The sequence below is a fragment of the Manihot esculenta genome, chromosome 6 (genome assembly GCF_001659605.2).
Source record: "Manihot esculenta cultivar AM560-2 chromosome 6, M.esculenta_v8, whole genome shotgun sequence".
Taxonomy (NCBI): domain Eukaryota; kingdom Viridiplantae; phylum Streptophyta; class Magnoliopsida; order Malpighiales; family Euphorbiaceae; genus Manihot; species Manihot esculenta.
The window spans coordinates 19,575,505-19,647,593 of record NC_035166.2 but is presented as its reverse complement, the minus strand read 5'-3'; the positions used below and the strand labels follow the sequence as shown (position 1 = coordinate 19,647,593).

At 32.9% G+C, this 72,089-nt stretch overlaps 6 protein-coding genes across 8 annotated transcripts in view; all 6 read right to left on the bottom strand.

Moving 5' to 3' along the window:
* The window catches only part of LOC110617345, a 3,673-nt gene extending 1,826 nt beyond the window's left edge, over positions 1–1,847 (bottom strand). The window contains exons 1-3 of one of the 2 annotated variants that reach the window (XM_043957423.1): positions 1,467–1,847; positions 1,150–1,251; positions 708–1,030 (exon numbers count right to left, since the gene is read on the bottom strand). In XM_043957423.1, the coding sequence (XP_043813358.1) occupies positions 708–962 (255 nt within the window). In that variant the 5' untranslated portion in view covers positions 963–1,030; positions 1,150–1,251; positions 1,467–1,847. The remainder of the gene's footprint in view (positions 1–707; positions 1,031–1,149; positions 1,252–1,466) is intronic. The other variant, XM_021760076.2, reaches the window with a different exon arrangement.
* Positions 1,848–21,469: 19,622 nt separating this feature from the next.
* On the bottom strand, positions 21,470–26,693 carry LOC110617441. Its single transcript, XM_021760202.2, has 9 exons — positions 26,219–26,693; positions 25,816–25,994; positions 25,200–25,378; positions 24,191–24,475; positions 24,034–24,092; positions 23,898–23,934; positions 23,731–23,802; positions 22,915–23,236; positions 21,470–22,099 (listed from the first exon to the last, which is right to left on the bottom strand). The coding sequence occupies exons 1-9, from the start codon at positions 26,358–26,360 to the stop codon at positions 21,683–21,685; spliced, it is 1,692 nt and encodes a 563-aa protein (XP_021615894.1). The 5' UTR covers positions 26,361–26,693; the 3' UTR covers positions 21,470–21,682.
* Positions 26,694–34,330: 7,637 nt separating this feature from the next.
* On the bottom strand, positions 34,331–35,614 carry LOC110616490 (probable ribose-5-phosphate isomerase 2). The gene has a single exon (XM_021758866.2). It carries the CDS (start codon positions 35,378–35,380, stop codon positions 34,583–34,585), a length of 798 nt encoding a protein of 265 aa, XP_021614558.1. The 5' UTR covers positions 35,381–35,614; the 3' UTR covers positions 34,331–34,582.
* Positions 35,615–39,993: 4,379 nt separating this feature from the next.
* Positions 39,994–42,102, bottom strand: LOC110617150 (protein PIN-LIKES 2). Its single transcript, XM_021759760.2, has 2 exons — positions 41,956–42,102; positions 39,994–41,505 (listed from the first exon to the last, which is right to left on the bottom strand). The coding sequence occupies exon 2, from the start codon at positions 41,461–41,463 to the stop codon at positions 40,108–40,110; it is 1,356 nt and encodes a 451-aa protein (XP_021615452.1). The 5' UTR covers positions 41,464–41,505; positions 41,956–42,102; the 3' UTR covers positions 39,994–40,107.
* Positions 42,103–44,582: 2,480 nt separating this feature from the next.
* LOC110618269 lies at positions 44,583–45,266 on the bottom strand. Its single transcript, XM_021761409.2, has one exon. The coding sequence runs from the start codon at positions 45,110–45,112 to the stop codon at positions 44,666–44,668; it is 447 nt and encodes a 148-aa protein (XP_021617101.1). The 5' UTR covers positions 45,113–45,266; the 3' UTR covers positions 44,583–44,665.
* A 9,367-nt stretch (positions 45,267–54,633) lies between these two features.
* Positions 54,634–64,392, bottom strand: LOC110617473 (ABC transporter G family member 7). 2 transcript variants are annotated; one of them, XM_021760255.2, is made up of 12 exons: positions 63,934–64,392; positions 63,556–63,746; positions 63,294–63,444; positions 62,838–62,970; positions 61,416–61,617; positions 59,789–60,065; positions 59,237–59,368; positions 58,881–59,101; positions 56,928–57,140; positions 56,738–56,822; positions 55,460–55,745; positions 54,634–54,820 (listed from the first exon to the last, which is right to left on the bottom strand). In XM_021760255.2, the coding sequence occupies exons 1-12, from the start codon at positions 64,198–64,200 to the stop codon at positions 54,699–54,701; spliced, it is 2,280 nt and encodes a 759-aa protein (XP_021615947.1). In that variant the 5' UTR covers positions 64,201–64,392; the 3' UTR covers positions 54,634–54,698. The 2 variants fall into 2 exon arrangements, with proteins under 2 accessions (XP_021615947.1, XP_021615948.1); XM_021760256.2 differs by lacking the exon at positions 54,634–54,820 and adding an exon at positions 54,927–55,387 and having other exon boundaries at positions 63,934–64,384.
* Between the last annotated feature and the right edge of the window lie 7,697 nt (positions 64,393–72,089).

The window sequence follows — 72,089 nt, the reverse complement described above, 5'->3', positions numbered from 1 at the left end:
CTTTTTTAATAACACTCCTGCTAAAATTAACTCAAATTAAAAAAATTAAATTATTATAAATCTTAAAATTATAAGAATTAAATTGTAATAATTATTAAAAAAAACGTAGTACTGCTAAAACCGGCTGTCAGGCCGGTTCGTACGGACTCGATTTCAAAACGGGACGAACCAAAAAAGCCAATTAAAAATCTAGACTCGACTTGATTTAGAGACCGATTCGGATAGCACGTTTCTTTTTTAATTTGAATTAAAATTTAAAAAATAATTAAATTTACACTATTAATTAAAATTATATATTATATTAACCACTATCAATAAATGAAGTAAAACATTATAATTAACAAATAAGTTTCAACTCCATACATCTTGATTTTTATCTCAAACAAAAATAAAGTTATGAATAAAACAAACTTATTTCGGTATTTATAAAAAAGTAATCCGTGGATCCATTTCGTAAGTGGGTTAGATTCTAGAATGGATCGGATAAAAAAACTCATTTTAAAATTGGATCTTAATTTAACGGATCAGATAAAAAATTTTATTTTTAAATCCCAAGAACTACATTATAAGTTACCAAAAAAATACAAAAAGGTCCAATTTCGCAAGTAACTTGACAGTGAAGTCAGCTAAATGGCGAGATATATGGATCAAAACAAACACATATACAAAGCTTGAAATTATCTTATAAAATAAAGGGCCTGACTAACCTTCAGGCTCCCACAGCAAGAGCAAGGAGTCTCCATATTAGAATCTTCATCTTCATCCTGGCAAATCCTGCATTCCACCATTTTCCCTGGAGTTGCCACATCTCCAAACTCCATTTTCTGGGAAGAGATAGCAATTTTTGTTTCATTAACTGCTGATGCTGCTGCCTGCATCAACCTGTTTCTGCTCTCAATTGCAGCTTCTAATGTAGATTCCGTTATCAATCGATCCACCAACAAGACAAAATGATCCCCCATCACCAAATTCACAGACAATCACCAATTGATTTGACTTTATACCAAGCCTTTGTTCTTCAATGGAGGACCTGAAAACCAAAACTCACTGCAGTTGGAAACAGAAAAAAGGCACAAGAGTTGTTTGTAAAAACTCCAAGGAGAAGGACTAAGATTGTTTTAGAGGAAGTAAAAGCTGCAAAGAATTTACCTTTGATAGAAACTGAACAAAAGGTTATAAAGAGATTGACATATAAGGATGAAGAAAAGGAAAAAATAAGAAAGTAGAATCAACTTCGTGAACTGAAACAGCCTGACAAATCACACAAGGCCAACAATCACAAGAAATGGCAAAGACCCAGTTGAGAAAAAATGCATACAAACAAGAAAAACAAGAGTTTTCAGAAACCCAGATGCAAAAAGAGAGAGAACTTCCCACAATCAAGGAGTAAAAAGAGAAGAAGGCATCAAATCAAGAAAAAGGCGTATAAGGAAAAGAAAGAATATGATGAAAAAGGATAAACTTACAGTAAAGGATTGGGATTTTCTTGAAGCTAAGAAAAGCTCTTTGTCTTTTTCTTTTTATCTCTGTTTTGGGATGAAGCAAGAGATTGAGTGAAGGAACTCAATTAACAAGCCAAAAACTTTGCACAACTATTCATATCTCCATACAAGTTTCTTCCTTTTTTTCCTTTCTGATAAAGCTTATAGCTTGAAAAACATATCCCTCGTTTCTCGCAGTCTGTGTCTCTTGGGTGCTATATATACATATGGGACTAAAGAAAGCAGATTTGTAAATCTTAAGACACAGAAGGAAGAGAGAGAGAGAGAGAAGAAAAGGTAAGAGAGATTGAAGCGGCAAAACCCATTCCACCATTTACTTGCCTCCATGACATATTCAAAATTTGGTCTTTTTCTCAATTTTTTCTAATTATTTCTTTATTTCATGATCCATTCATCATCTTTTATTTAGACAGTTAGTCCTACTTGTAGGGGTGTGTTTGGATTAGATCATTTTACAACCTCACTAAATATGAAAGAAAATTATTTATTTTTTCAATATTGTTTAGAATTATCTCCAAAATCCAAAAGTTTCGAATTTAAATTTAATACTATTTTGACATAAATTATCATTTCTCATATTATAAATATTATTTTAACATAAATTAATATTATAAAATACAAAGATAAAAGATTGCTTTCTAACTCAGAATTTCAATCATCGACTATTTTCTCATTTTGTTTGATAAATCATTAAATGGGCAATGGCAATTTTTATTAAATTAAATTTAGAAGGAATATTCCGATTGGATTTAAAACCCATAAAATAAAATAAATTATTTTGGAAGTTAAAATATTCAAAATCTTAATTATTGTGTGATCCATTGCTTTAGGATTATATACTTCAAACAAATTGTATATAAAATTAATTCATTAATGAGCCAACCAAAATTCAAATAGAAGAAATTAATAAAGTCTAATTTTAATTATGGGCCAAATTTGACCTTTGACTGCCTTGCCCCTTCCAGAAGTTTTACACAATCTTCATGATTGGCTGACTTTGAATTCTATTGTTGAGTTGATGACCTTCTCTTTGATTGGTTTTGTTGAGAACTACCCCAACGATATAGACCTAATATAGTCATATGACATTATCATATATTTATTAAAAACTCTTAATCATTTAAATAAAATTTTATTATTTACTTATGTACTGAGTTAAATGTAAATATTTTATGTGCTAAATACATAATATGATATTTAAATTTTATAAAAAAAAAATTTATTATTAATTTTTAATATTTTTAAAAAATATATAGATAAATTTTATTAAGTACTATCGAGTCTCAATAGAGACAAAATACAAGTAGGAGGTCCAACAGTTCATTTCACCTGATCTGTCAAAAAATGGGCAACTCTAACCAATACATGTGCTATGTCATTAGCAAATCGAGGAATATAACGAATACTAACATTATTTGTCTCATTAAGTAGAGACTTACAATTATAAATAACTGAATCAAAGGCCGAATAATCTATGTAACTAGGATCAGTAATAACCCGACACTGAGTTGAGCATCTGACTCCACAATTACATTGGACCATCATTCACTTTTAATCCAGTTAAGAGCTTTTCTGATCGTTAAAGTTTCAGCAATCTTTGCTCCAACATCACCAAAAACCACCATTTGCTTAGCACGAATAAACTCTTCCAGGCTATTACGGGTCACCATACCCAATCCAACATGGGAATGCTCAAAAGTGGCTGCATCAACATTTATTTTTAAAACACATCCAAGAGGTTTTTCCCAACCTAGCATTAATGTCACGTCTCCATTTAAACTTGCTGGCTTTACTCGTACAGCAGTCTAATCTTGAAGAAAATGTCGAGCAAAGGAGATCACTTGCAGAGGAGACTTCCATACTCATTTCTAAACCACCTGATTACGTTGTGTCCAAATAGCTCAAAGGGTGATCAAAATCACACCAGCCTGCTCCAACGATGCAGGAACTAATACAAGGGAAAGCCACTCAGATATAGTAGTGACATAAGGATGAACTCAGCCTACCTCAGTATGCAGCCAACAATCCCGAGCAAAGGGGCATGAGACTAAAACATGCATTATAGTTTCCAGTGCGTTATGACAGAAATAGTAGGTATTATACACAGGGATGTGTCGTCGCTGTAGCAGCTCTAAACAAGGGACAACTGCGTTACACATACGCCAAGCGAAGTTCAATACCTTAGTTGGGACATGAAGACGCCATAACTTCTTCCACATTTGACTATAATCAGCAGCACCTACAACATTAACTTGGGTTGTCATAAAATAATAAGAACTTTTCACAGAAAAATTACCTTTGGCCTTCCATTTTCATGCCCAACAATTTGGAATAGACCGCCTACTTAAAGGAATCACAACAATAGCATTAACATCCTTATCACAAAACATGGACCGAATTAAGGACAAGTTTCATTTGTGATCCTGAATTAAATCTGATACCAGAAGAGATATATAACCTACAGGCATATCAGTAGCCACTTTTGACAATGTCATAGAAGGCAGCCATGCATCCATCTATATGGAGATAGTAGTACCAGTACCAACTCTTTTATACGCACCCTAAGAAATTAAGGACTTACATTCCCAAATGCTCCTCCAAGTATAACTAGGATTGTTCCCCAACATCTAATCTAAGTACGAGCAGTCCGAAAAATATCAAGCCTTTAATAATCTAGCCACCAACGAGTCAGGTTTAGTTAATAGACTCCATGCATTACGGCGTAACATAGAAATATTAAAGTCATGAAGATTCTTAAATCCAAGACCACCCAAGTGTTTAGGATGATACATCCTTTGCCAACTGACCCAATGGATTCCCTTTTCATTGTTCATACCCTTAGACCACCGGTATTGAGCCATAAGTTATTAGAGTTCATTACAAAATGTCTTGGGCAGCAAAAAAAGGTTCATGACATAATTGGGAAGGGCTTGCAAAACCGTCTTAAGTAATATTTCTTTACCTGCTCTAGAAAGAATCCAACACTTCCAAGAATTAAGTTTCTACCACATACGGTCTTTTATAAATTGAAACACTTCCTTTTTATTGATACCAATAGAACAAACTTGGTTGCGGATAGCCGAATTAGTATTTCTAGAGAAACATACAGAGGACTTAGCATAATTTTTTATTGATACCAATAGAACAAACTTGGTTGCGGATAGCCGAATTAGTATTTCTAGAGAAACACACAGAGGACTTAGCATAATTATTTTCTTGGCCTGACGCATAAGCATAAGTAGCAAGAACATCACGAATAACAACAGCTTCATCAGTAGATGCTTTAAAAAATAGTAAACTATCATCCACAAAAAAGAGATGTGAGATGCTCGGAGCCCGCCTATTCATACTACAGCCATGTAAAACACCTTGAGAAATTTTATGCATAATCAATATGGACAATCCTTCAGCACACAAAATAAAGATATAGGGAGAGATCGGGTCTCCTTGCCTCAACCCTCTGGTCAGAATAATAGGCCCTAAGCACCCACCATCAAACAAGACAGAATACTTAACTGTCATCACACAATTCATAATCAAATTCACCCACCGAGGATGAAATCCAAACTATAAAAGAATATCAGAAATATAACTCCACTCCAACCTATTGTATGCCTTGCTAATATCAATCTTAAGAGCAGCATACGCATCAATTCCTCTACAACGGTTAAAGAAAAAATGCATAAGCTCATAAGCAATAAGGGAGTTGTAACGACCTGAAAACCGGACCGCTACCGGCGCTAGGATCCAGATCAGCTTAAGGCAGCCGAGACCCGTAGCAAGCCTAAAATACATCCTAATACAACTGGTATAATCCCATACATGATCAAACATAAACATAAAAACTTCAAAACCTTTCATATACCAAGCTTGATTCGTATGCTACATAACTGTAAACATATAAACCCCCATGCTAGAGCCCTCATCAAATGCTCTAGTTGGGTCAACATTACATATATCAAGCCTGGTTCACATCTCAACAATAAAAACATAACATACATCATGTACAAAAAGGGATTAACCAGACCTTAGGGCCAAGTACAATACTAATCCATAACCATAACTCTACCATACGCTACATTACATTACATTATTTTTCAATACATTATATCAATTTACATTACATGTTCACGCTAACATGCTAATCTATTACATAAACATAACATTAACCCTTGCCGACTTCCCGCACTACTTCAGACCTGCAAACCTGGGGGTTAGGGAGAGGGGTGTGCTAAAAAGCCTAGTGAGCAGCATAGATAAACAATAATAATAATCATATGCTTTCATGGAATGCGTCACAGCACAAACATTTTACATCACGGATGGACATGACCTACAAAACTCCCTCTGTCTGTGCCCGGCCCTCGAAGGAGCTCCTCAGGACTTCTGTAACATATCATAGTGCCCGGCCCTCGAAGGGGCTCCTCAGGACTTCATTAACATATCATATCTAGGGCTATTGGGGTCGCCTTGGTCCATCCACATCAACAGCAAATGATGCAATGCAATATCTTCGTGAAATCTAATGCAACAACCTAATACATGTATTCATGATGCGTGAACATGCTTAAAACATTTGAGTTAGTTTTACTCACCTCTGGTAGACGCTGGACTGACTTTGCAACAGCTAACAATGCTGGCCTCCTCGGTTCCTCGGGTCCGATCCTACACAGGTGGACTCAAATGAGGGACCAAACACACTCTAACAAGACTCTAAACAACTCCCCAAAAACCCCTAAAACATCATAAAACACCATAGAAATCATGCAAAGGAAGGCTGGACAGGGCACTTTCGGCAGCAGGTTCGGCGGCCGAAAGTCCCTTCCAGAGCCAAAAGTCCAACTTTCGGGGGCAGGGTTCGGCAGCCAAAAGCTTGCCTCCACTGGCAGGTTCGGCGACCGAAAGTCCCTTCGGCTGCCGAACCTGAGTTCTTCTAGAATGGCAGAACTCAGCCTTCTCATGCACAAACAGCCTTCCAAACCTTCCAAAACAACCCAAAACCTCACATGCTCTCTCCCAAACATGCATACACACTCCCACATGCATATAGGGCATAAACTAGCTTAAACCTCTCAACATAACATCACATAAACAAACATTGGGCATAAAACCCACATAAACCTTAACATGCACATCTACCCACACACAAGCATCAAAACTTCTTAAAACTTCATTAAAACGTAAAGGAAGGCAAAGATCTACACTTACCTCTTGAAGATCGAGGGTTGGTGCGATCCCTAACTTGGAGATGGGAGAAATCTAGCTCCTTGGGTCTCCAAGATCCAAAACTTGATCTTAAGCTTTAAAACTTCACAACCCAAACTAAAACTTGTTAAAACTTAAAAGATTTGAAGAAAGAACATGAAATCAACCAAAGGAGGACATGAACTCACCTTAGCTCGAGAATGGGGAGAAAACTCGCCCATTTTCGGTCTGAGGGCCTTTTATAGGTGGCCAGTCAACCACCTTCGGCGGCCAAACTTCACCACGTTCGGCAGCCTAACATGCCTCCTAAACAACCCCATGTTCGGTGGCCGAACTTGAGGTTCGGCGGCTGAACCTGGGTTCTTCCCTCCTTGGTCTTTTCTCTTCAAAACTCAATTTCTTTTGCATTAAAACCATAAAATCATGTGAAAACATTTTAGAAAACACATTTTACCCTTCTAGAAGGCTCCGGCATCTTTGAATTCTAGATTCTGACGGAGATTCCGCCGAAAAGTCAGGATTCCGATGCCAGGATCTAGCCGGGTATTACATTCTTCCCCCCTTTAAGAACATTCGTCCCCGAATGTTCAAACAACAAAAAAACAAGTAAGCAAGCAAACAAAGCTTAAAAACCTCTCCAAAAAGAGACACAGGTACTGTTGGAGTATGAACTCCCGGGTCTTCCAGGCACACCCTTCCATTCTGTGGTGATTCCAAAGGGCTATCACTATTGGGATTCCTTGTTCCTTAGCTTCCTGAATTGTGTGTCTATGATCCGCACCGGCTGCGCAAAATCGGTGAGACCCCCTGAGATCTCCACCTCTGGTTCTTCAAGAACCTTACTTGGATCTGACACGGACTTGTATAACACAGAAACATGGAAATCCGAATGGATTTTCTCCATCGAAGCAGGTAACTAGCTTATAAGATACATCCCCAATCCTTTGCAGGACTTCAGAGGGTTCGATGCATCTTAGAGCTACTTTACCCTTCGACCCATAACGAATCACCTCTTTATTGGAGACACCATAAGCAATACTCCAACCTCCTCCTGAACTCCACAAGCTTTCGCTGCGCACTCTGATCCTTTCTCTTCTTCCTTCTTCTCTACTAACTGACTTCTTCTCTAACCCTCAACAGGTAGTACTCGGATCTCAGATTTATCTTGGAAAACAATCGGCTCCTGCTAGCTAGGCCAACAAATCACAAATCCGAGGTAGGGGATACCTGTTCTTGGTAGTGACCTTGTTCAACTACCTGAAGTCAACACAGGGTCTCAAGGTTCCATCCTACTTTTCCCACAACAACACTGGCGCACTCCAGGGTGAGGTACTAGGTCAGATGAAACCCTTGTGTACCAAGTCTCACAACTGCTCTAACAACTCCTACAACTCTGCAGGTGCCATCCTGTAGGGATGGATAGAGATGGTTCTGGTTCTAGGCACCACTTCTATTCCAAATTCTATCTCCCTAGCAGGTGGTAAACCTGACAGCTCGTCTGGGAAGACATCTAAGAACTCTCTCTCAAACAACAGATACGGAGGCTGGTTCCCTGACCTGACTGCTAAACTCTCAAACAAGAGCTAGAACCCTCTGACAACCCCTCCTACGCACCCTACGAGCCTGACAGGCTGACATCAAATCTCTAGGCATCCCTACACTGTCCCCTCAAAAGACTACCTCTGACCCATCCTGTCCTCTGAACCTGACCACCTTGTCTCTACAGCCCAAGGTAGTACCACGAGTAGAAAAACCAATCCATCCCTAGAATGACGTCTAGACAGTCAAGTCTAGGACCTCAAGGTCGGGTGGAAGGCATCTATCCTCAACTGACACTGAACTGGACCGGCAGACTAACTCTGCCACAGATGGATCACACTTGGGTTCACTGACCCAAAGAGGACACTTTAGCCTAGAAGTTATCAACTCAACCTCTCGACGGCTCCTAGAGCAACTAAAGAAAGAGAAACACCAGGGTTCACAAAAACATACACATCAGAACATTCAAAAGTGAGCGTACCTGACACCACCGTGTTCGATGTGTTTGCCTCCTGCTGAGCCTGGGTGAAGATCCGAGCTGGAGCTGACGAACCTTCTCCACGGAAACCTTCAGAAGAAAAGGCTGACCCTCTCCCTCTGCCTCGACTACTGACCTGCAACATGGCTGGAGCTATTGGCTGAGCCTCTCTACCTGAAGCTGTCCGCTGAGACTGTGCCAACCAGGGCGCAGTAGGACACTCACATACCATGTGCCCTTCCTGACCGCATCTAAAGCATCCTGTTGTCCCAATCAGACAGACTCCCTTGTGCGGCCTTCCACATCTCAAGCATCTTGAACTGCCTGAGCCAGAGCTTGAGCCACCACCTAATCCCAGACTGGACTTCAACCTCTTCCAAAACTTGCTCTTCTTCCCCCTCAGGGTTCTACCCCACTTCTTACTTCTCGTGGCAGCTGTACTCAGAGTGGAGGGATCAATTCCTCCTGAACCCGAGATTCTGGAATCCTGAGTCTGAGCGTCTTCTTGAGACTCTCCCATGCCTTCTTCAAACATGCTCACATCCAGACCTCTATCTCTCCTCTGAACATCCATCTCTACTTCTCTCACATCTGCAGACATTCTCCTTAGATCCATTCCTTCTCTGCTTACATAAAAAGACCTTCCAGGGTCCCTTGATGTTCCCCATCTGCCGACTCTACACGACTGCGCTCTTGGCAGAGCAGGGGGAAAGGTGTCCATACCTTCCCTCTCAGACGGAACTCCAGTCGATTCCACAGATCGACGAGTGCCTCGCATCCTAGCTCCTCTGAAGCACAACACACAATCATACAAACATTAGCATCATACGGTTCATGTGGAAACACATGAACCTACATCACATACATAGCATAACATTAATGCACATGCATAGATCATGGCATTTCACATCATCATCATACAAGACAGGACTCTACATCCTATCCTAGTGGACATGATTTTTGCCTATTGTGCTTGCCCTTCTATGACATCTATGAGCCCGACACACTCTAGGTCCGACCATATGAACCTAGGGCTCTGATACCAATCTGTAACGATCCAAAAACCGGACCGCTACCGGTGCTAGGATCCAGATCGGCTTAAGGCCGCCGGGACCCATGGCAAGCCTAAAATACATCCTAATACAACTGGTATAATCCCATACATGATCAAACATAAACATAAAAACTTCAAAACCTTTCATATACCAAGCTTGATTCGTATACTACATAACTGTAAACATATAAACCCCCATGCTAGAGCCCTCATCAAATGCTCTAGCTGGGTCAATATTACATACATCAAGCCTGGTTCACATTTCAACAATAAAAACATAACATACATCATATACAAAAAGGGATTAACCAGACCTTAGGGCCAAGCACAATACTAATCCATAACCATAACTCTACCATACGCTACATTACATTACATTATTTTTCAATACATTATATCAATTTACATTACATGTTCACGCTAACATGCTAATCTATTACATAAACATAACATTAACCCTTGCCGACTTCCCGCACTACTTCAGACCTGCAAACCTGGGGGTTAGGGAGAGGGGTGTGCTAAAAAGCCCAGTGAGCAGAACAGATAAACAATAATAATAATCATATGCTTTCATGGAATGCGTCACAGCATAAACATTTCACATCACGGATGGACATGACCTACAAAACTCCCTCTGTCTGTGCCCGGCCCTCGAAGGAGCTCCTCAGGACTTCTGTAACATATCATAGTGCCCGGCCCTCGAAGGGGCTCCTCAGAACTTCATTAACATATCATATCTAGGGCTATTGGGGTCGCCTTGGTCCATCCACATCAACAGCAAATGATGCAATGCAACATCTTCGTGAAATCTAATGCAACAACCTAATACATGTATTCATGATGTGTGAGCATGCTTAAAACATTTGAGTTAGTTCTACTCACCTCTGGCAGACGCTGGACTAACTCTGCAATAGCTAACACTGCTGGCCTCCTCGGTTTCTCGGGTCCGATCCTACACAGGTGGACTCAAATGAGGGACCAAACACACTCTAACAAGACTCTAAACAACTCCCCAAAAAATCCCCTAAAACATCACAAAACATTCATTGAAATCATGCAAAGGAAGGCTGGACAGGGTACTTTCGGCGGCAGGTTCGGCGGCCAAAAGTCCCTCCAGAGCCGAAACTCAGCCACTTTCGACAGCCGAAAGTCCCTTTTAGAGACGAAACTCATGCATGTTCGGCGGCACCTTCGGCGGCCGAAAGTCCAGCTTTTGGGGGCAGGGTTTGGCAGCCAAAAGCTTGCCTCCACTAGCAGGTTCGGCGGCCGAAAGTCCCTTCGGCTGCCGAACCTGAGTTCTTCTAGAATGGCAGAACTCAGCCTTCTCATGCACAAACAGCCTTCCAAACCTTCCAAAACAACCCAAAACCTCACATGCTCTCTCTCAAACATGCATACACACTCCCACATGCATATAGGGCATAAACTAGCTTAAACCTCTCAACATAACATCACATAAACAAACATTGGGCATAAAACCTACATAAACCTTAACATGCACATCTACCCACATACAAGCATCAAAACTTTTTAAAACTTCATTAAAACGTAAAGGAAGGCAAGGATCTACACTTACCTCTTGAAGATCGAGGGTTGGTGCGATCCCTAACTTGGAGATGGGAGAAATCTAGCTCCTTAGATCTTCAAGCTCCAAAACTTAATCTTAAGCTTTAAAACTTCACAACCCAAACTAAAACTTGTTAAAACTTGAAAGATTTGAAGAAAGAACATGAAATCAACCAAAGGAGGACATGAACTCACCTTAGCTCGAGAATGGGGAGAAAACTCGCCCATTTTCGGTTTGAGGGCCTTTTATAGGTGGCCAGTCAACCACCTTCGGTGGTCAAAGCTGCTTCCACAACTTCACCACGTTCGGCAGCCTAACATGCCTCCTAAACAACCCCATGTTCGGCGGCCGAACTTGAGGTTCGGCGGCCGAACCTGGGTTCTTCCCTCCTTTGTCTTTTCTCTTCAAAACTCAATTTCTTTTGCATTAAAACCATAAAATCATGTGAAAACATTTTAGAAAACACATTTTACCCTTCTAGAAGGCTTCGGCATCTTTGAATTCTAGATTCCGACGGAGATTCCGCCGAAAAGTCGAGATTCTGATGCCAGGATCTAGCCGGGTATTACAACACCTATACTAGACAACTCTAACTGCAGCCCTTCATTAATGAGCTTATAGAACTCCCTCACCACCGGTCTCCTCTCTGCTGCAATATGGGATAGAGTGCCAAGTGATTTCCGGCTTAGGGCATCTGCCACAACATTTGCCTTACCCGGATGGTACTGAATCTTGCAATCATAGTCACTGAGTAGTTCTACCCATCTTCTCTACCTCAGGTTCAACTCTCTCTGACTCAAGATGTACTGCAAGCTTTTATAATCTGTGAAGATCTCACATTTAACCCCATAAAGGTAATGCCTCCACATCTTGAGTGCAAAGATCACGACTGCCATCTCTAGGTCATATGTAGGGTAATTCAACTCATGCTTCTTCAGCTGCCTAGAAGCATAAGCAATTACCCTCTCATTTTGCATCAACACACAACTCAATCCCACACGGGACGCATCACAAAACACGGTGAAGTCTTCATTACTGGTAGGCAGAGCTAACACCGGTGCTGACGTCAATCTTTTCTTCAGCTCTTCAAAGCTTTCATCGCACTGATCAGACCACACAAACTTCTGATTCTTCTTGGTCAATCTGGTCATAGGAGTGACAATTTTAGAGAAGTCCTGAATGAACCTCCTGTAGTAACCTGCCAAACCCAAAAAGCTCTTAATTTCGGTTACTGTAGTGGGTCTAGGCTAGTTGGCTACAGCTTCTACCTTCTTGGGGTCCACTTCAATTCCATTTTCTGATACAACATACCCCAAGAATGAGATGCTCCTCAACCAGAATTCACACTTGGAGAACTTGGCATACAAGCCGTGCTCCCTCAGGTTCTGCAAAACTAACCTCAGATGATGGGCATACTCCTCTGCATTTCTGGAATACACTAAGATATCATCTATGAAGACAATAACAAAGTGATCCAGATACTGGCTAAACACTCTGTTCATGAGATCCATGAATGCTGCAGGGGAGTTGGTTAGCCCGAACGGCATTACTAGGAACTCATAATGCCCGTATCTGGTCCTGAATGCCGTCTTCGGCACATCTTCTTCTCTTATTCTCAGCTGGTGGTACCCGGATCTCAGATCTATCTTGGAGAAACAACCTGCTCCTGCTAGCTGGTCAAATAAATCGTCGATCCTAGGTAATGGATACTTATTCTTGGTAGTGACTTTGTTCAACTGCTTGTAGTCGATACAAAGTCTCAAGGATCCATCCTTCTTCTTTACAAACAGTACTGAAGCACCCCAAAGTGAGGTACTCAGTCGGATGAAACCCTTGTCTACCAACTCTTGCAACTGCTCCTTTAGCTCCTTCAACTCTGCTGGTGCCATCCTGTAGGGAGGGATAGAGATTGGTCTGGTTCCAGGCATTACTTCTATTTCAAACTCTATCTCTATAGCAGGTGGTAGTCCTGGAAGCTCATCTGAGAAGACATCTGAAAACTCTCTGACCACGGGCACTGAGGCGGGCTCCCTAACCTGACTATCAAGCTCTCTCACATGAGCTAAAAACCCCTGACAACCTCTCTTGAGCAATCTACGAGCCTGTAGGGCTGATATCAGACCTCTAGGCGTACCCCTCCTGTCTCCTCTGAAGACAACCTCTGATCCATCCTGATCTCTGAACCTGACTACCTTGTCTCTACAATCCAAGGTAGCACCATGAGCAGATAGCCAATCCATCCCTAGAATGACATCAAAATCCATCAAGTCTAGAACCACAAGGTCGGCTGGAAGGCATCTACTCTCAATAAACACTGGACTATACCGGCAGACTGACTCTGCCACTGATGGATCACACTTGGGTCCACTGACTCAGAGGGGACACTCTAACCCAGAGACTATCAAATCCAACCTCTCAACGGCTCTCAGAGCAACAAAAGAATGAGATGCACCAGGGTCCATTAAAGCATACACATCTGAGCAACCAATGATGAGATTACCTGACACCACGGTATTGGATGTGTTCACCTCCTGCTGTGTCATAGTGAAGATCCGAGCTGGAGCTGATGGACCTTCACCTCGGGAATCTGCTAAAGAAGAGGTTGCCCCTATCCCTCGGCCTCTGCCACTGCCCTGAGTCGCGGCTGGAGCTACTGTCTGAGCCACACTACCAGAAGCTGTCTGCTGGGATGGTGCCATAAAAGGTACCCTAGGACACTCCCGAGCCATGTGTCCCTCCTGTCCACACCTGAAGCAGGTTGTTGTCCCAAACCTACACACTCCCTTATGCGGCTTCCCACACCTCACGCATTCTGAACCATCTGAACCTGAGCTCGAGCCACCACCTAAACCCAGACCTGACTTCAAACGGTTCCAGAACTTGCTCTTCTTGGTCTTGGATCTGTCCCACTTTGTACTGCCTGAAGCTGCTGCACTCAGAGAAGAGGGATCTAACTTTCTCCCGCTTGGGGTCTTGGAACCCGAGGACTGTGCCACTGACTGCTTGACTGCCCCCTGAATAATGGCACTAGCCTCCATCTTCCATGCCGCATCCACAATAGTGTGAAAGCTCTCCCTCTCTGCTGCAAGAATTAGGGAGGAATACCTAAGGTGGAGCCTCATGGTATACCTCCTGGCCTTCTTCTGATCTGTATCATAAGTTTGCTCCACAAACGGCAACAGCTCTAAGAACTTATCTGTAAACTCATCCACACTCATCTCTTCAGTCTGCCTCAACTGTTCAAACTCAATTATCTTCAATTCCCTTGAGCTATCAGGGAAAGCCTATCCTGCAAATTCATTAGCAAACTCCTCCCAGGTTAAACTGTCCAATCTTGGGTCCACATAGTTTTTAAACCACTCACAGGCCTTTTTGTATTTAAGAGTGAACCCCGCCATCTGAATGGCTCTACAATCATCTGCCCCTAACTCATCTGTAATCATTTTGACTGTCTTCAGGTACTCAAATGGATCATCTCCTGTCTTGAACTTGGGAGCATCCAGTTTCAAGTAATCTGTCATCTTAACTCTGCTCCCTCCAGATGAGCTAGGTTTAGGTACTTGGACTTCAGGAGCTACAGGTTCAGGGGGCGGTGGATGAGGTGCAACATTCCCTAGATTAGGGTTTGCTACATTTGGATAGAAAGGTGAGGGTGGATACATTGGGTACTGGGGTTATGGTGGATAGAAAGGAGGGTAAGGCATGAAAGAGGGGTAAGGGTTAAAGCTGGGGTTATCCGATGTACCTCCCATCGAATACCCGGGGCCCTGTGGAAAGGGTTGATATTGGGGTGGTTGAGCAAACTCCAAGGCCTGAGTGCCTGCTTGAGATTCTCCCATGCCCTCTTCAGACATGCTCACACCTAAGCTTCCATCCCTTCTCTGGTCAACCTCCATTTCATCCCCCTCAGCAGACACTCCTCCCTAAACTGCTCCCTTTCTGCTTGCATCAAAAAACCTTCTAGGGTCCCTTGACACTCTCTCCCTGCTAGATCTATAGGACATTGCCCTTGGCAATGCAGGGGGATGGGCATCCATGCCCTCACTTTCTGGTGGGACTCCAGTCAATCGTGCAGATCGATGAGTGCCTCTCATCCTGATTACTGAAAAACAACACATACACAAAACATCAGCATCATATGGTTCATGTGGAAACACATGAACCCGCATCACATACAAAGCATAATATTAATGCACATGCATAAAATCATGGTATTTCACATCATCATTCAAGACAGGACTCTATATCCTATCCTAGTGGACATGATTTTCCTATTGTGCTTGCCCTTCTAGAACATCTATGAGCCCGACACTCTCTAGGTCCGACCATATGAACCTAGGGCTCTGATACCAATCTGTAACGACCCGAAATCGGACCACTACCAGCGCTAGGATCTAGATCGATTTAAGGTCGCCGAGACCCGTAGCAAGCCTAATATACAACCTGTCATACTTGATAAATCCCATACATGATCATACATTTATATAAAAACTTTAAACTTTTTCACACACCAAGCTTGACCTGTGCATGCACTGAAACTGAATATATAAAAACCCCACACTAGAGCCCTCATCAAATGCTCTAGTTGGGTCAACATTACATACATCAAGCTTGGTTTACAACATATTAATAAAACATTACATAAGGATCATGTATCAAAAGGGATTAACCAAACACTCCAGGGTCAAGCACAATACTAATCCTCAATACAAAACTGTACAATATCTTACAATACATACATTTCACTGTCTTTCATGTCCACAACTAAACTATTATATACATAACACTTTTACTCTTGCTGACTTCCTGGTCTATCCCGAACCTGCAAACCTGGGGGTTAAGGGAAAGGGTGAGCTACTAGAGCCTAGTGAGCAGAACATATAAAACAGTTTATATAGATATGCCATCATGAAATGCGTCACATCACAAACAATTCACATCACGGATGGATTTATTACCAATAACCCCCTCTTTCCTCTTTATCATAACAAATTGCCAGGACGTGTGGCATTAGCAGCCTTGGACTTTCTTACATGGTGCTAGGACGCCTGGCATGGGCGGTCCTGAACTTTCTTACACTGTGCCAGGATGCGTGGCATGGGCGGCCCTGGACTTCCTTATCATACTGAGGGCTAATAGGTCATCCAAAATCCATCCACATCAATAATAATTAATGCAATGCATCATATTCGTGAATTCTAATGCAAAACAACCTAATACATATCATGGCATTCGTGATGCATGGACCATACTAAAAAGGGTTCCATTGCTTTGAAAATAAAAGAAGTTATGTTCTACTCACCTCTGGAAGATACTGGATTGACTCTGAAGCAGCTATCTCACTGCTGGGATCCTCGGTTCCTCGGGTCTGAACCTACACAGGTGGACTCAAATGAGGGACCAAACATATACTAACATGACTCTAAACATCTCCCCAAAAACCCCCTAAAACATCATAAAACGTTCATAGAAAACATGCAAAGGAAGGCTGGACAGGGCACTTTCGGCGGCAGATTCGGCGGCCGAAAGTCCCTCCAGAGCCGAAAGTCAGGCACTTTCGGGGGCAGGGTTCGGCGGCCGAAAGTCTGTCCAGAGCCAAAAGTCACCAACCTTCAGCGGCCGAAACTTTCCTCCAGAGCCGAAAGTCCAAACTTTCGGAGGCAAGTTTAGGAGGCCAAACTGCCTCCTCAGGCAGGTTCGGCGGTCGAACATGGCTTCGGCAGTAGAACCTAGGTCCTCTAGAAGGCAGAACCCAAGCCACCAACAAGCATCCAGCCACCCCAAACCTCTCAACTCAAACCAACTCATGCAAAAACATGCATAAATACATTCTTAAACATTTAGGGGCTTAAAACTAACCTATACCCCAACAACATCAACAATTAACATACATTTCATCATTTAACTCACATAAACCCTAACATTTAACAACTACTCTAACATGCATCAAAACTCTCTAAAACCCCTCAAAACTTACTTAAAACATAAAAGAAGGGTAGGATCTCCACTTACCTCTTGAAGATCGAGAGGAGAGGCGATCCAAACTCGGAGATGGGAGAAATTGAGCTCCGAGACCTCCAAGCTTCAAAACTTCATTTTTAGCTCAAAATCTTCAAAACCAAGTTAAGACTTGTAAAAAACTTGAAGGACTTGAGGAGAAAACACAAGATCGAAAAAAAGGGGTGGCAGAGACTCACCTTGCCCGAAAATAGAGAGAGAAAACTCGCCCATTTTCGAACAGGGAGCCTTTTATAGGTGGCTGGCCAGACCACCTTCGGTGGCCAAAAGAGCTTCCGCAAGTCACCAACGTTCGGCGGCCGAACCTGAGTTTCTCCTCCAAAATATTTTCTTTCAAAACTCACTTTCTTTATTCATTAAAACCATAAAAACATGTTAAAACATTTATAAAAACATCTTTTTACCCTTCTAGAGGGCTTCGACATCCGAGATTCCGCCGGAAAGCAGGAATTCCGATACCGGGGTCTTGCCGGGTATTACAAATATCCTCTACATAATTTCTATTATGCTCAATCATAACCTTTATGATTGTTCAATTAAAGACAATGTTTGGTTATGTCAAAACATAACAGTTCTTATGTTGGAAAACTATGACAATCTCAAGTCAAAGAATTAAGACATAACTACTTTGAGATTCACTTATGAAAATAACCCATGTAGTTATCTCAGTGCGGGTCCATCCAATACTTTGTTCTCTAACAAGTATCTATGATTATTAAATTATATCAACATATACATAATCATCTCATGATTATCAATCAATAACCATACTAGTTATATTTTATTATTATTAACATAATAATAAGTAATCAGGGATGTTAATCATTATTATGTAACATGCAAACAAATAATAATGATAGTAAAACCTCTTTTATTAATAAGCAAAACGAAATATAAAAATGTCCAAAATAATGGTCTAGGGCAAATACACTAACAAAATGTCCATGGGTTCATAACCATAACTCGATAAAGATCCACAGGATGAAAGAAGCAGAAGAGGTATAGGCTACCATTCAGTTCTTGAATATTAACTCCTTCTTCAGGTCTCCACAACTTAGCTAGAGAAAAGGACATAGCATTGTAGTTTATTTTTCGATCTGAGGCAAGTCTACCCACTAGGCACGGAGTATAGTCTGTTTTCTCCTCTAATTTCCCTTATGCAAAAACGATTCCCTCCTCTGCATCTCCATCTACTGAGAGATTTGCCATGTCAACTGAAATTTTATCCTCTTCCATAACGTCAAAGCAAGAAAGAAAACAGAAAGAAAGAAAAAGGAAGAAACTTGTCAATAACAAGACAGACTTCTCATAATGGAGAAGACAGACCGATATATTTCTGCGCGCAGACTTTTTCAAGTCTATTAATTTTTGATATTTGAACTTTATAAAAGTGTAAAGTGTAATCATTTAACATTTTAAATTTAGAGTGCATGTAAATCACATCTGCACTTAAAATAGTTATACTTTTATAAAAATACTAAAGTTTATTTGAGTCGGATAACTCAGCCAAATAACTTGAAATTTTCAAAAGTATGAAAATCATTTATATTTAATTGACATTTCCTCCTTATTTTTCAAAAAATTGAAATTTTTTCTTCTCTTAATAAAAAGAAATAACTTACTTACTAAAAAAATAATATATTTAAACTAAATAAAACATAAATAACTGACTTTTTATATAAACGTCGATAATCAAATTATATATTTTATCCATTTTATATGCATTTGAACTCTTTATAGTCTTACATATTATATTCTAGCACCGACAATTCTTATTGATACCTAGTTCACTGTGAATCTAATATATAAATAAGTGGTCCCATTAATTTTCATGTAGGACCCATTGTATTTTGAGTCGATATGGATAAATTTTTCTCATTTATATTGATATCGTTGTTAGTTGGTAGTACAAGTAGATGTGTTGTGGTTGAACAAACCCTATCTGTACATGAGACGCATCAAAGATCACTGTTGTCTTCTTCTGCTAATAATGGAATGGAGATTCAAATATAGTCAAGTGATGATCAATGCAATATCCGTTATTACCTAAAAGTTTCTTCTTTTTCTTCGAAGCAACAACTGAACCGAATCAATATGGTTGATGCAGAGACGATTTGATTCATCCGTTGTTAATCAGAAAATTGCAGTCATCTGCAATTTTTGCAAATGCGTCCAAAATACTTGGGATCCATTCTCTCTGAGCTTGTTGGTTTATTTGGAGAACCTGAGACATTTGCCAGGGATGGTGAACCTGAGACATTTGCCAGGGATGGTGAGCCTGAGGTGCCATGCTTGCCACACTTGGCTGCGCCTTCCCAGAAATCTCTTGTCGTTGATTGCTTTGCCATGCCAACTCCGGCGTTTGTCCATGCTCACACCGACCTTCCATTATGGGCTTTGCTAAAATTCTGACCGTCCATAAGTCAAGAGTCTGATCATGAGAATCTCTTGAATCTCATTTCAGACCATCATGCAATGCTTTCAAGCACCTAATTTCAATAACTATTGCATGTATTTCAACCAGCCCATTTGAGGTCTTCTCCATGTAGCACAACCCAACTGCAAGCATTATGTTCTAAATTGCACTTGAGCCTCTTGCCATTGTTTTAAGGAAGCAACAGCCTGGGTAACAATAGCATACGGTGATGACACAACCTGCTGCCATCATTTTTTATTTCTTGCAAGCCACACCTGTGAACAAATCATCCCAACAGTAGCTGCCACCTCTGATGCTCCTTGAAATAGCTTTAACATTCCATCATGAAAATCAATCAAAGGATCATTGTCTAGAACAATACCAGCTCTCTCCAAACTGCAATTATACTCGGGCATTGAAACAAAGCATGCACCACAGTCTCAACCCCACGACCTGCCAGTTGTGATCTTGTAGACAAAATACCTCTGGCTTCTCTCCAAACAAAGTGTCGAACCCTTGCCGGGATATCCATATGCCAGATATAGTTTCAAATAGGTGAAAATGAGAACTCATCCGAAGGTAAAAAAGCTGGGCTAACAAGTGTATAGCCTGACTTAACAGAGTATTTTTCAGGAGGAGTCCAGAGCCAAATTAAGCAATCATCTCTATTGGAAACACCAAGTGGAATAGACATAATACTTTCAGCCTCCTCTTGACAAAACAAACCATTTACTAAATTCCCATCCTAGGTACCTGTATCATGTAAACGCAATTTATTGACTGTCCAATCTTCGAATCCTGGCACAACAAAAGATTGTGGATAGAAAGAAAATTGATTTTCTCACCTGAGCCAACTCGCCATCTAGAACCGGATATCAATCTCTCTTTAGCGAGTACCAACCCCTCCATATTAGTGATGGATTATGACCTTCAGTTGCACCCATTAAATCTCCCAGCGGAAAATATTTGGCTCTAAGCAGTGAACAAAGAAGGGCATTTGGAGATGACAATAATCTCCAAACCTGCTTACCTAAGAGAGTAGTATTCAAGCTTTGAAGATGCCGAAACCCAAGACCACCTTCACATTTCTTCTGACATAATCTATCCCAAGATAACCAGTGCATCCCTCTTCTATTATCTTAACCTCGTAAAAAAAACTAAAACAATAACATCAATAAAACTACAAAGATATTTAGATCCATCTCGGACTTTTCCAAAATTTTCGGTGCATTTTGAAGACTCCCATACCTCCCGTAGGCTCTGCTGTTTCTCTGAGCCTCTTCCGGCCTAGTATAGATCAACCTCTCACATTTCCCGACAGCAAAAAAAAAAAAAAAGAAAAGAAAAAGAACCTCTCACATTTGGGGTGTATGTATAGGTCTTGAGCGATGGCCTTGCATTTAGTTTCCTGCTAATTGGGGGAAGTCTTGAACAGGCTGGATTTTGGGAAGAATGCTCAAGTTGAGGGAAATCTTTTGCTTCAAGAATAATTTTGGTTGATAATTGACATGAATTGGACTTACAATAGCCTCTGTATTTGATGGCCACGACATTCTCCGCAAGTGAATTGTTCTTAGCTAAAGGTCGTATGGGGACTGATTACAATTATCAGCTGCAGAATAAATCAATAAAAATATTCAGCTACACCATTAAAAACCCAACGTAATGTAATGTAGAAGAGATCACAGCATCACAAATATAGTAATTTTTCATCTCATTTTTAACTTGTATTCACAAAGGAAACACATATTACTTCATCCCATACAATATAATACATGTGGTCACTATCCTATTACTCAAAATGGAACTTCGCCCCATCTTGGTATCTTCTCTTTCTACGCGATCCAACGAATAAAGATGAATATGTTTTGATTTCCTAATTTCGCTGAACTTCACTTGTACTTCACAATGATGCTTCATTGTTGCCGTTATGTCTTGAACTGGTCTTACTGCTCCTGCAGCTATTGATGCCTTTTATTGACAAGGGTATTTTCACAAACACTTCCTCCCTTTGGGGGTGGTTTGCATATAGTACCCACAGAAGGAGACACAGTAAAACTCCAACTGATATCAGGCCAAGTCCTGCATTTACAATTTTCAGATAATCTTCCAATGGAGGACAATAGTTCGAGGTGATCTCTTCGAAGGTGTCTCGCACAAATTTACAATCCTGGAGGCTCAGCAGAACTGGTGCATAGTACTCCAAAGCATAGCTTTCACTAACTGCTGCTACCAACTGCGCGTAGACCTCAGGGGTCACCCTACCAACAGTTGTGCACAGCCCAAATGGTGAAACCTTGCAAATGTAGTTCTCCCAAACCTGAGAATTTAAAAAACCAGTGAACTTCTATCAAAATTGCTCTATAAGTTGTCATGATTGGAGCATACAAATGTAATCCATGCAAAAACGAAAATTTCCATTTTGTCCTTTTGTTTTTTTCCCCATCTCTCAACATAATCCAGAAGAATTTCCAAAATCGGCAATTAAAATTGCAATTCCCCATCATGCAACTACAAGGATGTGTCAATATCAAATGCACCAGGAATCCAAACAAGAAGAGCATGTGGGCAAATATAAAGCTTTGAGTATGTTCAATTTCATTTTTCTTATTCGAGAAATATGTTGGGACAACCTTTCATCAACCTATATTTGTAACACTGATGCACTAGGAGGAGACTTCAGAAGTGATTCATCTCTCCCTTGGAACTAAGCTAACAATGAAAAGACATTTGATTACCTTTCCTCCATGGAAGTATGATACATATCTATCATGACCACACAATTCAAGTAGGGAAAAGAAAAGTTTTATCCTATCATCTATACCTAAGTCTTGCAAGGACCAATATATGAATGCTCACCCCAACTCTCATCTATTTATTTTCTTTACTGCCTATTGGTTCTGTAGCCAAGAGTTACGAATTTACATTTCAGGTTGTTCCGACAAACATAAACAAACATGGACTGGTATGTAGCATTAGCCTCTCTCTTCCCAACGTTCTGCAACTCAACATGTTAACCTGGTCCGTGGTGAGATTTTATTGATTAATCTTGAAGGGAAAAAAGCTACCAGTTACAGCTTTTATAAATGGCAAAATTAGAAAGATGTCCATATAACAAATAATTGATAGACATACCGCAGATGCATTACTCAAGGACACCTCTTGGGACCCACACTGACGATCTTGAAGCTGAGAGTCAAAGGGGTAACAAAGTGGAGGCATCGAAGGTCCAGACTGGTTGTAGTAATTGAACTCAGCCTGGGAGGGATTTGCATTGGCGAAGGTGTATATATATGTATTGACAACATTTACCATATCATTTATCACTTCTTTACTCTGGATGAGTGTCTTGTTTGTCGTACTCTGGTCAACACAAGGAAGGATGCTGCTAAGAGCATTCACTGCATGGGGATGATCTACCCATTCTTCCATGGCCATACAGGTATCGGAAATTGCACTGAAAAAAATTAACGGGAAAATTTTAAATCTTAGTAACTCAATGGGATTACTTGTTCTATAAATAGTAATTTCTCAATTAAAATAAAATACCGGATAGAAGATGCTTCTATGGATGTGTTGATTCGAAGAAAATAAATATTATTGATCATTTTTATGTGTACACGGAGTATCAATCAATTAACTTAAAAGAGTACAATATAAAAAGATGGACTATGGATAAGGTCATAGTTTGGGCCGAGTAAAACAGAATTATTATCTAGTGACCTGGAAAAGCTACATTTCATATACAAGACTCACAAATGAGAATATGACCACATAATTTTGCATAGCACGCTGCAGAAAATTCTTTGTATGTTGCATATGAAGGTGGTTTCAAAAAAAACCAATGCATAGCAAACCAAATTTTCAATTTACTAAAATTTCAAAATACATGAACAACAAATTCAGAAGAAAAAAAAAAAGAAATCTCTCCATAAAGGTCAAGAATCTTACTTGTTAAGAATTATAAAAACTCCACAAAGAGTGAATGTAATTGCCACCAGTAACCACCCACTCACTACAAATCTGGAACAGAAGTGCTTGTAACATTAGATACAGACATCAGAAACACTTGACAACTTTATGTCAGTATAATTACCATAGCATATTTATATACTTACATGTGAATAGCATGTCGGTGACCAAGGATAGACAGGACTGAAACAAAGAATGATTTAATGGTAAGAAGAAGTACATGAGGAGATTAATTCCAAGAAAACAAATTAAAAATAGATAGGTGTTTCTAGAAATACATACAAAAACCAAGCAGAGCCAGGATAAGCATTACTGCTGCCACAGTGATCAATGCTGATCGCCTACAATGTTGAAATCAAAATAAGTCCATGAACATCACAAGTATGAAAAAGATTACTGTGTTTTAATTTACCAACTACTAAGGATCTCAGATACTTACACAGCCTTGAACACTTTTACTATTTTTCCAGAATTTTCACTTGTCTTCTCTTGCAGTGTATTAGCTGCCGTAGTTAGATCTATAGTCAACTTATCAATATCATCCATGACATTAGAAGGAAGAAATACATGGGCCACATTGATGGTCTTCGCAAGTGAAAGATATTCTGTGACATTTCTCAGTGTTTCCACAGTGAAGTCTGACTGGTTCACAACATATTTCAGAGTATGCAAAGCTTCACCATGAAATTCATCCTGACCAACGGACAAAAGAATGCAACCAACCCTGAACAATAAAAAGGATTGGGTGTAAGAATCAAGTGAAGCTGTCAAGCCATTATCAGGAATAGTGAAGACATGCTCCATGATAAGACAATTGGGGAATGAAGTATAAAAGGTAATAGCAGATAAATAAAATCAAAATAAGGTGCAAAAATGCAAAAATACATGAATCACCAGAAAACAAGTGAAAAATTGGGGATGAATGGCATTATGGATATGTTAATTTGTTCACATCCATCCAAAACAAAAGGCATAAACTTGAAATATTGTTAAAACTTTAATAAGTTTATGCAACTGAAGTAATTCCATAATCTGAAGAAATGACTGGTCAAATATCAAAAAACAATTCTCAAGTTTCAGAATCATTCGTACAATGAGCTCATAAATGTAGATTCTGTTTTAGTTATTAAGAACTTCAACTATGGCCAGAGGGCTTCTGTAGCACTGCTGCCACATTTCACAACCTCCTTGGTTGTCCCTCCTCCCTACCTCGTAATAGAAGTAATAACCAAACCTAACTAAGCCAAGGGGGAGCAAATTCCTAGCATTAACCCAACTATCAATAAAAAGTTCTAACATTTTTAGAGAGAGAGAGAGAGAGCAAAAAAATTAATCACTCTATGAAATTATATATGCAAAACCAACAGAGAAAAATTTTTTAAAAATAAATAAATAAATAAGTCAAGCAAATGTTACAATGATAGAGATCAAGTTTTAAAGATTATTACGCTGCAGCACATGTGAACACTATAAGCATTATGAGACAAATCCTCTGAGATCTATCTGATCCTTTGCCTTTAATGTTAATTCTCCATCGGCAACAATAGCGTAGTGCAAGGGCCAATCCAAATGAGAAAAACCACAGGATAGCCAAAATAAAACCAGCAGCACCTGTGAAACCAACAGACTGCAGATACACCAGTCAAACAAACTACCAAAAAAATATAATAATTTGAAGTACGAGCAAAGAATGCTAGCCATCTACGACGAAAATAAAAGACAAAACTAAAGCACAAGCACACGATTTTCTACAAGAAATCTCACAAAGCATATGTTCAACCTTCTAATTCATGAGAAAAAAAAAGGCAAAAGAATGGTCTTGGGTATTATTCAAGGGGAAAGAATAAAGAATCTTAGTTTCCCACTCTGGAGAAAGCTAGCAGGTTCATTCAAGCAATTTCTAGCCCAGGAGCTAGTACCATTAATGTGTAGCATCTGCAGTGCACTCAATTGGTGAATATTTTCATTAAGTTGCATAGTATTTGATGAAAATTCTTTTCTATTTCGTGATCCAACATTCACAATAAGAGAATTATAACAGAAAGAACAAAATGCAAGACTTACAGCCCAGTAATGGCGACTGGTGATATCCCAACCACCCCGATAGCGCTTAAACCCATGAAGAATGTTGGGTCGATTTGTCCTCTTAGCTGCCAACACTAGCGTGCTATCGTCAGAAGGCCCTGGTGCTTCTGCAGCAGCCTCTGACATCCCATTTCCCCATGGCCCCAAATTCTCCTGTCCTGAAAAATAAATAAACAAAAAAAAAAAGGAATAACTACCTGAAAAACCCAACACTACTATTCAGATAAATTCAGCAAAACAGTTCATTTTCCAAAATCAGGCATAACATAAGTAGAAAATCAACAAAACCCAGAAGGCGAAATTACGGGGAAAACACGTCAACATCAATCAGATTACCAATACTATATCAAGACATGAAATTGAACACATTCTATAAACAAACCTAAGAAAAACTTGAGAGGATCTCTGGAGACCCTGCCATTCTGAGGCAGAGCTGAAACTGAGCAAAAACAGCAGAAGAAAACAAAAGCAACGGCAACCCAAAAAGAAAGAGGAAAAAAGAAACTAAATCTCGCAATCCCCATTTTACACAGCTTTCTCACCACCACCGCAAATCAAGTAAACCCATTCCCAAGGATCTAAGTCACACTGTGTCTCTCTCTCCAAATCTAAGGAAGAATCAAAGCAAAGCAGAGAAGCAAGAAACAGAGAAAAGAAAGAAGAGGATAGAGAGAGAGAGAGAAGTGTTAGTGTGAGAGTATGATTCAGTCATTGGAGTCTTATAAGAAGAGGAAGAAAGATCATGGAAATGGTCCCTGATTTGCAGCAGAAAAGGTGACTCTCACATGGGAGAAGAGAGAGAGAAGAAAAAGGCGGGTGTGATTAGTATCAGTAAAGCACAGCTTAATCAGCTGCTCTGCTATTAGTTGAGTGTATTAAGCAAGCGCTTTTCTTTTATGTGCAATTTATTATTATTATTATTATTATTTTATTATTAGTTAATAATATAATTAACTTGCACATGCTCACTAACTACTCTTCCTTTTACTATGATTTTTTTTTTATAAATTATTTTTTCTTTTTACAATTTTTCACTAATTTATTTATATTTTTTATAATTTTTTAATAATTAATTTAAAATATTAAATATTATTTTTAAAATTATTGTAGAATTGAGCGTACGCAGAGAGACAGACGGCACGGCTGTACACTTCTATGTTTACTTGCCGTCTGATTCAACGTGGATTCAAGACTTGTAAGTCACAGTGATTATACTATTTTACGGTGAGGTGCACTTTATCTAAGCAACACGTTACTCTCAAATCGTTAAGAAGTAAATGCGCTATTATGCTAGTGATAGAGATAAGGGCCCCACACAGGATTAGCTGATTTGATTTGATCCGCGTTTTATAAGCACGTCAGATCCGATGGTCGCTGTTGATTGCATTGTCGTGCCTACATTTACTTGTCGATTTTTTATTATCTTCTTTTTTACTGTTGTCAAACAGACATGTGGGGCCACCTGGAGCCCCAATAAAGTCAATCATTTACGCACCGGCTGTGGGCCCTGGATATCACCAAGAGACCATGTATGAAAAGCCGGGCCACCGTTTTGCGTCTCTGCCACCTATGCGACGCGCATTATCCGCGGAGATTTAGCCGCTCATTTGCTCAGTCCTCAATTTTAAACGTCGCCGTTTTAACATTTATTGTGGTCTGTAACTTTTTTACTCTATGGCGTGCTTCAATTCCATTTCTCTATTCTATTTCTCAAAATTATGTAAACTTTAATTTTTTTTGTTTATTTTATTTCAATAAATTCTAAAATTTATTTGTTTTTAAAAGTCAATTATATAAAATTAGTTATAATAAAATTCAATATTCTGTCAAATCTAACATTTTAAATTACATTATCAAACATTGTAATTCATTTCAAATAAACTATGATTGAAATTTATTTTATTTTTTTCACAATGTTTTTTTATTGGTATTTAAAGCCTTATGAGAACAATACATTGAACGGCGAGAGTGGTTGGACTCGATTTTGAAATCTCAAAATTAAAATTTATCTCTTGACCAATTAAATTAGATATTTTAAATGATTTTAATTAAATTATTTAAAATATATAAGGAAAATAATTAAATTAACTAAGCATTCACACTATGGTAGAGTTAAATTGACCTTTAAATTAAAATTATTATTAAAATAAAATAGTGAAAAAGTAATATTGTCGATAATATTATAGTTTAAAATTAGGAATTTATGCACAATTTAATATTTTCATGCACATTTAGATAAAAAATAGTTTTTATTAATTAGTTTGTATGAGTACTAAAAATATTAAAAAATATAAAAAATAATTTATTGTAAAATATTTTTTGAAACAAATTCATTTCGATTCAAAATATTGGTTTTTACATATAATACTATAACATTTTTAATATTTATTTTAAAATAGATTTTAATTTAATAATAATAAATTCTTATATATGTGTAAAATTATAAATTTTTTTATCGATATTATTGATTTGCATGTTAACATGGTGATGTAGTCTCTCCATCGTTCTTTCTTCAAATTTTGATTTTATTTTGTTTAAATAAATTATTTTTTAGAAAATTTACTTCTGTAGAACTAATTTAACTAAATCAGAAAACATTACTTCTCTTTTAATAAAAAAATTACTAATCAAATAAATATAATTTTAATATTTCTTATAAATTTTAAAATTTTGAACTAAATTATTTTAATCAAATAAAGTCTTAATACTATGTCGCTGTTGCTCAGTTATCCTCTCTCGACCATCGGCTCAAACTCAACTTCTTCATAACCTAGCAAAAAAAGCTTTTATTCTTTTAACTTTCCCACCCACTTTGTCCATTTTTTCTAAAGGGTTTGAATGTGAAGAGCATGTGTTGACACGTGATTTTCGAAGTAATCCTTTGACGAAGATTTCAGTTTGCACATGTTTTGCAAATCTTTAATTTGTTGATATATGTGGATTTGAGTTGTTTAATTTTAAACGAATAACAGAGATTATTGAAAATTTATGAGAGATAGAGGTTTTTTTTTTAAAAAAAAATATTAATAATATAATTAATTTATATTGAATTCTTATATTTTTATAAATAATGTTTTTAGTGTACTTTAATTTTAATTTACATATGATTATGCAATGGATCAATTCAAATACAAGAGAGAATGTTAAAATGAATAATACTTGGACATTCACATCTAATTAATTTCCCGACAGCAAGTTGTGTACCTGTCCGAAATTCGGTTTTGAAGCCCAATAATACTGAAAAATATTCGGTGTTTATTTCATTTACGTCTGTTCTGCAATAATTGTTATCTTGAAGGATTTTTTTTCTATATTGTTATGGCTTTAAGAATTTTAAATTAATATTAACTCTTATTAATTTTTATGTTATTTAAATAAATTATTATACATTTTTTTAAATAAAAAAATTATTATTTTCTTTTTATAGTATAATAAAAGTATGACTATTAATTTTTTTATTTTAAAAAGTATATTAATTAATATTTTCATTAATTTTAATCGTTAAGTATTTTATTATTTAATTTTTATAATTTTAAAAAATATATTAGTTAATCTCTCATATTTTTAAAATAAATTTATTTATTAGTCTTTTTATATAAGATATATTTTAATATTTTTTAATATTTAACTGCTAAAATTAATGAATAACTTAATTAGTAGATTTTGTAAAAGATTTAAAATATTTTTAATATAATTTTTTTTAAATAAAAAGATTAATTAATGAGTTTTTCATCCACATAAATTAAATAATTATTTTTATGGAATGAATAAAATTTAAATAATAAATATTAAGCAAAAGTAGTAATAAAAAAAATATTGAATATTTTTAAAGGAAGTAGAAAAAAAAAAAAAAGGTTTATAAGAAAGTAATTAGAGGATAAATAATAGAGAGGATCACTATCTAAAGATGCGGGTGGGTGGTGTCATTTTCCATCTCAAAGCAAAAATCTACAAAAATTTCATTCTTTAAATCTTTCATTCTTTTTGGGTAAAGTCATGTGTTTCTTTATTCTCCCTCATTTTTTTATTGATTTTTTCGGCAGAAACCATTTTTAGTTGAAAAAATTATTTTTTAGTCCCTGAGGTATAGCATAATTCATGGATTTGTCCTTCTATTTTTAGAATTTAACACTTTCGTCCTTGAGTTTTAATTCTGTCAAAATTCAAGGTCTCTCCATCAAAAAATTATGTTAAGTCAATGATTTTCACTTGGTCAAAAGCTAGAGAATAAATATAATTCTAAAAATACCCTTATCAATAATAAAATGAGAAATTACTATTTAATCCCTATAGTATAAAAAACTCGTTATTTAATCCTTCAATTTTGAAAAATATATTAAAATATCCCTGAGATTTTAAAAAGTCTACTAGTCCTCTATTAATTTTATCACTAAATATTTTATGATTTAATCCCTATAGTTTAGAAAAAATTATTAGTTGATCCCTCAAATTATTAAAAAATTTACTAATTAGTCCCTCCATATCAGGGATATTTTAGATTTTTTTTACAATACTTAATGACTAAAATTAATGGAAAAACTAACTAGTAGACTTTTTAAAATGTTAGAAATATTTTAATGAATTTTTCAAATGGCGAGCAGTGATCGACAGCGAATGACATCACAAAAGTAATTTATATTGAGTTTTAACTTTTTATTCTTAATAATTTAAATTTTATATATTTTAATTTTTATTATCTTTACTGAATTTAAATTTTAAATTTATTGAAATTTTTATTTATTTATGGAGATTGAGTTTGAGATTTTCTTTCTTGAATTTTGATGAAATTAAATTTCAGGGATTAAAGTGTTGAATTCAAAAAATAGAAGGGCAAATATATTAATTATATAATATCTTAGGGATGAAAACGTATTTTTTCCTTCAATTCTTTAAGAGAGGAACCTATAAATTTGTAAGAATTAAATTTCAGGGATTAAAGTATTGGATTCTAGAAATGGTAGTTCGGTCATTTTTTCTGTCACTAACGGCATTTTTAATGGAAAGACCTCTAATTTTGACGGAATTAAACCTCATGGATGAAAGTGTTGGGTTCTAAAAATAAAGAGACGAATTCGTTAATTATGTTATATCTCAGAAACTAAAAAGTAATTTTTCCTTTTTAGTTTGATAGTGAGGTTATAGTCCAAAGTGTATAGAAGCCTACGAAATAGCGTAGGTGTAATTTTGTAGGGTTTCATTTGAAATGCACAAAAATTGAATGATTAAGCTACTAATTTCTAAGATTATTGCCTTAATAGGACAAAAATAATAATTATTAAATAATAAATATTAATATTTTAACTCAATTTTAAAAAAAAAAATACTTCTAACGTTGATGTAGTTAATAGGAGAGGAAGAGGGGAGGCCCAATTAGTGTGGTAAGGTGAGAGTAGAGAGTTGAATATGCAGCGATCAATAATGGTCATATGTAAAATAATTTAATAATAGGCATTGTACCGTCTGATTAATGTATCCATACGCCTATAATTGAGTTGTGCCCATCTTCTGTTTTTTTTTTTTGCAAATTAGTTTAATTAATCATAAAAGTCTTACTAATTAAATTAAATTATTATTATTTAAGAAATTAATGTTGGCTTCTGACTGCTAAAGTGAAGCAGCTGCTGGCCAATGGCTAATCAAATTGTCGTTCTAAGTGTAGTATAGTGGGTGCCTTGTATGAAGAATTCTGGGGCACGCTGCTTCATGAAAGGAACTGAAATTCAGAGTTTTGAGTAAAAATAAATAAATAAATCTTAATATTCTCATAGTTTGTATTATAAAATTTTAAATATTTAATTTCATTTATATATCTTTTGTTTAAATTAATCAAAATATTTTAAAAAAAAAAACTCAATTTAACTCAAAAATCAATTTTTAGTAATTTTTTAAAAGATTTAGTTCAATATTCAATTTTCTGTATTTTTGTGCACTTTTTAAATTAAAAAATATAAAAATTATTTTTAATTAAATTAAATTTTAAGTAGATGCCTTAAGCTGTGAGGAAAAATAAAATAAATGCTGCAGTCCAAAAACGTGCGTGTGCACTGGAGTACCATATCTTGCCTTGACAGGTCGTCTATACTATAATATACTTAAATACAATATAATTATGAATGAAAAAAAAAATATATGTTATTAAAATATCAATGTAGTTTTTTTTTTAAATACATAATCAAACGGTTCGACTCATAAGTCATTAAATGAATAAATTTAAATTAAATCATACTAATTTATTAACTTATTTATAAATATATTAATTTACTCATTAATATTAAATAATAAAATATTTAACTATTAAAATTAATAAAAAAATTAATTAATAAATTTTTTAAAACGTAATATCATTTTAGTGTATTTTTTAAAATTAAATTACTGACTACTGCATTTCTCCATTACATACACACTAAATAATAAATTTGTCTAAATTTTATATTACTTTTACTAATATATTCTTTACTAATTTTGTTGTTACTAGATTATTTTTAGAACCAATCAATCAATTCTATATTTTCAATATATATATATATATACAGTGGCGGAGCCAGGAGTTTCCTTTTGGTAGGGCACCGGCTACGCCGCTGCGACACCTTCATCCCCTTCAAAGCATTTTTCGGTCGCCGGTACGGCACGTACTCCCTTTACCGTACCTTCCCTCCGCCCCTATATATATATATATATATATATGGATATTAAGAGGTTAAAATTCACTATAATTTAAAAGGGTAAAGAAAATCTATTTTAAAAAAATTAAATCTAAATAAGGAAATAAAACTATTTTTCTCAAATAAATAGAGATAAAGTAAAAAAATATATTTAAAATTTCATTAAAACAATCATAGATATAGAAAAATTTTATCTAAACTCTTGAATTCAAGACACAATGTATACCCATAAATATAAATATTGGATTCATTATAAACCAAATTAAAAATAAAAATGTAGAGCTTATGAGGAGAAAAGACTATAGAAGTGATAAAGGGGATTCCAATTCAAGAAGAAAGTAAAATTAGAATAAAAAGAAGGATGATTTTCTTCCTCCTATCTATCATAACCCTTTTGCAATTGTGTCATTGTCCACTTTCTTACCTTATGCATTAAGTTTCAAAGCCTGTGATAATAAGAGCTCAGTACAACCACCTACTTACAACTTTAAAGAAAAAAAATATATAATTTCATTGGAAAACTACTGGCCCTTTCTCAAACTAAATGGGCTAATTTACTTTTATTTCCTTTTTCTGCAGAGCCCATTTACATATATTTATATTTCTCAGCCCAGAATTGCCTGCTTAAATTCGATTACCATTGTAGTTAGCCTTGAAAGCAGAAGCCTAGAAATAGCAACGGCGTCGTTTAACAGATTTATGAATAACAGGTTGATGAAACCAAACCTCTATTATTTGGTTTTTACGGCCCTTTCCCAACTGATGAAGAAATAGTTCTTAAAATTTCCGTAACATATATTAGATTTAACAGTAATTTAGTTTGTGGAGATCATGTTTCACCATATATTCTCACACTCAAATCTGAAATTAGCAAATGGCTCTAAAGTTCCTCTTTAGGATCCTGGAAATTTATATGATGTGTAAGAAGAGATGTTCAAGAACTTGGAAAGCAAAAACTTAAAAGCAAGCAAATCATGAGACCAGGGACCATCCATATCTTCTCCAGATGAAGCCAAACATTTCAGAGAAATGAATACAAGATAAATAACACAATTAAGATGGCAGGGCGGGTTTATGAAATCTAAAAGAATGAGGGACAAAAAAACCAAAAGGGTTTAGCTGCAAGGTTGCAAGCGAAAGTTAGATACTGTTATTAAAACCTCTCTCAGTATTCCCCTATAAAGAGATGCAATGCAATCTTAATTCAGCCCTTTGCCTCAAAACTTCCTTCAAATGGACACTGACAAACACACTATATAAAGGTCCACTTCTGTAAGCTGAACTTGCTGTCCTTCTGGTTGTATCAGTGTGTCCCAACTCAAAAAAAAAAAGAGAAAAATTTCCAAACCATGCCTATCAAATGCACAAATTCTCTAGAACAAAGCATTACACAACTGACAAAGGTAACTGGAGTTAAGGAATTCATTCAAGCCTTGACTCATGGTCACTTAGTTTCTCTGGCTGCTACATACTTGTAATAAAAAAACAGCTCCTTTAGGGTCTAAATATAACCACTAACAAGAAAGCTATAAACAAGAGCAATAGGGGGGGGGGGGGGGGGGGGGAAGACAAAACACGGGGGCATTGCACCTCAGAGGTAAAGAACACGGCCTTCACTCCCCATCCTGCAATCTAATATCAGGAGCTTAAAAAAAAAAAATCAACCAACACATGAGAACCAAATGAGCTGACAAGCATATTTTGCTAATTGACCATAGATACATTTGAACGGAGCTACAGTTGCTGTATTGAATAGAGACTCAATGAAACAATGTTTAATCCAGTCAATTCAAACATGAGAAAATGTATCAAGTAAACCAGAGAGCATCCAATTAAACAGAAGCTAAATTTTATATTGAAAAGAAGAGGATACATGGCGGCTGACTCGCCTTAAGCTGACTATTCAGCCACCAACAGAATTCTAAAAGCTCCTGATGTTCTTGCTAAAATTTTCTGACCAAAAACTATGGAAAATATCTCCTCATAATAGATGTCAATACTGTTACAATAACCAGTCAAAAGTCTCCCAATTTGATTAGTAATCAATGCTTTTTTTTAGTGTATTGTTAAATACCCATCTCAATCTACTTGTTCTTGATGGTGACTCCAAGCTCACCTGCAACAATAACAGTAGTTGCCATACCAAGAAACATTCCATGTTCCACAACCCCAGCTAGCCTCAGAATAGCATCGCTAGAAGCCTTTAAATCACCAATATCCTTTTTAAAATACAAGTCTATAATGTAGTTCCCATTATCAGTAACAAATGGCTCACCATTTTCGTCGCCATTAGTCCTCAACTTGGCCATGCAACCTGCGTAATCAAACAGCTGTTGAAGCCTTTCTTGCGTGAATTTCCAACAGAAAGGCACAATTTCAACCGGCATTGCTCCACTTGCTCCTATATGAGGTATCAATTTGGACTCGTCTACAATAACTACAAACTTCTTGCATGCACTTTCAATCATTTTCTCTCTGAGTAAAGACCCACCTCGACCCTTGACCAAATTGAGATCGCCGTCCACTTCATCGGCACCGTCGATAGCTAAATCGACGATGGGGTGGGAATCAAGATCAGACAAAGGAATGCCAAGAGATAAAGCTTGTTGGTGGGTCTTTTTGGAAGTGGGTATGCCAATAATGTTGTTCAATTTGCCTTGGCGTAAGAGATCAGCAATACGGTCAACGGCGTGCTTGGCGGTGGAGCCAGTGCCGAGGCCAATAACCATGCCAGACTGGACAAACTCGACGGCTTTGTAAGCTGCAATCTTTTTGAGCTCGTCTTGGGTGAGGACTACTTGGGGTGGTGAGGAGAGAGGAGACAAAGGGCCTCCCTCCATGGGCAGCTCTGATCCAAGAAGAGGAGGACAAGGGATAGCCATTTTCTTTCCTCTGAAACAAATGAATAAATAACAAGGGGGGAAAGAAGAAGAAGAAGAAACAGGTGGAAGGAAAGAGAGGGAGAACGTCACAAGGGGCTTTATGTGTGGTAGAGAGCAGAGATTAGAGAAGGAGATAGAAAAAGAGAGAGATGGAGGGAAAGATAGGCTTTGTGTGCAGGGGAGACGAAGGAATGGGGTTGTGGCTTTATAGAAGAGAAGGAAGGAAGGAAAGCGATGGAAGTACCGTGGTCCTGAGGGAGGAAGGAAGGAAGGAAAGAGATGGGAGGAAAGGGTTTCCAAAGGTATGGCAATTTTGATTGGAAGAGAAAATTGGCGTATTTCACGCGGTGGAAAGAAGCCGATTCCTCCCTCCTATAATTATTTAATTAAGAAAACTTCACTACTTAAGAATAAATTCATTAATTAATTATTTAATTTTTAAAATATATTAAAATATTTTTAAATTTTTCATATAAATTTTTATTTATTAATTTCTCAAATTTTATAAAAAATTTACTAATTAATTTTTCAATATTAAAAATATTTTAAATTTTTTATATTATTAACTGTTAAAATTAATAAAAAAATTAATTAATAAATTTTTTAAAATATTAGAAATATTTTAATATATTTTTTAAAATTAAAAAATTAAAAAATTTTTTATATTATAAAAATTAAATAATAATTTTTTATTTAATTAATTAATATTTTTAAAAAAATTATTATTTAATTTTTTAATAAATTAATTTTTATATTTTCAAAATCTATTAAAATATTATTTATCTTTTCTCTACATTAATAAAATAATTCTTCCATCTTATTTTTATTGAAAATAAATAAAAAACAAAAAAAATCTAAAATTCAATTTTACTTTCAATAAACCCTCTTCTTCTCCTTTAATAATCTAATTATTTCTTTTTTATTCATTTTTATCAATAATTACATTTTTAAATTTTAATTTTTTTAGAAAAAAGTAATTTAGCTTTTTGATGTATTTTTAACCGCATAAATAACTTAGACATTATTAGACATCATGAGATATTAGAAAAAACTTGACATTATCATATAAATTTTAATATTTTTCTTTATTATTATTTTTTCTAATATGCAAATAATAATTACTTAACTAAATTTGTAATAAAATTTATTATAAAAGATAGTATAAATTCACTAATTAATAGTATAATCAATTTGAGAGGTGCATCTGAATAAATTTGAAAAATCTCAGATTTTACTCTCTAATCCTCACTTTCCGATTCAAAAAAAATACTATAATCAATTTGGAGATAATAAGTATCTCAAATAAAATTTAACTACCATATAAGTAATATTATTTGTAAGAATCTGAGACTATATATGTGAAATGTGAGATAAATATAAAAGTTATAAATATAAAAAATTCGTACAATTGAAACTCTTATTTCTCACAATACTACAAATAGCAAACTACAAAAAGTAGCATAGCAGAATTCATTTCACATTTTAAATATTGAAAGTACATATTATAGGCTAAGTGAATCACTACCAGCACAATATGTATTTTTCCACTATAACCGAGAAACATTAAATTCGCATAGCAATACCATGTATAGTCCTACTTGAATTATCTATAGCCACTGCAACAATAGCATAAGACGAAAACTGATAATTTCATATTATTACATCACAATTAAATTTGATACATTCCACAAGAGAACACCAAATTATAAGTAAACAAGATTTAAATGTATTAGAGGGAGAATTAATAAAAACTAACACTCTGGTGTAACAAGTCAAAATCAATGGAGATATAATATGATGTAGCAATTGAATTGGATAAACTTAAAAGCACTCTTTTTTTTTTATATAGATATGTCATAAAGTAAGTGTAATTAAAGTGAATAACCAAGAGTCCTCTATGTTCAACCAAAATCTTACCGGTAATGTCTTCCACTATATTATAAAATTAGAAAATCACATAGGATCACATTTACAACCACAAAAACTAATATGTCATATCACACTAGCATGTGAACACTTGAAAAAGTATATTATAAAATTTCAAATGAAAATCGATAAATAGAGCACACAGTATCATGTAAGATACTTTGATAAACTAAATTTACAGATACTAACAATACATTCTGAAAAAATCACTGAAAAAATTTTTTCAATCTAAGAGAAATTTAAAGATATCATATGATCTTCCATATACATGGTTGGATTGGGTAATTGAAGAAGAGGAAAATGCAATCATCATTTACTGTGCAAATGATTCTTGATATAAAGAGTTAGGCAGAAGCTACCTCCTAAACAATGTTTTTTTTTTCCTTTTCTTTTTTAAATGGTGGAAAAAGCTATGTGAAATAATTGATAAAATAAATTCAAATTATTATATAACATTTAAGTGAGTCTTAGATATAATTAAACTTAAAAAAAACCAAAATTATTTAGTGCTAATTACAAAATCTAAACGGTACTGTAGAATTTCAACTTAAATATGTTATTTTAATTTGATAATTTAATATTAAATATTTAATTTTAATTTTATACCGTCAATTATAAAAAAAAATGTTCCTCGCCTTCTCACCGACGCCTATTGTCTTTTATTAAGTTGTTCGAACTTGAGGTGGATGGGATACGCGGCGGATATAGTCAATATAAAATTATTTTTTTATTAATAACTTTCATGTGAAAAATAATATTTTTTAAAAAATTTTAATCAATAAAATACATAAAAAAATTGTAAATATTATTATAAAAAATATTTTTTATTAAATAATTTCTTATATAAATAAGTATATAAAATTTAAATCCGATCAAACTCTAAGATTAATTTTTAAATTTAAATATATTTTAAATTTACTTATACATGATAGGTCCATATTCAAAATTACTCAATCTATCATATCTAAATATATTTATAATTAAAAAATTTATTAATTAGTCACTTAAATTTTTAAAAGAATTATTAATTAATTTTTCTATAAATATTTATTTTTTTAATATTAACGAATAAAATTAATAAAAAAATTAATTAAATAAAAATTTTAAAATATTATAAATATTTTAATATATTTTTTAAAATAAATTAATTAATTAGCAAATTTTACTGTATCAGCACTAAATAATAATTTTTTTTATTGTTTTTTAAAAAAAACATATTCTTGAGAAAGTGAAGATGTTATGCGCTCACTTTCAATGGTTCATGTTTATTTTGCTTTTTAGTATGATTGTGCTGTCTGCTTCATTTCTCTCCCTACTTATCATATCTACCACCTTTTCACTTTTCAACTTTTTTTTTGTTTTTACATTATTTTTTTAAAAAGATTCTAACATTATATAATATTTTTTAATTAACTTTAATTAAAATTTAATTTACGATACAACTAATTAAACATGACTATTTTTTCTTTATTGATCACTTCCATTATTTATAAGTTAAGGTTTGACCGGAAATGAAATAACATAATAAATTTAAAAATTATAATCGAATCAAATCAAGTCGAATTTTAATAAATTTAAACTCGATTAGAAAATAAATTTAAAAATTTATCATTTCAATTTTAATATTAAATTATTTATAAATAACAATAATTTTTAAATGTCATCAGAAATATAAATATAAACATCATATTACGAGATATAAATTAAACTATAAATTGCGCTATCACAAAATATTATATATAAATTAAACTATAAATTACACTATTATGAAATACTATGTTGATGAAATACTATTTTGACCATTGAAGTATAAATTTTAAAATAAAAATGAATGAACTGCAATTTTTTTATTATTTTTCCTATATTTTATGAATTTTCAAAATATAATAGTTTAGAAAAAATAGATTTCTTTTAAAACAATTAAAATTAAATAGTTATACGTGTATCAAATATTAATTGCAAAATATGTAAAATAACAATTAATTTTTTGTGTGAAGCCCAGGTGTCAATGGATGGATGGATGGATGTGGGTGGAAGAGGAAGAGCAAGCAACTTGCACAAGGAATAGCGACCTCAGATGAAGAGACAAAGACCAAGTTGGACTTGTACCTAGAGATACGTTTGAAATTTGAATACAAATTGGCCATCTTGATTCTTGACCCTTTTTCCCTGCCCTGTTCTTGAAGCTACACAAACAAATCAATCCACGCATTTGAAACTTTTACCTGGATTCTTTAATTTGTTGCAACCTGTCAGAAGTTTCTCCATGGTTGGATTTCAGATTCTTCACTGGCCTACCTTTTTTTTATAGCACAAACATGATTTAAATGAGTCATCATCATTTTCTTAAACTGCACTACACCTCTTTAGCAAGACATAATTGCTGCTTCTAATGATTTACAAAATTCCATCAATCTCTTATCGGAAACTCCCCAGATCTTCAACAAATGTCTTGAATTGACAGATTAAAAACAAATTCAAGAGTCAAGTGTATGCTCATGAATTGAAAAGGGTGTGAAATGCATATGTCAAATTAACCCATAACCCATCAGCTTCTTCGAATTCTGAGACCAAGTTTCGGAACTATAAACCAAATGGGTATTACAGGACAAGCATCATATTTGGACATTCTATAAATCAACTTACTGGAAGGAAGCTCAATTATCACCAGTATCCAATGGAATATAGAGAGCAAATGCATAAATCCATAGTACTTAAAAGGGATATACTCCAATGAGAACCTGATGGATGCCAACCAACTCCTCGAAAAACACTTTGAGACGGAAAGAATATAGGATACTTCAAATGTAAGAGAGCAATTTGAAGTAGATAACAGTATACAAGGAAAGGGAGCATAGAGCAAAGCCATGCTGCCAGAAGAGAAGTGCAGAAGCCTCCTTCACTGCATAACCCCTCAGGCTGGCAATTGCTCCCAATAAAATGGCACTTGGTGTTGTGTACTGCAACAAGAGCACAAATCTGTACATTGCATCCCCTTGTACGAGAAAATTCAGCTTATCAGCCAATGCTACAACACCAATTCCCAGCAGGGGAAGCACAAAAAGCCTAGCTACAGATATACCAATTGTGGTTGGAAGACCAAGCATAGACTCGTTTGGTCCCTCAGCAAGCATGCCCCCAAGAACAAGCATCACAGAAGGGACCATAGCACCAGCTAAAATCTCTAAACTCTCAGTGATAAAAGATAATGGAGCATCATATCCAAAGACAAAAGCTTTTAGCTGAGGCACCGTCCCTATAATGATAGCTAATAAAGAAGCAATTGTTGGAGGTTGAAGTATTTGACATAAAGGTGTTTGCTCTGCCACAATTCGTATTCTCCTCAGAACCCTTGGCTCATCCAAACACCTTATGGACCGGGGACTGTTTGCTGAACTATCTCCAGAGAGCTCAACGTCAGGAAAATTGGTCTGTGAAAGGCTTGAGATGCTATTAAAAATCCTAGCAATGAAAGGAGTTTTGGCATGTTCAGTCTCTTTATCCTCAATGCCAGGCCATTCTGCTTCTACAAGAAGAGGTCTACTGACATCAGTGGTTGGCTGTTGCCCCTCAATCTCAAACCCTTCCTCAACAATCTCATAATACTGCAATGGTGGCTCCATCATGTGATAAACAAGTGTGTAAACCATAATTACAGCAACCCACTGGGAAAAGGAAACATAAGCTACTCCCCTTGAGTGGCAATGAGCTCCAAATGGGTTATCTTTTGTATGACATACGGATCCAACAATTGCTAGAGGAAGATTTCCAGTGTTTCCAAAGGCAGTCATGATAATGGTGAATCCGTTTAACTGCGGTGGAGGGTGACATATAGCCACAACTAATAGCCCAAGAAAGAAACCAATGATTGTACTGATCAGTACATTAACAGGAATAAACCACCAAAGAGCAAAGTTTTCAAGTGTAATGCTTTCACCAAGCTCCGTAAAGATTAGGCAGGGCAAGAACAGGGTAAAAACTAGCTTGCTTAGGAGCTTAAATGTTGCTCTGGGGATGATTTGGGTTTTTGGGTGTGCAAGAATCAATCCTATAATTGTAAGGCAGAGAAGTTTCATCAATGGCACTATGGCAGTAACGAAATTTTCACTACTAGACCTCATATTGTTTTCATTCAAAGCGGTTGTGTAACTAGACATCTTCCCTTCAAATATTTGAATAATCAGGAATTATATTTCTTCCTGCAATTAAAACAAAAACAAAAATATCAAAACCGAAAACATAATTTGAACAACTATCTGAGAAATTCTACCATATAGATAAGATTAATGGACAAGAAAAACAACCTAATCGCCGGGAATGCAACATGGGATTCAGAGATTATCGCTAACAACTAAGAAAATATTTCATCTGAGCTTAAAATTATAGCCAAATCAATACCAAACAGCATGATCTTCACAAATTATCAAGGAGCAGGAAAAATGGCGAAGAGGATAATCAGCATAAATTGAAACGCAAAAATCAACGAGATACAACATGGAATTCACACATTCTTTCTACTTGTGACAAAAAAAAAAATGCAACAAGGGTTTCAAGAATTTCATTGAAATAAGGCATAAACAAGAATGCAACAGTTTTTAACACGAGATATTCCATGAAACTAAAATTACAGGAGAAGAAGGCAAGCTTACAGATCGGAGAACCCAACTGAGACGACTCCAGAAAGAGGGAGGGAAATGAGGATTCAATAAATTATGCAAAATGTTTACGTTTGACAGTAGTTGGAGAGAAAAGATTTACGACACCCTCATCATACATTCACATCATCTACTCTAGAATTATCAAATTAAGTAAGCTAATGGATAAGTGTACAAAACTCTCTTAATTAGACTTTCTTCGATAATTATTTTTAAAATAATATTTAATATTTTAACTGAATTAAAATATTATTATTTAATAATATTTATATAATTTCTCACGCCATTGTGCGCTTTTTTAATTTTTTTTTTTTTACTTTTTTCTCCGCTTTGAGAGAACAACATAGAGGGAAAAATAATTAAATATGTTTCACTCCTCCTGAAATTTTCCTCCATTAATTGAACAAGAAAAATCCTTCGTCGGTTATTTTCCTTTCTCCTCATTTTTCTCTTATCCAAACAAAGCATTAGTCTCACTAGTTGTTTGAGTATGTCGGACTTTGAGGTATGTTATAAATTTCACGAAATCTTGGTTTTTATTATTTTTAATTAAAAATTTAATTCAAATATATTTATTTTTATTTAAAATATTTTACTTTTTTAAGACAAGTGATTTTATATAATTTTATAAATTAATGACTATATAAACATATTTATCATATTAATTAATAAAAGATAAAAGCTTTTACCATCATAAACAAATAATTTTTAATTGTTATATTTTTTATTTAGTAAAAAATTAGTTTTAATTGTTATATTTTTTATATAGTAAAAAATGAATTAAATTGCAATTGATCAACCGGTTAAAAAGAGAGGGAGCTAGTTAGCGGCCATAGAGAGTAACTCTAATGTTTAAATCAATAACTTGTTAAAAAAAGATAGTGTAATAGATTTTTTGAATTTAGAATGAGTGTATAATAATGTAGCCGTGTGTATCTTGAATTCTGTACATATTTGCTTTTATATTATAAAAAAATAAAGTTAATTATCAAATTTCTTAAAAATTTGACTGATATTGACCAATACATAAGAGATTTTACTATTATAAGCATAATAGAATCGACTAGTTATATTCTCTCTAATGATAATTTTATTCTATGAAAGACTTATCCGCTCAACAAAAGCGAGTCTTGGTATTTTAAGTATGAGTGTTATAATATTCTAATCTCTCTTTTTATAGATAAGACTTATGTAGACCGCATGTTACGGTTTATTAGGCTTGTCACATGGCTTTGTTATACAGTAACAACTCATGGCATACCATCTTTTGAGCCGGTCAAATATCTCACAATGTAAAATTATTGTTAAAAGATATAATTTAGCAGATGTTTATTATACTTATAATCTCGAGATCCTTTATCTATTAACTAGTATCGATTGGATTTTCAAAATATTTGATAATTAATTATATTTTCTTACTTTATAAAAATAAAATATATATACAGATTAAAATATACATTATTATACACTCATTCTAAACTCAAGATATATATTATTTATTATTTTTATTTTTTCTAATAATTTATTGACTTGAGTTCTAGAATGATTATCCATAAACGCCATTTACCTCAATCTTTTTCTATTGCCAGATTCACGGTCACACTTAAACTCATTTTCAGACATTAAGTGGGTCACTAGATAAACAAAAATAATTGAATTTTTATTAATTAATATACTAATTATAATTCTATTAGTAAAATGTTATTTATAATTTAATTTAATGTTATTTAATTTATAATCATTATTTACTTAAAATAAATTATGTTTATTATTTTTTATTTAAAAATTTCACATATTTATTATTTTTATTATTATATTTTAATATAAAATATATACTATACTTTTTTTTATTAATCCTTTATAACTAATAACCAATTAAATATTTGAGTTTTGATTTTTTTTTCCATATGTGGTTTAATTAATATTTCAAAAATTAACTTAAATTACAATTTAATTCGGTTAAATTAATTAAATAAGTTTCGGTATCAGTTTAAGTGTCATCAAGTAAAAGTGTTAGTTCCAGCTCGAACTCCCACGTAGTAGCGGTGAATCTTAAGTTTTGTTTAGTTTGAAAAAAATATTTTTTTAAAAAATATTTTTTTAGGAAGTAATTTAATTGAATTATAGAAAATAATTAATTTTTTCTGTAAAAAAGGTCAGAAAATCATTTGATTTTTTGAGATAATGGGCTAAAGCCCAATTCAAAACCTTAGATAATGGTGAAAGCCCAATCCAGCAATATCGTGTGAGTGAAGAAAGGAAACTTATTCTATCAATTATGAATTCTATGATTCCCAGTTCATCTGTCAGCTCATCTAACGTTGAAAATATTTCTAACAGTCTATCACCTCGTCCTTTAATTAAACTAATTTTACTAAACCAAAAAATAATAATTAATTAATCGGTGGGTATAAGTCTTCCAAGAAGAAAAATATTATTATTAATAATTTTTTATTTTTGAAATGGGAATGGGATTAAAAAAAATAATTTTTAAAAAATAGCTACAACTTTTTATTAGTAAATAATCTATTATTCAATGATTAGAAGTTTCAAATGATCATTAAATAATTAATAATTTATTTTATTAACTATTTTTTTTATAATTTATTAGTAAACTCTGCTGATAATATTATTAAATTCCCAAAAAAGGGTAAGAAAAAAAACAAATTAAATCTGTATTTACAATGAGTAAAGAATAATGAAATCAACTCACGTGAAATCCATCAAAAACAATCTTAGTGATATGCAGAAAATGCGAAAAAACCAAAGTGGAAGAGATGGGAACACTGAAAGCAATCAAAACAAAGAGTCCCAAAGCAAAGCTAGGCCTTGTGTTCATCAACTGGGACTGCAAAACACCCACAATTTCACAAACCAATGAATCATAACTAGTAAAACAACGCTTCTCCCATTCCATCCAATGAGAAGGAGGCTCATAGTTCCTCTCCACCATCTTCATCTCATGGATTCTTTTTCTCAGCACAATCATGTTGGAATCCACCAGCCGTCCACTGTAGTTCTGGTCATGTGCCTCTCTTCTGGCTGCCAAAACTCGGGTAGTCGACGAGCTTATCTTAGAGGCTGGAGCATTGAGAGAAATCAAAGGATGAAACAGAAAAGAAGATGAGAGAGCTAGAGAAGTTGTAGCCATGTTAGCGACAAATTGCAGTCCGTTTGTGCGCGCGTTTTATCTCTGAGGAAAAAACAAAAAAAAGAGAGAAGTTGGTGTCGTGAAGCAAAGCAATATCTTTAATAAGAGGGGAGACGAAAGCGTGTGTATGACAGGCAACAGCGGCTGGCCGGAGGAGCACTGCTGCAAGTATTATATATAGAAAGAAGAGAAGCTTCTTATCTGTAATTGTTTGAAAAGAGAAGGGAAGGTTCTTTGAAAAGAGTGGGGTTGACTTCTAGATGAAGATGGCTTATTGTTTATTAATTAAATTGATCTTGGATTAATTTTCATGGATACATGCAAGTTGGAAGAAGTTACCAACTGGAATATTTAAGGTTGGTCGGCTAAATCCTTGTAATTGTTTACTATTTATTCATTTAAATATGTTATAATGAAATAGTTTTATTGATAAATAGTAGACTTTCGAAGAGTTCCTTCCGCATTTCTTCCCGGTTAAGCCAAGTGCTCCCCGCCAGTTGGCTTCTCTTTTCTTCCTTGGCTGCTGAAGCGAAACCTCTGCTGATCTTGGGGAATTTTCTTCTGGAGATTTGGTTTGCTGTTTGCAGGAAGCTAAGTTCTACGAGGTAGTTTAGCTATTTCCAGCGTTGCATCGGTGGTGGCGTAGGCGGTTCCATGGTTGGTGGCGAACGCAACTATCGCAATTTAAAAGAAAAGGCTAATCTAGCGAATTAAAAAATTTTATGGCCAGATAACATCAAGTTGTTATGGCTTGTTTTGTTTGGGATAATTCTGGTCCAAAAAATCAAAATTTTCAGATGGTATAATGATATATTTTTTTTTTAATTCTGGAAAAGTAAAAAAAAAAATTTAGTGAAAATTTAATTAAGTTATTTTATTGAAAGTGAATTTTTTAAAAAATAATCTATTTAAATCAAATATAGTGTATAATTAACTTTTCCTTCCAGTAATGTTCCCATAGTAAGTATTCTTCCAAATCCGATCTAACTGTTCAGGTCCTTTGATATTGTTTGGGTCCTGCTCTTTTTATTTTGCTGTTAAAAATTATTTTCATGAACATGTAAAAATAATATATATATAGTTATAGAAATTGAAAAATTATATATAAAAAATAAAAAATATTTTAAAAATCCATATAATATTTTTATGGGTAAACTGTAATTTAGTCCCTCTAGTTTAGTGAAATGTAACCTTTCGTCCCTCTGTTTTAAAAAACCTTTAATTTAGTCACTGTGATTTTTAAAAACTATGCCATTGGTCCCTCCCGTTAGATATTCAGTTAAATCACCGTTAATTTTAATTAAAAGACTAAAATACCCATAACAGCTTCTTCACCTCACCTGCTTCCTCCCAAATGGCTGCTTCCTCCCAAATGGCCACTTTCGCATTCAGGTCCACCACCAATCGAACCCCATTACGAAATCCTCCTCTGCTTCGTCCACTAATGACTCCTTTTCTTCCAATCGGAGCTCCTCGGCTCACCGCCGCTCTCGGAGCCTCAGCCATTTCTCCTGGCCTTTGCCTCCGTCAGAGGATGAATAAGGGTGAAATTTTGAGCAGAAACAGAGAATTTGGCAGTGCTGAGATTGTAGTTTCTAAACATAAATGGAAATAAATAAAGGCGAATCCAATGTCTTCCAGGTTTATTTACTGAAAAAGAGTAATAAGAAGTCTCATTGAATATTCTTGCAGTTTGGAAAAGAGAAGGGTCATAGGCTGATGAGTTGGGACTTGAACTAGCATTTGCAAAAGTGATGTGTGGGGTTGAAAGCAGATTGGAAAAAAATTGATCAGCTACAAATACACGGCCCCCCACTAATTTATTGGTGGAGGATCCACAATCTATCAAGTAGTCGTCTATATCCTAAGGAAACACATATCAAACACATTATGGATGAAATCCAGATGAACAACACAGAGCCCCAATTATTCACCATGACCAGAAGAACAAAGAGAGAAGAATGGTTAAATTTTAAGAATCGAAACCCAGATTACAAAATAAAAATTCAGAAGCTGTGAAACCCAGATTAGCTCAAAGCTGAGAGTTTGACAGGAGACAAACGTAAATGGCCAGCTAGAACTACAGAGGAATCAAAAGAAAGCTAACTAGCAGAAAATGATGCCCAATTGTAAAAAGAACTCTGCAAACTTTTTGACTAACCTGAGAAGGAATATTTACAAGCACAGAAGGCAATAAAAACAGAAGTATACACAATCCTCACTACCACTTCAAAATATCAACAACCCGGCAGAGAAATTCAAGAAATGCAAGGAATAAATACGAGGGTCAGCTAAAAAATCACAGAAAATCGGAAAAGAGAAGAAGAAGAAGGAGGAGGAGGAGATCGGGAATGAGAAGAAGAAGAAGAGAAGAGGAAGAGGAAGGAGAGAGAATGGGAAGAAGAAGAAGGAGATCGGGAAGGAGAAGAAGAAGAAGAGAAGAGGAAGAGGAATGAGAGAGAATGGGTATTTTAGTCTTTTTAACTAAAATTAACGGTGATTTAACTGAAAATCTAACGGGAGGGACTAATGGTATAGTTTTTAAAAATCACAGTGACTAAATTAAAGGTTTTTTAAAACAGAGGGACGAAAGGTTACATTTCTCTAAACCAGAGGGACTAAATTACAGTTTACCCTATTTTTATTTTGGGAGATTTATAATTTAATCACTGGATTTTGCCATTATTAACAAGTCAGTCCTATATTTTTAAAAACCTATTTAGTCATTATCTTTTCTTTTTGTCAACGAAATAGTCATTCTGTAATTTTTTCCTTTAAAATTAGATAAAGAAGAAAAAAATCTTAAAATCCAATTTTACCCTTAAATAAAACCCTTTATTTAGTTTTTAGATATTGCTATTATTAACAAGTCAGTCCCTACATTTTTAAAAATCTATTAAAACGTTTTTATATTTTTTCATATCTAGTAACACATCCTTATTATTTCTTTCCGTCAATAAAATAGTCCCTATTTTTTTCCATATCTATTAAAACGTCCTTATCATTTCTTTTCGTCAATGAAATAGTCCATCCTCATTATTTTTTTCCGTCAACGAAATCGTCTCTCCCTATATTTTCAGAAATCTATTAAAACGTCATTATATTTTCTCACATTTATTAAAATATCCTTATCGTTTCTTTTCGTCAACGAAATAGTCTCTCCTCATCCTCAAAAAAAGAAGAAGATGATGATGATGAAGGAGAAGGAAAAGGAAAAGAATAAAAAGAAGAAGAAGAAGCAAAAGAAGAAAAAGAAGAAGCAGAAGAAGAAGCAGAAGCAGAAGAAGCAGAAGAAGAAGCAGAAGCAGAAGAAGCAGAAGAAGTAGAAGCAGAAGAAGAAGAAGAAGCACAAGCAGAAGCAGAAGAAGGAGGAAGAATTAATGAAGAAGAAAAAGGAGGAGGAAGAGAAGAAAAAGAAGAGAGTAATTTGGTTTTTACTATATTTTTAACGGCAAAAATAGACGAAAAGACTATTTTGTTGACGGAGAGAAAAGATAAGAACATTTTAATAGATTTTTAAAAATATAGGGACTGATTTGTTAATAATGGCAATACTCAGAGGCTAAATTGTAAATCTCCCTTTTATTTTTACCATTGAGATTACTATTTATAGCCTTATTCAAACATATAACTGTTATAATTAATAATTATTTTATCTCTGGTTACTCTAAAGAGAAAAATTCTTTGGGTTCTTTACTTTTTCTATGTGATTAGGCCGCTTTTTTTCCTACCGTCGCGTGTATTCGTCTCTTGCCCTCGCTCGGCAGAGAACGATCTTTCTTCCTTTTCCTAGAAAAATGGGTTTTCTCTCTTCTGTTTCTCTGGATTTTCTCTCTTCTGTTTTTCTGGGTGATGTTTTATATAGATAAATAACTTTTCCTTTATTTTTTTTGAGCAAATCTATGTGTATAGGAGAGAATTTGTTAATCTGTTATAATTATTGTGCTGTGTATTTCTTTTTACTTGTTTTATTATTATTATTTTTTTATGATGTGGTTAGGGTTGAGTGTTGTGTCGGTTTGATTTGTATCGAACTTAATAAATGGAAAATTGAAATTTTGATATTTATAAAAATCGAATAAAATCAATTTTAGTTAGGAACCGAATCGAACTGAATCGATCTGATTTAGTTTGATTCGGTTTAGTTTAATCAGTTTAAATTTTTAATAAATTTTTTATATTTTATAATTTATTTTTATTTTTAATATTTTAAAATTTAATTAAAATATTTTTAACTTTAATATAATCTAATATCTCTATATTATTAAAAATAATATACTATTATTCAGTTCAATTTTTTCAATTTTTTTAATTTTTTTCTGATCAAAACTAAACCAAACCTAAATAATCAAAATTTTTGAAATTAAAAATCAAACCAAATCGAAATAAATAAAAAATCAAACCAAATTTCAAATTAATTCAGTTCGATTGATTTTTTCAGTTTAAACCAAATATTACTCACCCCTAGATTTGATTATCTGTTTAGTCTAAAGAGGGAGGAGATTCACCAGGATTTTGTAGCACAACAAGAGGTCACCTGCAGACCTGCAATTCTATTAAAGATCTTTAGAGGTGTAAATGAACCTGAGTGATCTGAGTTTTGAATAGCTCAAACTTGATTCGGTAAAATTTTTTCGAACTCGAGCCAAATTCAAACTTTACTCATTTTAAAATCGAGCCGAGTATTAAAAAGTTTAAGCTTGACTCGTTTAGCAAACCAGTTTAGACGAGTCGAGTTTTTATTGAGTTTAGTCTCGAATAGTTTATGAGTAGTTTAATTTATTTATATGTATAATGAGTTTAATTTAAAACTAAAATAATTTTAGTTAAATAAGTATATTTATAAATTAATTTTTAAATTTATAAAAATAAATTTTTAAATTTTAATAATTTAAATATATGCAAGTTTAACAGTTTAATTAATACGATGAATTTAGACTTGTTTTTAAAATATTTAAAAAAAAATCAATTTATTTTTAAAATTTATAATTTAATTTTCACGGTTTATAAAATACCACAAACACTTTTTCAATTTAATTCATTTTATTTTAAAAAGATTAAATTGCTAAACAATAAAAATATTTATGTTTTTAAAAATTGTAGCTAATTTTTAATTAAATCAATTTAAATTTTGAAATTAGTTTTAATTTTAATAATTGAGTATTTTATCAAAAATATTTAAATTGAACTAAAAATTTTAATTCATAAAAATATTTTAATGAAAAATGTGAAACAAGCATACGCAGGCACACACATCCATCAATATACCATGTTAGTAATTTCACATATTTTCAATTACTAAAATTTTTCATGCAGAAAAATTACAGAATTTGAAATAAATGCGAAAAATTATGATTAAAAAATTACAAATTCAACAATACTCATGTTAGTAATTTCACATATTTTCAATTTGTTAAATTGAAATAAATGATAAAGGTTAGGATTTAATTCATAAAATTACAAATTTGTAAAAAAATACTTTTCATGTGAAATACTTTTTAAATAAAAATTATTTTCTACAAATAAAATTTTACTTTTTATTTTTGGTATAGGAATATGAAAATCGTGGAAAAGAAACCAAACAAAAAAATAAAATTGCTTATTTAATGTTTTTGAAATTTGTTTTTTTGTGAAAAATAGAAAATAAATAATATTATTATGATATGTTAGTTTAATGTTATTTTAAACTTTGGCAGGAGCATTTATGCTTTGTTAGTTATAATTTTTCATAAAATAAGAGGATTTTTTTTTTGAACAACTTAAGTAATCCGATCATTATTAATTTAAAGAAAAATTATTATTTAATTTTTATAATATAAAAAAAATTTATTAATTAATGAATTAATTTTAAAAAATATATTAAAATATTTTAATTTCTCTTGCTAATTTAATCGTTAAGTATTTTTTTATTATTTTTAAAGATTTATTAATTAATTAATTTTTTTTAAAAATCTATTCATTATCCTTGCATATTAAGAGAATTTTACATTTTTTATAATATTTAATGATTAAATTTAATATAAAAATTAATTAATAAAATTTCTAAAATATTAAAAATATTTTAATATATTTTTTATTTATTAATTTTTAATTAATAAATTTTTTTATACCATAAAAACTTAACAATAATTTTCAAGACATTTGACTTTTTGCACGTGAGTGGGACATAGTCTCAACAGTGACAGTTTAATTTGAAAAATATTGTAAAATATTTTTCATAAAAGTTATATTTTCAAAATAATCTATTTTTATTATTTAATTTTAATTTAAAAAATAAAATACATTAAAAAAATTTATCAATAGAACATTAATAAAATCTTTAAAGTGTTATTTTCTTTAAAATAATTTAACTTTTTAATTATAACAATATTTTTAATTAACTAACTTTCTTAATTATCTAAATCTATGAAAAATATTTTATGTAAAACAAATAAAAGCTTAATATAATATGTGATTAAAAATTTTAAAAATCTCAAATTTTATAAATTTTTACATTCATATTCTAAATTTAAAATTTTAAAACCAATTTTTTCATGTTTTTCTTAATTTTAACTCTTAGTCTCAATTAATTTTGATTAATTTTTTATATATATTTTAAAAATTTTAATAAAAAATTAAATATTTATAGTAATTTATATTTATATCTAAATTTTAAATTTTAAATAATAAAATTAAATATTTTCAATTTATCATAATTATATAATAAAAAATAAATTATTTAAATTATATAATAAAAAATAAATATTCAGACTTGTGGCTCTACTAGCGATTTCGAGATTCAGACTCGTATCCGTACTGACAATTTAAAAAATTTAGGTTCGCAGTCTTATTGGCGATTTCGGACTTATTAATATTTCTCTTACTTTTAAAATTTATCTACAAAATAAAAGTTTGCACAAAGTATAGATGCCGAGAATGCTCATTATTCATTGAATAATACTTAATTTCACATTTTAAATGAATCAAATATTAATTTTGATTAACCATATCATCTATATGATTCAAAGAATCTAATAAGTAATGTTTCACATGCGTTAATTATTTCACAGTTTTCAAATCACATAGTAGCATGCTTTAATAAATAATCCTTTTCTAATATTAATCACCGATAAGAGTTTTTAAACTACTCCAAAATACTATCATGTTCGTGCTTATATACACAAAGATTTCGTCTAAGATTTAATTTATGTAACTAGTCATGATAAAAAAATACTTTGAACTAAAAAAGTAATTGTACAGCTTAATTAACTCGTGCACATCACTGTTCTCCCATGATTATTTAACCTTCCTCATGTTGTGCTCCTTCTCACGTGGATATCTTACCTGTAGTTTCTAGATTTAGCCTGTGATCGGGTCATTTCACCATCTTTCTTCCTTTTAGACCCTCATATTGTTGTTATTAGCATTTTTTGGTTTGTCATGTGGATTTTAATGGATTTTGTTTAGAAACTTCGGCGACATGATAGTCTCTTTCGTCCCCATATGGCGCCAATTGATGAATTGAGATTCTGCGAGAACACTAGATGCATACACCTAGACTGTGGTTTGATTTACTAGGCGAGTGAATGTCTTCGAAATTTTATATGGGTTCTTCCACACTCGATCTTGAGAATAGGGCTGCAAAATATGAGAAAAAGGGATCAGAGGTCTACCGGGGATGTCCCGGTGGAGACCCTCCAACGCTCAAGTCAAATCTGGAACATTTTAGTGGAGTAAAGAGAAAATAAGAATAGAGTATTGAGGAGGAGGAAGTTCTTGACGGTATGTGTGAGAGTGTGAAGAGAGTCTGGGAGAGAGAGACCCTTTTTGGGTTAGGTCAGTGATTTACACCCCTTGCGTCATATCCTATCAGACTAGACGAGAATATCCGCCTACAGGCATGTCAAACAGTTGGGCAATCGGCTAATAAATACGGAGCCGATTAGCTCATACTTTATCTATCGTATACATCACTCAGTCAATTTTACGGCATGCGCATTTATGATCTCGATAATGTACCAAGGAGATAACCAGCATATTGGAGGTCGACTTCCTACCTCAGTCTCATTAAGTCGTGCTCAGCTCACTTAATTTGTATCGAGATAGGGTCCCTGATGTACCAAGGAGACGAGCCAGCATATTGGAGGTCGGCTTCCTACCTCAATCCCATTAGATCGTGCTCGGCTCACCTAGTCTGTATCGAGGTGGGATCCCCTCGGTCACTAAAGTCAATCTCCATATTTCATATCCGTTTGTGGTATGAGTTTTGAAGAGGTCTATATGTCCGTTTTGGACTTTGGTAAATTTAGGGGTACTCATAGTCTGATTTTCGTATTCTATAGATTGGCTTTTCTACGGCCTAATCGAATTAAATGTAAAGAATCGCACGACCACTTTGCACGTGTCATGATCTTAACAGACTCTATTTTTTATGCATTATCATATTCTATTATATAATTTCAATAATGTATTTTATATAGTACGTAATTTTAATATAGATTTATATATTTATATTTTTATATAGTATGTAATTTTAATACAGATTTATATATTTATATGCAATAAATATAAATAATATTTTTAAATAATCTATAAAAAAATATATTATTCTGAAAATAATTAAATTATGTTTTTTCAATAACCGAATGTCTTAATAAAAGGTAAAGATTATATTTTTTTAATGAAATTACATATCTCTATTTAAATAATTTTAATTTTAATTTTATAAAATATTAATTAGGTAAACATTATCTGTTCATTTTTATAAGTTAAAATATTTTAAATATGAACTCGCTCTATTAATTATTAAAAGGTTATTAAAATATTATAAAATTTGATATATTATAGTTGGTTATTAAAGATTTTTAATCATTTACTTTAACTAATTTAAGTTAATTATAGTTTATTTATTTAAATAGATTATATATAATCTCCCCATAGAATTTATAGTAACAAAATATGAAAGAATGTACAAATATATAGTTATTTCATATAGTTTTAATTATATGAATAAATCATATATTAGTTATATAATATATTTTTAAAGATTAATTATATATATACTTTTTAATTTTTCGATAAAAGTATATATATATATAAATTATATAATTAATAATTATATATAAAATAATATAATATTTTATTGAAAATTATATATAATATGTTTTTTGATATTAATATTGTTATTGTTGAAATGTTAGTATTGTTTTTTTATTATTGTTTTGTTAACGTTTTACCATTTTAAAATAAATACAAGTACAATAATCAAAATTTAAATTAAAACTAAAGATAAAGTTACAATAAAACCGTCATTTCAAACAAAAAGTTACAATAAAATCGAATTAAATCTATACTGAAATTTAATTTTAAATTTAATAACTGAAAATAAGAAAAAATAAGACAAATTCAGTGATAATTTAACGATAAGTACATCTGAAATCTTAGATTTTACTCCTCCAATCCCTAATTCTAGATTAAAAAAAATAAAATTAATTTTGATTTCATTCTTAACAAGAACAGAACATAACACAACAGTAACATAACACCTAATCCTGGGGTACTCCAATCAGTCTTCTTCGTCACCTGTATTACGCTTTTACAAGGACGATCATGTTATTTTGTCCGCCGATATCGCCCTGGTAATTTCAGCCATATCCTGCTCTTTTTGAAGCTGACTGGGATTGGGGGAGATAACGAGCGTAGAATGGTTGGCTACATTGCTGATATTGCCTTTGTTAGCAAGAATAATTACTTTTAAAATGAGTTCCTAAATGGTTTGCTTAAGAATCTCTATGGCTTCTGTATATACATGAAAAACATTCTGTTGAAAGCGGCATAAGGAAATCAAGCATGTTTTGAAAGCTTTTATTGTCACCTTCTTCACTGATACAAAACTACAAATGATTATCAAATCTAGTTTGAGAGAGAACTTTACAATGGCGACCATTGATGCCTTTTCATAAAAGATAAAAATAAAGAGTCGGTGTTCCATCAATGAATTAAAATCTAGAATGACATAAAAAAGACGTCGATATCAAAGAAAATGTTTGATCATGCTCTTCTATACGTGCTAAGAACGAATATGCTTGAATACGATTCGGAGCAATAGAGGAGAATAGCAGATTGCCAGCAATCAATCATACTGGAAGATGACATTTTGATATTCTACATGAAAGATTTCTAAGCTGCTTCAGTTTCAGATATACGTAAATCAACTTATTGGTGTCAAGTTCTACAAAAGTAGCTCAGAAAAGGCAAGAGACCCCCTTTATTGCAAAAGACATCTTTACTTAGCACCTGTATCAGATGAATCAATAAATAGAGGCACAGTTTATATCAATTATCATTAATGCCCAAATAATTACAAACCTTCTAAGATAAATGGTCGAATTTGATCAAGAGCTGGTGAATCAAGCTGCTGGTTCAATTCATCTTGTTTCAGTGGACTTAGTTGTTTGATATTGTCATTTTCCAACGGCTCCAGCTCAAGCTGTGGCCGGATTTGTTCAACAGGTGGTGACTCAAGCTGTTGGTATTTGGGCTTGTTTTTCTTTAGGATGAAATAAGTAGTGCAATACCAAAATAACAAAATTCTACTTTGAGCTATCACGGTATCACTGATGTGGCTTTCTCCAAAGGAGAGCCGCTTGAGCGCCTGCAAAAGAAGAAATTTTAAAATATATAAATAAATCAATTTCAGAGAAGAAACAGCTAAAATTGTTAAAGTAAATTAGCCACTTTGACAATTTCACATCTATAGAATTTCTGGTCACTAGCAAAGGTTCCTAGAACTTGATTGTACGACCCAGTTCATCTGAGAAAAGCATGCATGAGTTTGGTCATTGGTGGTTCAAGATATCAGTTTACAAGTTTTAATTAAATGTTGGTACTTGGCAGGAATACTCTGATTCCATATCCCTGAAATTTTACAGCTGATGTTGCATGAAATTATAGGCTGAAATCACGAAACCTAAAATGATATGAAATACCCCAAAATTAATATAAATAGGATAGCGGAAAAAAGTCAATGCAGATATACCAGGCCCTATAGATATTAATTCAAAAAATTTTAGGTTTACATATGAGTTATCTTGGAATCCCAAGTGTTGGTATCAATTTGCCAGGAGAAGAATTATGCATACTCAATATATTGCCAGCCAAATATTCTTAATACTTGGGAGTGTGTGCATGTGTGTGTACATGGGTCTCTGTGCACGCATGCATGCATGGAAATGAAGTTGAGCATAGAAAATGTTAGAAGAAGCATCTCGTCATATTTAAACAAGCAATTGCATGAAAATAAGAACTCGGAATAGAAGATAACACTATTAGTCACTAGATTATTATATAATTTTACTTTTAATATTCTGAGCAAAATCTGCAGGCATATGACTAGCTTATAATAAATATAAAAAATTAAAAGACAAACCAGATCACAGAATCATTATAGCAATATATGACAAATTTCCCTGGTAAAGTCAAATTTTTGGTTAATCTTCAATGTGCCGAGGTTCTAATTAAAATAAGTCTTTATCTTTTTCTTTCTATTTATATATATAAAAAAAAAAATCTCTATTTTTCTTCACCAGAATAGGAAACTCTATTTAGCTGCAACATAAAATATTGGAACCCATGAAGTCCAATTACCTGTTCACCAGTTTCAACATCAAATGAATCTTGGTGATCAAACTTAAGTCCAGTAAATTCATTGATACAAAGCCCTTGAAAGGCCCTAAAAACACCAGAAGAATAATTTAGTGATACAGTAAGCAAGGGGTGGAAAGGAAACAATACTGAACTTTATCATGTAAAAAATGGAGGAAAATAAGCAGTTTACCATCTTATCAGAGAAACATCAGGTATCCATCGGAAAATGATTGGTGTGTTATCTGCATTGACATAATACCCCCCAAATACAATAAAAACTGTCATAAGAGATGGTCCTAGTGCCATTGCTGCTTCGGTAGTTGGAGCAATAGCTCCCACAGTAAGACCCATTGCAGATGCAGCAAAGGATTCTGCTGTCACAATTCCACAGAACTTTGCAAACCTAGAACAATAATTCAGTAACTTCATGCATTATGAATGGAATAAACAAAAGTTTCCTCAACAAATTGCCTTACATTCATAACAGATATTGGCAAACTATCCAATCTAACAGGAATTATTCAGAACCAATGGTGAACATGAAAATTGGCACTTTCATCTCATATTCTTGTGCAATTTACAAGCTAAATTCATATATGGACCCCATATGTCATTTGTGAGATGAAAGTGCACTATTCTCATGTGCACCAGGTGCTAGATAAAAATCTTTCCTATCACATTGTTAACGAATGATTAATGTTATCATGTCCCATAAATGTTATCACAAGACATACTAATATGAGAACCAAATCTCTATACCAACCAGGAAATTCTTAAGACAGGAAAATCAGTAACCATCAATGGGTTGAAAACTCTTGTAGTTGTGAAGGAAATAAGCAACATCATAGTCTAAGCAACATCATAGTCTAATCAACAAGAAAATTCTACAAGGAGGAAATGGAAATAGCATAATCAACTGACTAGAGTTCTTAATCCTCGTTGTGATTCAAGTCATATTCTCTTAAGCAGTTTTAGCGAAAATATATATATATTTATATATACATATAAAAGAATGCACCGGCGGGTACAACCAGTAGTAAAAAGAAGCAAATTTCAGTGCAGTACAACCATGGTTCAGATAATATAACGGCTCTTTATCTATAGGTCTTTGAGGAATCTATTACCTATTACCCCGTTATTTAAAGGCATTTTAGGAGTTGTATGGGTACCGGCCGTTACCTCAATAATGCATTTGCTACAGGTTATATGCACACACTGTTTTCTTCCTTTCTTTTCATTTTTAGCATTTCAGCCATTCAAAGCAGTGGTTTCTATCATATTCTCTCACAATATTACTCAAATTTCTCCTAATTTTACATATCTCTCCTTTTAAGCTAAGAACCATAATTAATATCTCTATTTCATAGCTGATTCTTGTAAAAGGGGAGTCATTTTTTTCTGTGTTTTGCTATTTCTTTTCATTATTTGCTGCTTTATTAAAATACATTATTAAGTATAAAATAACATTAAATAAACTTTTAAACTTCATTAATATTTGCGAATCTAAGTATAATTGTATACTTGGGAAAAGTAAACTTGATAACAAGTTTAAAACTTTAATAGTAAGTTTAAAACAATTTTGAATTTACTACTTACCCTAGTCATAATACAACATATTTTGTGAACAGAAATTTGAGTCATTATTTTGATTTTTTGACAAAGATGATGATATACACCAGAAGATCAAGGCACATACATTTTCTAAGCTAAAAGATAGGACATTAAGTAATAGGATTTGACCAGGCAATGATTAACATTTACTACTTACCCTAGTCATAATACAACATATTTTGTGAAGAGAAATTTGAGTCATTATTTTGATTTTTTGACAAAGATGATGATATACACCAGAAGATCAAGGCACATACATTTCCTAAGCTAAAAGATAGGACATTAAGTAACAGGATTTGACCAGGCAATGATTAACATAAAGAAAATTTCTGCAGTAGCAATGACTCTAACATAAAGAAATTTTCTGCAGTAAAGCTTAGAATCTGCAGAAATTTTCTTTACGCTTAGAGTCATTGCCTGGTCAAATTCTGTTACTTGTGTCTATCTTTTAGGTTAGAATCATGTAGCTCCCTTGATTTTCTGCTGTATATCAACATTTTTGTCAAAGAATCAAAATGGAACATGAACAAACCTGGACAAAGTGGGATGGAGACGTGCCATGGGATACAATACAGCACCAAACATTAGTGGAAATGCAGCTCCAACAGGAATCTCAGCTATCAATTTGGAAAGCAGATATGGTCCTAATTTATACGATCCCTTTGCACGCTCTCTATCTACAATTGCACGTTCCTTGGGAAACACACCCACAGTTTTTGTGAGAGCAGCCATTGCTGTATTTATTGCCGCAACCTGAGAAAGATCAAATGTCCACATAAAGAATCAAGGAAACTGCAACTTAAGGCATTTTTGTTAAACTTCATACAAGTGGCTGCCACTCAGGAATATATTAAAACCAGTCAAAAGATTATCAATGACATCATATACCTGGAGCAATCCCATTCTATCTTGTACTGACGTCTGAGATCTTCCCATTCTCCAGAAAACTGATCCAAATATTATAGCTGATGCTATTGACATTCTTGCCCGAACTTTGTTTGTTGGTCCATCACGAGAAGCCTAGCAACTCAATAAAAAGAGCCAATCAGGTTATAGTTAATTGAGAACTGAAATTTATGAACTAACTACAAGCCTAGAGTCCCATTCAGTTTCACTGGGAATCTAATATATTTAATGAATTTGCACAACAAATTTCTGTCCATGCTGTATTTCTGTGGTTTGCGTTCTAGGCCAAAAGTGTGAATTGATCTTCTAAAAGTGGGTAAAAGAAGAGTTTTGCTCTTGGAAATTGCCATTTCACTGACTGGTAGCTAAATAGAGAAGCAATCGTTAAAGATGTCAAGTCTGTAGTTTACTTTCAGCACAACCATTTGAGAAGGCTTCCTTTTTCTGAGATATAAGACACTGGGTGCACCACATTATGTCATAAATTGAGAACATTTGGACAAATAAAGATTATTTGACAGTTGAGAAACTGACTTGCATCCATGCACGTTTAAGGAGCAACCAGAACTGCCTCCACCAAGTCCCTTTCCTTTTTACAACAATTCTCTTGCTTAACTTACTGCCATTCTTAGGGCTTTCCCTTCTGGTAAGGGAAGTTGCATAAAGCACCGTTGATAATTGTTCTGAGAATGATTCAACCAGGCCATCTATCCTTTTCTGAGAAGAGTGTACACTTTCGGCGGAACTGTAGTCAATAGATATGAGATCAGCCAAAAATTCAGCAGGATTGACATGATCTGGGCAATGATACCTGTTGAATGAATCAATTATTAATCAGTATTTTTAAAAAATAATAGTAGCAACATCAGCTATATATTCATTTATGTAATTAATCATTACTTATATGCACAAACAAACATCTTTATGTTTCTGAGTGAAAAACTATGACTGCGAAGACAGTAATTCCAGTGTACAACTCAAGTTTTTTACAAGAAAATAGCAAAACTAGTATAAAACACAGAGGAAAAGCTTCTAAATAGGAAATCAAAACACATTAAAACAATGCTATCAAATGTTCCAAAGTTAAAAAAAAACCCAAAGAACAAAAAAAAAAAATTCAATGTTGCACACACCTATACATAACAGTAAATGAAGCTATATACCATAGAAAGAGGAGGCAAAACATTCAACACAAACTGCTCTATACAACACTGTGGTCAATCTAATACAACATTAAACCAAAGACGAATGATGAAAGCTGGAAGTATTTAATTGCAGATAGTCTACCCAGAATACCAATACCTGTAGTAAGAGACCTGGAGGTTCTTATCTCTCTCAACTCCCATAATACTAATTTAGAACAAATATCAAAAATTGAAAAAACCTTGAGAATGACAAACAATATATCCATAAGATGAACTGTAAGGATCTGGACAATCACAAACAATATATGAATTAAAATCCCAACATTCTCCCTTAATTCAAAATTTTCTCAAAATTTAAATTTTATGGATGGAGCACATCTCTCCAACTATCAATTGCATGATACACTTTTTTTAGTAACTGTTGATACACTTCTCACCAACATCGCATGGAGCACTTCTCTCCAAATCACCACACGATTTTTTCCTTTTTTTGGATTGGAGCACTTCTCTCCAAAACAAAATTTCTTAGTGCACTTCACAACACTTCACATGGAGCACTTTTCTCCAAATAAATTTTATTGTCGATGCACTTCTCATCTCGTTCATCCTTAAAGGACCTGTGAAAATGTATTCCTCACAAGCTCTCTTGAATTTTCTTTTTACAGGCCCCATAAGATCATTAAAGCTCTGATACCATGTTGAGAATTTGAGTCATAATACTAGAAAAGAAAAAGAAGAAGACAAGTAGAGAACTGAATACTTAACTCTATTAAGGACTCTCTTATTAAAAATGAAATTCAGATGTTTTTATATAGACTACAATCCAGATTCAAACCTTAAAAAAATCACAAAGTATCCTAACAAATCCTATAATCTAGAATAATAAAAAACAATAACTGAATGTCAAAATAAATATTTGAAATTTTGAATTAAAATCCCAACAGAGAATAACAAACAATGTATCTATATTATGAACCATAGCTATAATAAATAAGAGAAAGAAAAGTCAGGCTAACCCAAATTTTGAGAAGTATGCCAGAGGCTCATCATGTGCAGGACCAGCATAAACAAGTGCACCTTCTGTTAGCAAAACAATGTCATCAAATTTACTGTACACGGAACTTCTGGGCTGGTGAATAGAACAAATTACAGTATGTCCATCTTGTGCAAGTTGCCGGAGAGTTTCCATCACCCTCTCTGCCTGGAAAGCATCAAGCCCTGGAAAATATCAATTCAGCAGTCAATAGTATAAATCACCAAAAACAGTATTTTGAATTTCCAGCTCTTGTGAACAAAGCTAATAAAAAATGGTAGCTTAAGACTGCACAACTAAGAACAGAAATAACAGCCACTCTTTTCAAATTTGATTGGACCCAATCTCATTACAATTGTTGATTTGCTTAAAGTATGCGACAAAAACTCATTACAGACATTAAGATTCTTTTTCCTTTTCTTTTTCAACAAGAGAAGACTTTATCAATGAAGAAAATGGGAAATTTTAACACATTTAGAGATAATTGTTAATATATTAGAATCTACTGGAGCAACTCTCCACCACAGTGAATATTAACTGAGAACACCATCCTTAAGGTCCCTGACCAAATAGTCCATAAAGAAGCAAAGAGTAAATTTGTCACATAAGAATTGCATACAGAAATGTTGGTTGAAAAATACAACCAACTAGTTGATATCACTGTCAACACATGACATACCACAACCTTTACTCATGTTACTCCTACAAAAACCTTTAAGGTGCATTTCCAATTGAAAGGGGTTTACCCCAGTTTTGTTAAGTTCAACTAGGCGATCTAATCAGACACGTAAGGTCCAAACCCTTCAAAGAATTTGGTTTTGGGGATATGAATTCACTTTTAAAACCTTTGTTAATAAAAGACAGTTAATAATTCACATTGATGACAATGACGATAAGTGATTGCCTTTTAAATTCATCACACTCATCATTCACTCAAAAAGAAATAAAGAATCATATTAAGTCATCCCATTCATCATTCACTTTAAAAGAATCATACTGATATAAAATCATCAGTTTATCAAGGACCTGCTCTTTCATTGAAAGCAATAACCTTCATTTATCATTCAACAGAAAGAGGTCCAATTATTAATACAACGACCATTTATGCTGACTTCGTAAGGGTTGCTGCTTGAGCCATGCAATTCATGAAATGAAACTTTCATGCCATACATTATACTTATAAATGGTGGGCATCATTTGGAGAACTACAAATACGTGATGATGATTTTATCATTTCTCCGCCACATCGATTTTGTGAAATTTTTTCCTGGATAATTATTGCTTGCTCTAGAAAATGCAAATCACTGAGTGAGATATAGGTAAAAATTTGGCATGCAAATGTAACTTGCGAAAGAAGGCTCTTTAAAGATTACCGCGTAAGCAAAATCACAAAGAGCATGCATACCTGTTGTGGGCTCATCAGCAAATACGACAGATGGGCTGGCAATAAGTTCACATGCTAGTGATAAACGTTTCTTTTCACCACCACTTATCCCACGAACTTTTGCATCACCAACAATGGAATCAGCACAGCTGACCTTTGAATATAAAGAACAAAAGCAAATCCCAGAAGAAATCAAGTCAGAAGTCATTACAGTTTAGAATGAAATAAGTGAAAGAGGAATCATAATGCATGACCAAATCATATTAAACCACTATGGGTTACTATGAATTTACTCGGGAGGGATATTGATGAAGAAAACAAGATACACATAATTGAAATTCGTTTCAAGCATATAACTAAGATTGGTTAGCTACAAATGATAATACTTAAGACTTCAAACTTAGAAGAGATAGTTTCATGTCAAGAGTTTTCAATTCATTTCAAATATTCACATCAAATTTCATAAGTCCTACTTACCAGGCCTAGCTTGAACAGCAAATTATTCACATACTCATCTCTTTCTTCCACCGAAGATGTCTCTGGAAGTTGAAGTTCTGCAGCAAGGGCCAGTGTCTCCCTCACTGTCAGCTGCGAGAAGAAAAGGTCCTCCTGTCTCACATAAGCAAACCTGCAAATAAAAACAAACCTCATAGCCATCACTAAAAACACAACCAAATAGATCATAAACATAAAATCAAATCAAATAACTAGCATGTCTCCAACTTCCAGTAAATCATACTTGTAAGCTTTATTTGAAATAGGCATCCCATTGACCTCCAAAAGACCAGATAAATGCAGCCGAGGTGATGCCATTAGCTGCCTTGCCAGAACGTTAAGCAAAGTCGTTTTTCCTGATCCTGATGGCCCCATTATCGCAAGCAATCTTCCCGGCTTTGCTTCTCCACTCACATTTTTCAGCAGAAACCGCACCTACAGATTAAGCTATCATCAATTTTCTAGTTCTCCTGACATCACCTACTGAATGCTCGGGAACAGTCAATCAAATGAATCCCTTTTTTCTACATTTTCTCGGCAGCCAAGCATAACTTGAAGAAAAATTATAAAAATTACAATTCTCAACAAGGTGTTGGGGGGGGGGGGGGGGGTATCTACATACTTGTTTAGAGGATTTATCAGAGAGAGAGCAGGTGATATTGTTCCAGCGGATAGCAACCGGAACAATTTTCCCGTCGAAGGAAGCTTCGCCAACTTCATCATCTCCGGCAAAGTCGTTCTTCTCATCATCATCCGGAGACATAGCAGGGCCCGGACCGGAAAACAATCGGACCAAGATAGCCACAGCGGCGGCCGCCAGAACCTGGCCGAAGCCATTCCCGCCAAACTTCACCACCTGGCCCACCATTTTCCCGCCTAACTGCACCATTCCCGTTCTATCTTCAACCTCTTACTCCTACTGCGAACTCCGCAAGCTAAGCTATTAAGCAACGTATTGTATGTACATTAATGAGATAACATTTATTTCTACTTGAATAGACTGATATAAATACAAGATACGATGTCGTTTCATAGGTCAGGTCAGGTGATTTCCTCCTTTTCATATGACGATAAGATATTTTTGTATTTCTGGGCGAAATTGTGTGATCGATGATACTGATTTCTCGCTCCAAAGAAGCTATGGAATTTAGGAAACGTGTCATCTTTAAAGATAAGCCGGATGACTTCCTGCCAACTGGTGGAAATTTCATTTCTGACCAATTTTTTTTAATAATTAATTATTATAAAATTTATATAACAATGGCCTCATTCTCCAAAAGGTTCTTATGATAATTAAGAAGTAATTAAATTAATTAAATTGCAATAATAATTTTTTAATTTAACTAAAATATTTTTATTTTACTTAATTATTATATAAAATGAAAAATAAAATAATAAGATACATTTTATAAATTGTAAATATAATTATTATATTTAATATAAATAAAAGTAAAAAAAATATTTAATACTATTTAATTTGATAGAAGATAAGTATATAGTTAATAGATTAAATCAAAAAATTTTACTAACCGAATTTTTTAATACATTTTAAAAATGTTAACTTAATCATTGAGATATAATAAAATAATAAAATTAAAATATATATTATTAATTAACATATACAATATAATAATAACAAAATATTATCAATAAATTTATAAAAAAATATGTATAAATAATATACTATTAATAATTTTATAATTAATTATTAAATCAAAATTAATCAAATCGATAATAAAAAATAAAAAAAATAAAAATTGCTAACACAAAATAAAACTAAAAGTAATAATATCAAAATAATTAGATTTAAATGTTCGGTAACTATATGTGAAAATATAAAAAAAAAAATCAAATTTGAAGTTTTTTATTGAATAAAATATGTAAAAATTTCACAATAAACTAATTATTATTTAATTATAATTTTAATTAATTTTATATGAAAATATTATAATTAAATTCTTGTATAAAATTCATGGAGTCAAAGGTAAAAAAGTAAATAAAAAGAAAATTAATATAAAACAATCTGCTATGTTGTTATTAAATGGAGGTTTACTTAATTTTAAAAACATATTGTCAATTAAATTTTTATTTTTAAATATAATAATTTTAAAATAATATTTAAATAAATTTTTGTGTTCATTTAGTAAAAAACAATTAATTTTAATACTTCAATTTTAATTTTAATATTAATTCATATATTATAAATTATATAGAAAGTAATTAAAAGTCGGATGAGCAAATTGAATGCGGGAAAAAGGCGAGAACATTGCCCATTATCAAGATTGATACCATTCTACCAATACAAAACAACCAGCCTCAATAATATAAATTATACCTTGTACAAATCTCACCTTTTTTTTTTTTTTTTTGAACGGTTAAAAAATATTAGAGATTTAATTTATTTTTAAGGCGAGATCTTCTCTTGTCTATTAATGCAACTTTCCTTTGCTCAAAATTTTCTATTCTTATTCAAAGGTAAGTTTTATTTTTTTTTCTCATATATGAATTGTGATAACCGTCTGCCTCGCATTCTTTTGAACTGAGTCAGATCCACAGAAATATATCAAATTTTGAACTCGGAACGTTCCTAAACTGTTCTGTCTGCGGCTTCGGCCCAAATTCTAACACGAATAATGGACTGAATCGTTGGCCAGTTTAAGCCCAGTGGGGAGGAGGCTGACCCGAGAAGGGGACATGAGGATAAACAAGCAAGTCCAGTCCTTTCGTAACCCTATTCACATGCACACCGGAAAAAATTAAATGACCGCCTGACATGGATATGACGACTGACGGTACCTGACAGAGACAGACGTCACTGTAGCAGAAAAACTGTTAGGCACCAATGGCATATAAGAAAAAAAAATAAAAGGAGAAGAAGGACCCTAAAAAGATCAAGTTTACACACACAAGGAAATCCTATCCTCTAAATATCGTTTCTTTAATTGTTGTCTTTATTTTCTTTTTTATTTTTTAAATCTACATGATTTGTATGAGAGCGATTTCTAATCGCTAAAATATGTTATGCTTGATGTTTTATTGTTAATTTTACTTTTACGAGTAGATTTTCGACTCTTCTACCGCCGGTTGCAATTGAAAATGATCATCGGTATTGTTTTTTTCTATTGATGGTATTATTGAGACCTTCTTGATTTGTTTCCCTCTCATCGGGTGCTCTTGTCGGAAATAGTAGGTTTTGAACTGTTTTTTTTTTCTCTTCTAAAAAATCTAGATTGCATGCTCTTAGTTATTTATATTCGAAGACCGGCCAACAATAATAAATGTTGGTGGTCTTTTTCTTTGTGAAGGTTTTTATTAGATTAATTTTTTTTAGTTATAATTTTATCGGTCCAAAGATATTTTAGGAAGGTTATTTGTAGAATCCATGTAGTCTATGGATTTTTTTTTTTTTCTCTTCTTACACTAGATTTGATATGCCTTTTACATATCTTAGTAGCCCTGTATCTTATATTCTCTAGCAATGGAATACATCTTAGACCAAAAAATAAAATAGCTCATATGAATTAAATCATTTAATGGGCTTAAAGAATAATGATTCTTATGGGCTGAAAATTTTCTTTTATTAATAAAGAGTTTAGATAATTAGATGGGCCGAATTGGGAGAAGCATTGGGCTGGAGCAGGGGGAATTTTAATATTTTAATGTTTAAATTCTTTGAAATTAATTCATGTTTTTTCCCATTTTTGCCCAATTTCACCTAAAATTAAGTTTTTGAACCAGTTTACTCTAACATTTGATTAGGATCACATTTAGCCCATTTTACTCTAAAAATAGAATATTAATTTTACTCTTTTAATTATTACAAAAATTATTTATATAGTTAACTAAAATAATAATAAAGTACAAACAATTAATAATTATCATCTTTAATAACATTTAAATGTAAAATTAATACTTTATTATTAAATTTTTTAAAAATCATTATTTTTAATATTTTTTAGCTAAAAGGCTAGTATCATCATAAATTAAAAGTTTTGAATAAATTAGACAATTTCAAAAAGAAAATAACTTAATTTTATATACAATTAAACAATCTCCCAACGTTACAAGAAAAATGAAGTTTCTTTCAATTATAAAATAGGCTAACACAAAATTATGAAAAACAATTGAATTTTGGATTAAAAATAATAGACTTTCAAGTATATAATTATAATTATTTGTATTTATATTTTTAAAATTAAATAATAGAATTATAATAGTCAATTTATACGTTATTATAGTTTAAAAAAATAATTTAAAAATAATTTAAAAAAATAAATAAAAATTATAAAATAAATAGAGGAATAAATAAAAAACTAACTCCCTTTATATTGCCCTCTCCTTCATATAAAAAAAAATAGCAAACCATCTTTCATTTCAACTTATAATAAATTATTATTGTTTGGCATAAAATGAACTCATCAATAAATTTTTCCAATAATAAGGTGCTACAAATAACACCATTAATAGTATTAATTATTTGGCCAATTAATAAAAAAAAGTTAAATATTTATACATATTTATATTTTAATTTAATTAGTCAAATTTTTATATTTTAGTATAATTTTAATTAATTTTTAAATTTTTAAACTTGATAATTTAGGTAGTAATCTAATTGTCTAACCGACATGCAACATATATTATTATAATTATTTCTAACTTAAATTTTTAAGTTTGAATGCCATTAGATATTTTATTTTTTAATTTATTTTTCAATATATTTTCATATATTTTATTAATTAAAATTTAAATGGAAGAGAATTTTAATTCCTAAAATTTTATTATTATTAACACCATATCCATCTGTTTTTTTGAATAAAATATTCATCATCTATGACTACATTTGATATTTTCTTTATTGGGGATTACATTGAAATCCTTAGGATTTATTGTAATTAATTAGTTAATTTTTGTATTTTATCAATGTCAATTACATCAAAAATTAAGCCAATCATCTTATCAATATTTTAAAAAAATTACTATTTAATTTATATAGTATTATAAAATTTTTTAGTTAATTTTTTAATTTAAAAAATATATTAAAATGTGAATACTATTTTAAAAAGTCTACTAATTAGTTTTTTTTATTAATTTTAGATATCAAGTATTTTATTATTTAATTTTTATAATTTTAAAAAATTTATTAATTAATTATAATTTTTAAAAAATTTACTAATTATGAAAATAATATAAAAACCTTCGCATGACATTCAAATACCATCATCCTTACTAATACTACTCAAATTTTATTTTACTTTTCTTTTTATTGGCTAAGATTGTGATTCCATCCAAGTTCTCCCAATCCTGCAGATGATTTTACTATCAAAGTTAAAAACTATAAGTTATATTTTTTAATGAAATATTGGTTATACTATTAAGAATTTGAGAGATTTACTATTTAATTATATTGTTATTATTAATAAATTAGTCTTTATATTTTTTAAAATTTATTTAAATATTTTTATTTTTTCTTTTCCATAATTTTTCTATTCTATTTTCACTTAAAAATAAATGAAAAATAAAAGATAAATTTTTTAAAATCTAAATTTATCTTAAATAAATTCTCTTCTTTAATTTTTAAGTATTATCACAGTTAACAAAATAATTTTTATATTTTTTAAAATATATTAAAATATATTTATTTTTTAAAGTATTTTTATATTTTTTTCATCAACGAAATAATCTCCGTCACTCCTTCTACTGCTTAAAGAAGAAAAAGAACCACCTTCTCTTCTTTTTTAAAAAAAAATATAAAAGAAAAAGTGATAATTTAATTTTTTTATTATATTTTTAATTATAAAAATAAATGAATTGATTATTTTATTGATAAAAATAATATTTTAATAAAATTTTTAAAATTAAATAATTAATTTATTAATGATAATATCAAAAATTAAATAGGAAATCTCCTTTGAAAACTTTGTAAAGTGAAATTAGCAGAATGCCCATCAACCTACAGTTCTTATGAGAGGAACTCAAGGACGCACAAGTACAGCCTCATTAACCCATAGCCTACTCCACGTAAGATGCAATACATGTCTGCTAAAAATAATAAAACTTATAAAAGCAGTTGAAGAGAAGATATAAAGACCATGACATCCAATCTAACAGCAAAATGTTCTTTAAAGCATAATTTTACTACCCTATCAGTTCACGTATTAACCTGTCGGGAGATAGACCTGTAAAAAATTTGTTGAAAATGTGAGCCAAATGTAGTAATGGATGCCACAAGAGCATAAATCTCCTAAGCATAGCCTGCAGAGGATGCTCAACAACATTACTAGAATCTACTTCACATTCCATGAATATGAGGCCAATAGAAGAAGCCAATTTAAGTCTTTTCAGAAAAGTTCTAACTTCACCAGCTACGATGGGTAAAAACGACACTTGCTATGCAATACTATGAACAATAAGACTATCCAAATAATATCACAATTAAAACTAAACATACTAGGAAGAGGAGGAGGCCAAATAGAGCATGACAATGCATGAGACTTGGACTGTGAAGGATTAGAAAAAATCCCAAACTTTACCAAATATGAATAATCCAATGAAATCAAATGTGCAATAAATACGTTATGTAAAAATACCTTATTAAAAATGGTCATTATCAATAGTAGATGTCTATCAGCGTCTATACCTGCATTGGTGACAATAGAAATCTCCTAAATAGTGAAAGAGGAAAACCCTATTAAAACAGACTTGTATATATAAGAATTAAAAAACCAAATGCGTTGAGCATAAATACGAGTGAACAATCAAAGTCATACCTGCCACTGTGGCGCTCCAAGTTGACCATAAACATTTTCAAATAAAAAGTTTTGGCATTGAAATGTTAATAATGAAGATAGTATTTTTGGTAACCTCATAAAATTATTTCATAAATAATTGTAAGCTTGCTTTGTGAATATAATAATTGATGTGGATTTGAGAATAGGGAGTGGGGTTTATATTTTCCATTCCCAGAGACTAGCAAGAAGCAAGCAACCACCGAGCCATGCATGGGGAGGTGGGGATATGGGGTCAGACCGTCGGAGAATGAGAAGGTCCACGTGGGATGAGAGAGGTAAGACTCGTGGAGGATAGTGATTGAGCGAGAGAGTGGGTCAGAATGTGGTGGGGTTCGTTTGGACATAAAAGGAGACAACGCCTTCAAGTGAGCTGCTATACTCTGCCTGGTTGGCAGGTGTTCACATGGACATCCCCATGTGTTGTCGGACCTCCCTCTCCCTCCTCCGCTCCTCCCCCACCAACACCGCCCTGTTACCACGCGCCACCGTAGTTTGACACTTGACTATGAACAGATCTGAAAGCTTAATATGCTTGACATATTTGTTCAAACTACCGTTTAAAGTTGGGTCAGCACAGAGCAATTCTAGTATTAGGTTAAAATTTCATCTAATTGAATTTGAATTTAATCAAAATCTTAATATTAGTCAATATTGAATATTTGTCATTAAAAAAAAAGAAAATTGAAAAACATTTTAAAGTGAAATTTTTTATAAAAAAATCAAAATTAACACTTAAACTAAAATAGAAAAATATTTCAGTTAAATTATAATCTGTTAACCCTGAATTTAAAATAGTATTTGATATTAATCTCAAATCAAATCATGATCGATTCTAATTGAGAAAAACGTTATTTTAAAACATTTATTAAAATGTTTAAAAATAATTTTCTCTATATTGATTTGTTTAAATTTTAACTATGATAATTTAAAATTATATATATATAATTCTGGATACTATGATTTTAGGTTTTTAAGTTTTGAATTATAAAGAATTTTCTTTTAGAATGAGAATTCAAATATTAATTATTAAAAATATAATATTTTATTAATTTTAAACTAATTTGACATAAATTAAAAAATTTAAGAGATAATGTCAACAAAAAGTTCAACATTGATTTATTTGAACTTTGATTAAAAATTCAAAGGGTGATTTGAACTTTATGCCAACAAAATATCAATTTTTTTTAAAGGAAAAAAAAAAAATCAAAATAACAAACCTAAGAATTTTAGAGGTTAACTTGGCCAAATCTCACAAGCTTATGATCCTTCAATGATCACTTTTTAAAATACTCCTACTCTTATCTCAATACTCCTCCATAGTGTCGTGGCCCGCATTTTGAAGTTAAATTTGGGACTGCGATATTTCAATGCTTTCAAACCAAATCAACTTTGATATTTGATTTGAATAGTTTCAAACTAAATTAATTTTAAAAATTACTCAATACTATGTGAACGTAAACGGGGCCTAATTAATCGAAATTATATAAATAAGTGATAAAACCAACAAGCAGTATTCAATCAGAAATCTTATAATAGATATAAAAAATCGACGGCCTAATTAATCAAAGTTATATAAGTAAGTGATGAAACCAATAAGCAGCATTTAATTATAAGTTTTATAATAAATACAAAAAATAAAAATTGAATATGAGAATTTAGGAATAGGCTATTTATTTTATTCTAAAGGTAAAATAGTAATTATATATTATTATCAACGCAATTGTTACCGTAATTTTCACATCTTTTATAAATAGAAGGACGGTCTACAAGGAGTACGAGTGAGCATTCGGTCTGTTCGGTTCAAAATCGAACTGAATAAATTAAAAATCAAAATTTTAATATTTATTAAAACCGAATTGATTTTGATTAGAAATCGAATCGAACCGAACTAGTCTGATTTAGTTTAATTCAGTTCAATTTGATCGGTTTAAATTTTTAATAAATTTTTTATTTTTTACGTTTTATTTTTAATATTTTGAAATTTAATTGG

Bases quoted from the DNA above. Each gene is read 5' to 3' on its own strand.
- LOC110617441 (XM_021760202.2), bottom strand. From the start codon at position 26,360: ATGGGGATTGCGAGATTTAGTTTCTTTTTTCCTCTTTCTTTTTGGGTT. The intron at 25,379-25,815 runs GTAAGTCTTGCA...GTGTATCTGCAG, and splicing joins CCAGTCGCCATTACTGGGCT to TCTGTTGGTTTCACAGGTGC. The intron at 24,476-25,199 runs GTAATAATCTTT...TTTATTGTTCAG, and splicing joins GTGTTCACATGTGCTGCAGC to GGTTGGTTGCATTCTTTTGT.
- LOC110616490 (XM_021758866.2), bottom strand. From the start codon at position 35,380: ATGGCTATCCCTTGTCCTCCTCTTCTTGGATCAGAGCTGCCCATGGAG.
- LOC110617150 (XM_021759760.2), bottom strand. From the start codon at position 41,463: ATGTCTAGTTACACAACCGCTTTGAATGAAAACAATATGAGGTCTAGT.
- LOC110618269 (XM_021761409.2), bottom strand. From the start codon at position 45,112: ATGGCTACAACTTCTCTAGCTCTCTCATCTTCTTTTCTGTTTCATCCT.
- LOC110617473 (XM_021760255.2), bottom strand. From the start codon at position 64,200: ATGGTGCAGTTAGGCGGGAAAATGGTGGGCCAGGTGGTGAAGTTTGGC. The intron at 60,066-61,415 runs GTTAGCCTGACT...TTCATTCAACAG, and splicing joins GCATACTTCTCAAAATTTGG to GTATCATTGCCCAGATCATG. The intron at 59,102-59,236 runs GTATATGATGTC...GATCTTTCTCAG, and splicing joins ATAGAATGGGATTGCTCCAG to GTTGCGGCAATAAATACAGC.